Consider the following 71,638-nt stretch of genomic DNA (forward strand, 5'->3'; position numbering starts at 1 on the left):
TTTAAAATTTTAGATAGCTCTAATTTTTTAAAGAGGGGATCTGATTGTTATAAAGAAAAAGGTTTGAAATGGAAAAAAAGTAAGATGATCACAAGGAGAGAATAACATGAAATTGGAAAACACTAGCATAGACGTGGAGGTTTTTTTTTTTTTTAATGGCATACAAGGTAGCAATTTTTAATTTCACGATTCTAGACCTTTAAACATTGCAGAAATAAACATTTTATATGATACAAAGATAACTTCTAGTATAAATATATGTAAAAATCATGAAATATCATGATTCTTGAACACATTCAAATCCAGACTAAAAAAGTTTAAAGCATTTAAATCTTGAATGAGTGCTGGAGTTTGGACTGCGGAAGATAGTTTATGCAGCTGGAATTCTGAAACCAACGCACTGGTCATCAAAGAACGGAATATTAAAACACTAAATCATGTTGTTATTGACTAGATTAGTCGTTGGATTGGAAGGGAATGGAGATAACAGAGCCGAGCTGGGTTTTCTTCCTAAAGTGAACTCCTTTAGAAAAACTAGTACTTACAATGGGAAAGGAATGTTATAGTGATAAAGGCATCTACTCTTTAATGGGAACAGGCACCCAAATTAAAGAATGTCAAACTATAAAAGGAACGCATTTTTAATGTGATGTTTGGTATGAGCCACTGTCTCATATTTGAAGTAAGCTTAGAATAGTATGAAACACTAGAAATGGCATACTGTCTCTCAAGTATTAAAATTAACATCTCCATTACCACCCTATCCCTATCAAACACATAAAGAAAGAACACTTCCAGAGATGGAAAAATAGAGTTTCATCTATAGTGTCACCTGGATACATCAGATAAGAGCAATTAAAAAAAAAACTGAAAAATAAAGAAGGTAGAAGACACGACCTCTCACTCCAAAAAAAACCCATGAAAGCGAGGAAAAAAAAAAAAAAAAATCTCCAACTCCTCCTTATTCCACAGGAATGAGCTTATCTGTCTCTAAAGGATCGCTCTTCCCATCATCACCATCGCACCGTATCTCTTCCAAATTAGCTATCTTCTTGCCATCTTGAGTAGAAGCTGGAACAGCATTGCAAATGCCATAGGAATCATTAGCAATAGGAAGGATAGCAGCAGAAGAAGACTTAGAAGCCTTGGTCAACTCTTGAGCTCTCTTCGCCTCCACCGCCCAATCCGTCGTAACCACCACATATGCCATCAACGTCGCGCATGACGCCTGCGCCGCAAGCAAGCCCAACCACAGGCCGGCGAAGCCCATGCCGGCGGCGAAACCCATCAAGATGGCGACCGGCATGCCGACCAAGTAGAAGGAACCCAGGTTGATGTTCGCCCCAGTGTTGGGCCTCGCGCTCCCCCTCAGCACGCCGCACCCCGTCGTCTGCGGGCAGTTCCCGAGCTCGCAAAGCCCGGATATCGGCAGAGCCACCGCCGTGAGCTCCAAAATCTCTGCATCGCTCGTGAACAGCCTCCCCCACCGGTGCCTCATCGAGGTGGTGAACGCCATCGCCATCAGCCCGACCACCACCGCGCAGGCCAACGACACGATCGTGGCTTTCCGGGCGTTGGCGGGCCGATCCGCTCCCAGCTCGTTTCCCACCCTGGTCGACACCCCGAGGCTTAGCGCCGAGGGGAAGACATACACCAGCGACGTCGTCTGGATCAGTATACCCATCGACGCCACCGTGGTCTTTGGATTCACCAAGAGGCCGCACAGCATGATCATGAACTCGTACCACCACCACTCGAGGCACACTGAGGCGCACGTCGGGATGGCGAGCCTGAGCAGCGCCGACCACCCTTTGAGGCAGTCCACACTCGGGCTCACCCATGACACCTCGTGGACTCCAGAGACCAGTATGAAGAGAAGCAAGCAAAGAAGGAGGTTCAGATTAGTCCAGACCATCGCCAAGGCGACGCCCGCGATGCCCATTTTGAAGCGGACGACGAGGAGGTAGTTTAACGGGACGTGAAGGATGACGGAGATGAAAGAACAGTAGGTGACCGGCATGGTGATGTTCTGAGACCTCAGATAGATTCTTAGAGGGTGGAGGAGTGAGAGGAAGACGAGGTCCGGGACAGCGAAGGTGATGAAGGTGTGGGCAGTGGAGGAGATTTGTTCGTCCTGGCCACACCACAGGAGAATCCTCTTCATGTTGAACCAGAGGAAGGAGATCGGAAGGGAAGCGGAGAGGAGGAGGAGAATGGTTCTTTGGAGGGTAAGGCCCAGGAGCTTCCACTGCTTCGCACCGTAGGCCTGGCCGCAGATGGGCTCCATGCCCATGGCGAGGCCCGACAGGACCGAGTAGCCCGTGATGTTGGCGAAGCCGATGGAGAGGGAGCCACCGGCGAGCTCGAGCTCACCGAGGTAGCCGAGGAAGAGCATCGAGATCATGGCGCGCGAATAGAGGACCAGACCAGTGAGAGCTGTAGGGATGGATATCCTTCCTATGGCTCTCATTTCCTCTACCACCTGAAACGCAATTCACATCACAAAACGTTAGCATCCATCCATCAGCTTGGAAGTAAAAGTTTCAGGTCTTGCATATATTATAGAAGAGCACAAGTTAAACGTATAGATAATTAATTAGTTGGTTAGTTACCTCAGAGAGAGTAGGCCATCTTTGGAGGTCCTCTTCCGAGTGCTCCTTATGGGGGACGTCCAAGAGGTTGGACTTTGGTGAGGAGAAAGGCAGCTGAGAGTCGGGAGTGGTATTGCACATCGTGTTTGGTTTCCTCCTTGTGATTTCTTCCCGTTTCCCACTAGACTTGGATGATAATGAGGGGATTGGAGGCCTTGGAGTTGCTTGTAGGTTTGCTCTCTTCGAATTGGTTCGGAAGGGTGAGGGGGACTATGCTTATATAAGATAGGACAGAGTAGGAGAGTCATGGCCACGTGTTTGAAGAAGAGGCAACAGCTTATATCTCAAGTCTTAACCCATCTCCCTGTGAGAAGAAATGGAAATGGTATCTAGGAACCGAGGGAGGGAGAGAACCAATACAAGGGAACAAAGCAATTGTATGATCTTGATAAGGAGGCAGATGAGTAGATCCTTATCTATATAAACCCGTAATAAGCTAATTGGTGAGACTGATGTTGGTGCCTTTTGGCCTTTTCTTGCGTTAGGATTTTTTACCACTTCACTTTTGTTGTATTTCTTCTGTCTCTCAACTTTTCTTTTACCTAAACATTATTTCTAGCTCTATCACATATGGTCCCAAACCAAGGATAATCTTTTCCTCTCCATTTTTAAAGCTGTAAGGTTTGCATTCTGGTCTCTAGAGCTTTGTGTTTGTCGAGTGGAATCCACCATGCATGTGTTTATGCAAATGCTCGCTTGTTTACCGGTCAGCCCATGTTTTTCAGGCATCATCTAATTCGTCACCGAAAGGAAGTAGTTTTTTAGCTTTTAGTAACGTTTCCTTATCCTCTTTGTGTGGGGATGATTATTATATAAGAAGCCTTTCATGCTTTCAGTGATGTTTCCTATATATTTTCTCTCTGGTTCTATTATGACCAAAAAGTTTTTTTTTTTTTTTAGCTTTTAGTATTGTTTCTTCTTCCTTTTTCCTCTAGACGTTACTATTATCAGTATGTCTTAGTATTTTTTTTTTTTTTTCTTGAATGATTTTACTTTATTTCCTGCTTAAAAAATGCGAAAGCATGTTTGGTTGGTGCTCCATTAACGGGGTGTTGTTGGAATCTTTAGGCAACTAAGAGTCTCCCGTTCCCCATCTTTAATTAGTGGGATTTTGTTACGACAGGGGAGTGGGCCTCGGTTGCTAACTCTGGCAGCACCGGCATTTGTTCCCCGTCCAACTTGCTATCTAGCGTTAATGCCCTCCCCAAGTACCTTCCACCTCAAAAGAGAGCTTTGCGCCTGGAAGACGTAGGCTTCAAGCCCGGCCCCTAGTCTCAGGGCTTCAAATCTTCCAAGGTGACTCTAAAGGTTTGAAGTGTTGTTGAAACTTTAGTGGGTCCTCAAGCTCCCAATTGGCTTCATAGATATGTCACGCATTCATTATCAAATCTGTTGAGGAATAATAGTCTCATATTGGGTATTGGATAGGTTAAAGATTCTTATCCTGCTTATAAACTGTCGTGCCCATCCATCTAAAGCCTCCAATCTTAACCTGATATCCGAACTGAAAACATCTGAATTTTTAGATAGGATCTTATCATGGTATCAGTGTCCCTCATTTCAGATTTCGTTCCTTTAAGAGAAAATGTTGAGAAATAATAGTTCCACATCAGATACGTTAAAGTCTCTTATATGTCCTGCTTATATTTTTACTATATTCTGATGCGGATGTACCAAGAGAGGGTTGCTGCAATTCACAGGGAACACAGCACGGAACAAGTGGAGCATTATGGCCTTTTTCCTAATGCATGGTGGGGAGGAAGCAGTTGGAAGATAGGGAACACAGTGGCCATACCTGCTCCAATAAAAACCACTTGTTTCTTGCATCCTTTTCAACAACATAGAGAACTTGTGCCTGCCCCTTAGCAGGAACGACAGAGAGAGAGAGGAGCAGCCGCCCCAACAAGAACAAGTTGTGGATACTCTCTCACATGTTCGCTGGAGGTAGGCTGAGATGCTGCCGCCCAGGGATCGGTTAGTGAAATGCACACGAATCAGGAGCCACGTGTCCTTCCTGCTGGGGTTGGGAAGGTGGGGCAGATGGAGAGAAGAAAGGATAAGAAGGAATTTGTCTCCTTTTGTGCATATTTATATATTGGCTTGGTGCATGAATCCAAGTCACCGGGCACCTTGTTTTGGCAGGCCACCTCCTCTTCCACTCTTTCCCAGCCGCAGTGCAAAAAGAAGCTCATCACAATCTGTTTCAGCTCGAATCCAATCCGATTCAACCATGCCCATGCACTAAAATTAGCATAGCTGCATAAGAGAAACAGCTTGTCCATCCTTACCAGGGCTGTTTGGAAGGAGTGCATAGATTTTTCTTAACAAGCAATTCTCCATCACTACTATCATTTATCCTGATTTTTCATAATTTTATTGTGTGGTTCATTCAGTGCAACCGAACTACAAGATAATTTGGAGCAAAATCAAGGATATTTCTAACTCTCTTCATATTGTCTAATTCTTTCCATTTGAGTTCTTATCATTCATCCCCAATTCTTTCTAACCAATCTTGTTCACTCTTCCAAGTTGTAAATTATTTTATCTATATTAATAAAAGCCAGGTGGCTCCTTTTTAGCTTCCCTTTAGTCAAAACGGAAAAGGGACTAAAGAATGAACAAAGCATTGTAAAAGATATGACTAAATAATAGACCATTGTATGAAACAAATATCTAGTAGACATCAACCAAAGCGAGTGATAGCACCTACGGGCCATTTAAAAGTTTACAAATTTATATGCGCACCCACCTTGAATTAGCTTTCACTTCTCTCGTCATTGGAAGAGAAACAAGAAGTTTCAACAACTGAAAATGAGTGTATTTAACCTACTTGAAAAATCCTGCCCTCGAGATCATAGCCATCCATACTGCTGTTTACATGCATCACACATGCTCAGTGCTAGCAGTAGTAATAATAACACTCAGCTATACCACTGGAAAACATTGCACTGGAGACCTGTACACACAAATATCTTCTGCCTCTTATCACACTTTTAGAAATGTGATGTTCTCAATAGCAGAGGAATATAGATGGAATATATTCTCAGGATAGCTGTGCTTCTCCTGTAGAGTTCGATTGCTTTTCCAGTCAAGACAACCAGAAACGATAAGAGAAAGACTGCATCTGTCCAATTGTGGCCATTGGTGGACATGCCACCGACTGGGTGGTGCTCACAATACCTGGCTATCAGCGACCAGAGCATGATCCAAAAATGATCATATTGCTGTTGCTCAACACTGGTGGGCAGGTGAGGGCTTATTTCTTGAGGCAGCTCTCATTCATGGCATACATGCATACACATATCTATCAAGATGTATGCCGGGAGCCAAAAATGAATTAGAAAACACATCATAGATTGTTGAGCAGTGTATGCACTCCTTTATTCAGGAAAATGTTTTTGAACATGAGCATGAGATCAAAGATCTGACCACTGCATAGATAGGCCATTAGAATCAAGCTGTCAACGTTTTTAGCAGTGTTTTTCTATGAAATATGTGTTTCAATAACATATCTTTGAAGGTTTTTACCTAGTGCAGATACTGGGGTCAACAGTCAAGGGAATTTGTAGTCCAGATCAGAAAGCAGCAGTCGTAGAAGGAAAGTTTAATAACACCAAGTTGTTGCACCAAAGCATGGGCATCGAAGGCAATTAGACGTTTTCAGAACCTTATGATGGCCTCAACATCCAGAATTTATTCCATGAACAAATAATGAACACATGAAAATTAAGATTCACACAAAGGAAAGCACAGGGCATGTCTCCAGCGAAGCATGGATCAGCGTATCCTAATCCTACTTGCTTGCCACAAAGCTCTCGATCCAAACATCCACAGAAAGCACATTATTTTGAGGACGTCATTCTGGCTCCGAATAAATGAGACAGAATGACTGATGGACTATCATCTAAGAAGAATATGTCCATGCTAATCTTCAGGCATAGAATGTGACCCATCATTTGGACGTTTGGACACCAAGAGGGAATGGTTTTGGAGATTCCATCAAAAAGGTGCACTGAATTGTTCTTTCTGTGGATGGCAATAAACCAATACTTCTAGTACATGTTAATATTCCAACTTCTAGAGATTCCCCATGTCGGTGGGTAAGATGACTTGCTTCTGAAGTAGCTATTCACAGACTGGGCTCGAGCTTGAGGATCAAAACTGGGCCCATTGTTATTATTTTTCTTGTATTGTATGTTTATATTCGATGTATTTATAGAGTTGATGGACAATTTTGTTGATATGTGACCTCCATGGAACAATAGATGTATTGTAGATTGTTGGCTATATAAATATTATTTTTAGGTATTTTTAAAAATTAAAAAATTGGTCATAAAGCTCGCGACCAGTCGGAAGCATAAAGTCAGGGCCCAACTTGGACTCAGAAGGTAGGCACAAAGGCCAAGCCGGGCCAGATCTGGGTCTAAGTAAATAGAGTTGAGCTTTGGGCACAGCCCAGCCTGGCCCACACCCTAAACAGGTCTAGATATCATCTATTTCAACCCTTGGATACATCAATAAGGTGTAATGCATATCTACCTAGATTCTCATAGAAGCTCCTGCACTGCCACCTAAATGAGTATCAAACTGAAGGGGGGAAAAAAAATTCAAGGATTCGTGCTTTCATGCCTTTTATGGTGCAATTCTTGCAATTGGTTTTTAACTCACTGTGATGGTCATGCATGAAATCTTACCAACATTAGTGCAGGAGTCAATAAAATAATCCAGAACTCTCTATCCATTTTTTTAATGCTCTATCAGGGAGGGTTTTTGTTATTTATAGCTGCCCTTCCGAGATTTGGAGTATAAAAAATTCGGTTCCAGACTGCAGTAATGCAAGTAACAAAAAACCAGAAAGATTGAGAGTTTGTGTATCCTAGGCAGCCAAAAGAAGCAGAAATAATTGCAGAGTGACAGAAAGGAAACAAATAAGCAGCTTTATTTAACAAATGACATATAAAATTACATCTTTTCCCATGCGAAATGGCTATCAAACAGCAGTATAGATTCCAAAAAAAATAAATGATAAAAAGAATACAATAATACACTTATCTGCGACTCTTTGTCCTTCCAATATAGGATGGGGGAAGACCAACAATTGCCACAATTCCGCTGGCAAAAGCTGCAACTGCTGCTACAGCAAAGGCCGGTGAATTGCTGCCTCCAAATAATTGATCCCATGGTCCACTTCCCAGAGAAACCAGCACCTGATGTCTCCCAGGTCCCAACAGCAACAGTTAAAAGCAGGTAGCACTGAATTAATAAGCATGGCAGCTGAAGACTAGCTTCATTTTTCACCTCTATATCAAAAAGCTCTTGTATTCACATGCAGATGATGTGAAAATACTTTGAGAGGTCAGACAGATTTTGACAATTACCAAATAAATTGGTTGCAGAGTCAAAAGTTCAGCTGAGTGTGCCACCAACTCTAAAATCCAGCCTATTTTCGAATTTGTTCAGTTGTAAATATGTCATTTTGTTAAACTTAATAAGGCTTGATAATTAAAGTATGAATCTTGCAGCTTATGCTTAGCAAGGTTTATGCAGTTCATGCAATATGGCTAGGAGTTCTTTGATACTGGAACTATAGTAGCATTTCTTGTCTATGGAACCACTCATTCAAGTTATTCTTCAGATTTTGAAAGCCAATAACTTGGCACATTATTCATAGGTTTATTAAGGTAAATAAATAGAAGTATATCATCCTAAATTAGAAAGACAAACTGATGAAAAAAAATTTTTAAAAAAATTATGTTGGAACCCTGATTTAATTACAAAATGAACAACACAGCAAGAAAGGCAAAAATCTTTCTGATAATTTCAGCAAGTGTGATTTTTTAAAAAGATTAATAAATTATAAAGATGTGTTGAAAAATCCACAAAGCAAAGCCCAAAAAGTAAATTGGGAAAAAGTGGAAGAAATTTAACCCTAAAACAACAGAGAATGTGATTATCAGTCATATATACTTCCATTTGTCAAACCTAACTTGCATGGAAGTCTCAATAAATTTCCTAACATATTCACATTCTGAGTTAATATATTATAATCGATTTACAATAAAATTTTGCTCCCATCATTATTAGTTTGAGTTATGATGACACAACAGTGTACCTAGAGAACTGAAATATTTTAAAGTGCATCAGAGCACTTTATTCCAATAGACTGGCACTGGGTTGACATATTGATATATGTTGTAGAAAAGAAAGAACCTGATTCTTAACTAAGTTTATGGACCCTATACTGATCCTTCGAAACATATGCTCATGAAAATGAACGTGTCACCTCATTACTCTGTTGTTAATGCATCCATGACTTGCCACTCTCGAAGGCTTCACTGGAAGACAAACTTGCAAGTGTCATTCTTGACAAAGATAAAATGTATAAAGACTCTTAATCTTGTTTGAACCCAAGAAAATCTCAACTCTCCATGATCATGAATTACATGAGGCAGGTTACATAAGGATAATGATAGGATTTTTCAGATCCGACCAGATTACCAAGGGATTGATTGTAGAATATTTAAATCATAGCAAATGAGAGATAGAAGACTGGAAAGAATGCAATTAGCTTGGACGGCAGACAGGACTAGTATACTCAGGGAGTTATGGCATTGGTTACCAGAGGAAGACAGGAATTGGGCATGAGCACATTAAAAGCAATAGTGAAGAGAGATTACATCAGTCTTCCAAAGTTTCAGAGGGAAGTGAACATGAGTTCAGAGAGAGGGTTTATACTTTGCCTATTTACCTAAATATGCACTTTTAGTGATTCTACCATAGTTTGCTTAATAATAAAAAAAAAATGTCATTTTGGGTGCCCAAAGAATTAGCTGACAGTATGTCAAAGCTCCCTCTTTTTACTATGTGATGCGTGTATTATCATGTAATATAATCCAAACTTGTCAAGTTAGGTCTGTTTGGGTTGTGTGTGGCTGGTCCAGGATTCACTTGAAGTTCTATACATGGCAAACCAACATTTGCTCCAATGGGAAAAATTCATTTATTCAACTAGTTTACCTTTTAAGTTAGCGCACTATCCAATGGGCTCAAATGACATATTGACATCCCTATTTTGCAAACTCAATAGGACAACCAATTCTAGGTAACCAAAACCAAGATACCTACAAATCTCGAGGTAAGACACATTGATTTCACCAAAAAAAAAAACTATTGTTCCACTTCAACTTCCCCATCTGAAATTTTGTATGGCAGTGTAAGTCTTCCAAGACTGGCACATATGTGGAAAGCAACTAATGCAGAATAAAATTTGACTCTAGATTCTTCTTGAAGCTTAATAACCTTTAGATAGATAATTTTTAAATTAGCTTTTAATCTTGTTTTAAGTGTTATTAGTGTACAACAGTCCTACTTTAAGTATATGTTAGCCAGAAAAAGTCCAGAAAATCTTTCAAATCCAAATTTTTTGGTTATCTTAGGTGTCTTCGTATATAGGGTTAAGCGGGAATCCTGAATTTTGCATTCTTAGAAAAGGTTTTGGGTGCCTATATAGAGATTGGTACTTTCTTTCCAAGAGTCCTAGTTTACTTGTAGAAGTCATGAAGAGTCTATGAAATGACTTATTGGTGTTGGTCAAAAAATCATCATACACAATTTTGGGAAAGAAAAGATTTGTTTACACTCCACCACCCCCCAAACGAGAAAAAAAAAAATCTCTCTTCTATTATCTTTGATTTCTCCTAAGCTTCTAAACCTCACTTTACTTTTGTTTTCTACACCAATATAAAATCTGTGATCGGAATTTCTATTATAAGGCTACTACAGACCACCACCAATTGACAAACCTCCTTTAGAAACTTGTTCTTTGCATCCATACCTCATCCAGAAATCTTAACAAGAAATTTCAGGCCATTTTGAATTTTGTAATTGCAAAAATCAATTTTTCTTCCCTTTTTTTTAATAGCAGAACAGCAAGGTCATTTCCTGATCCAAATTCTTCCCAGTTTTCATTTCTTGCTTTCCCCCCTTCTATCATGTTATCAAACAAGAAACTGAGTTTTGAAATTAATGCTCTCTATTGGCATAAATACGAGTAGATCTTTTAATAGTTACATATTAAATTGACATTTATCAACAATGATTTGATGTTGAGCAATGTTACATCACAAGCAATGTGGCAACTTTAGGTGTTAAAAAGCTTCTTGAGACTGAAATAGGGATCAAGAATCATGAATTGAAGAAATTAAAGAACCACTACATGAAGAGCTTGCATCAAAGCTTTTCCATGTGAAGATAATATAACCAAAGGTCCATTATGCAAACAATCTCCAATTGAATATATATTAGTTGAGAACCTTGCATGAAGGTTCCATTTACTTGCCCGCAATTAGGCAGGTTGCAATCCCAGTTGCTGCAATTGGAATTACAAGCAGCTAATGTAGTTTTTTGGTTGCCTGCAATTCAATTGCAACTTGCAATCACAATTGCAAAAAAAGGTCCCAAAGTTGCATTTGGTATTGCAATTAAAAAATGATTGCAGTACCAACTGCAACTTAAGTTGCAAATCCTATCTCACCCTCTTAGGATTACTTAAACTGCAATTTAATGATATATAACATTAATGTTAACATTAACATTATCATAATTACATACAAAATACAAATTTATCATTATAATAGTGCATATTATTATTTTAATAGCAAAAAATGCTTTCATGATATATTACTATAATGATTATTGTTGTAATACTATAATAACCATCTAATAATATTACTATTTTATTGTAATGATAATATTAATAACATTATTATTACATTATAATGATTCTTATTATAATCATTATAATTGTTTTGGAGGCTCCATTTAAATTTAATGTTACATGTACACGTGACGGACTTATAAATAACAACCATTATAATGGTAGAATGGTCTTTATTTCATGTTTTCATTATTTTTCATAATAGAATAACACTTTTAAATTCAAATGTTATTCATATTATGAATTCCCATTTTATACCATCAACACCACAAAGTGATTTTTACTAAATTTGTCACCTGTTCCTATTTTTTACCATAAATGGTGGTAACCAGTTCATACCATAAATATCTTTCATTTCCATGAGAATGACCATTCATCCCATTTAAGAGTGGAATGACAATTCCTCCATTTAAGGAATGGTAATTCTTAATAAATCATGATTGCATTCCTTGTTACACAAGCCAAACATCAACGTGGGGCCAAAACTGGATTTCTATTTCATGGTAGGTTCACATTCCAGGAAGCAAATGTAGCATAAGGATCAAAGCAAAATCCAAAATGGCAAGGTGCTAAGATTTGCACTGAAGGGTCTAGAATGAAAGGGAAAGACTCGTGCAGCATTGATGAGGCAAGGAAAGAGGATTTGAAAAAGTTAGCAGGCTCGCTACAAGTAACCTTTGATGGGAATGAACTGGAGATGAGGATCCTTAAAATCATCAAAAATATGATGACATCTCTTAATGATTATAATTACATAATAATGTACCTTTTCCTTGTTATTTCCTTTTCCATATTCTATATAATGGGAATCTAAAAATGTCTGAAGCTTCCTAGCACATTAATGAAGTGGGTGTCAGCAGCAGGAATATTAAGCTACACAATAATGCAATGGGAATTTTGCAGAAAAATTAACTTTAGTTTCACCTACAAACATAGATCAATTTCATTCTTTTATTTTTTTTTTTTTTTTTGCAGAAATTATTCATTTTGGATTTCAGTGGAGTATCATAGCCATATTCTGAAATGAACACATATTTAGCTTATAAATATACACTAATAGTTGAAGCACAAAGATCAGTAATGGATGCATAAATAATATCAATCCACATGCATACAATGTTCTCATATTATTCATGAAGATAGGGGTATATGGCCTAAAAAATCCAAAATTGAAAGTTACTGCAAAAAGATAAATAAATGAAACAGTGTGACCCAATAGAAAATTGAAAAAAGAGTAAATTTATCCTTGCAAACTTTTGCAATACTATGAGATGTCGGAGAATATGTTTGTAACGACCCAGGAAAAAAAAAAAAAAAAAAAAAAAAAAAACAGAGGAATCGGGAGGAAGAAGACTCCCGTTGAGAGTCTTCTTCCCACCGTGAAAAGGAGTGGGGAATCCGAGTAAAAATCGGATTCCTCCTCTATAAAATCCCCTTTCTCCTTCCTTTAGGTTTTTATCACGGGATTTTGAGAGATTGAGGGATTTTTTTTCAAAAGGATCTGCGGGTTCTTAGATGGAAAAGAAAAAAAGATTGCCGGAGTTCTTCTCGGCTGTCGGAGCTCGAGGTGAGCCCCTCCCCTTCTTCCTCTCCCTCTTTCCTTTCTCCTCTGGCCCAAAGCCTTGCCGCCGGCCACCGTCTTCGCCGGAAAATCCATGAACAAGAAATCCCCTATTTTCTGATCTCTTTTTGATTCTCGTCGGCCGAACCTTGCCACCGGCCGTTCATTGCCCATCGCCGTCGTTGCCGGATCTCCGATCAAGCCGCCGGAGCCCGATCCACCAAGCGGGGGGGAGGGAGGACCTCACGGTCTTCCCCTGTTTCAGCCAAGGGTGGCCGCGGGAAGAAAAGAAGAAAGGAAGAAGAAGAAGAAAAGAAAAAGAAAAGAAAAAGGAAAAAGAAAAAGAAAAGAAAAGAAAAAGAGAAAAATAAAAATAAAAATAAAATAAAATAAAATAAAAAGAAGAAGAAGGAGAGAATTTTTCTCTCTCTCCTTTCTCTCTCCTTTTTCTCTCTTTTTTCTCTCTCCTCTCTCTATCTTCTCTCTCTATATTTTCTCTCTCTAGACTTTTCTCTCTCTTTACGGATTTTGTCTCTCTAGGATCTTTTCTTTCTCTCTGATTGCATCATGAATCCTAGAATAAACTTGAAGATGAAAATAAGATGATCTGAGGTTGCTCCGAAATTCGTGCAGTAGATCTGATCCCAGTCCGATTTTATTCAAAATTGTAACACTTGATTCATATTGAGTCACCCTGATAGGACCTCTGATGATCTCGATCATGAGTGCCTCATCTGAAGGATACGAAGATTTCTCTCTCCACTTTCTCTCTCTACTTTCTCTCTCTAGAATTTTCTCTCTCTTCATGAATTTTCTCTCTCTAGAAGTCTTATGGATCAATGGAGGATCCAGATACTTAGGTAAATCCTAATTTTGGTTAATCCTAAGAGAGATTCTAGATTTGTGTTATCAGATCGATTATCGGTAATTTTCTCCATATATGTGATTTTTATATTGATCAGGGTTATGAAGAGATGATTGTCTGCATATGATATCGAGTGGAATATCTTGTTAGAAAAATTCATAAATCAAAGAAGAATATTGATTTTTGTGCTTGGATCAGTCACCGGTAAAGGTAAGAATCTCTGTACATGATCACTATTATATATATGCTATTTTACTGTTGGTTTTGCATTATTGGTTTTGCATTATCGGATTTGAGATCGATGAATTTATTATATCTGAGATACTGTTATTTGATTTTGAGCATGAGTATGTTATGTCAATATATATGTATCAGAGATTTATAGCATGATTATATGGATATGACATATCTGAGTTGATCATAATGCAAGTCGGAATTGATTTGATGAAATCAATACATAATGATTAAATGAAAAGAAAGAAATATATGGTATGGACTAGCCTTGTCATGTGGAACAGCCGGCCAGGAGCTTATGCCTGGGACAGCCCGCCAGGAGCTTATGCCTGGGACAGCCCCCACTGGCTTACAGGTGGATCAGCCGGCCAGGAGCTCATGCCTGGGACAGCCCGCCAGGAGCTTATGCCTGGGACAGCCTCTCACGGGCTTTGGTACGTGGGACAGCCGGCCAGGAGCTCATCCTGGGACAGTCTTGAAAGACTTTTTAAAGTGGATTCGATCCGGATGATGACTGAGGTATAGACTTGGATAGTCCAGAGCCAGAAGGAAACTGTTAAAAATCATGTGATTGTGAAAGAAGAAATGAAAGATAAGACATGAAAAAATTATTGAACAAAAGTGTTTTACCTGTTAATATATGATGATGCATCTATTTTGACAAGACAGAAAATTTATGAATGTTTGCATTATGCTGGACATTGAACATGAGATTTTATATTTTATTGCTTATCCTTATTTTCAGACTATATTACTATATCAGTGTGATATGAAAATTCTTACTGGGCTGTAAAGCTCATACCCCTTCATCTTTCTTTTCTTTTCAGAGATACAGGATGTTCATGATTGGCTATGGTTTAGATTTATGGGCGAGCAGATGGATAGATAAAGTGTTATAGTACCTGATCAGAGAACTGAAGAAATTTAATTTGTACCTATACAAGATTTTATGAATTATTGTTGAAATTAATTGTTATAGATGTTAAGGTTGTAATGATTTATTTTGGCCTTGCATATTCTTTAGGGCTTGCTCTAAGGAGTGTGCGGCCATCACGTATCCGACCCGGGTATTGGGTTCGGGGCGTGACAATGTTTATTCTAAATTATCCCCTTGTTTTATAGGTTTCACTTTGATGTGAGACTTGCTTTTACTTTTCAGAATATATATATATACATACATACATACACACATACGTCTGTGTATATATATATATATATATATATATAGATATAGACACACGTACGTGTGCATGTATGTGTGTGTGTGTCTATATATACACACACACATACAAACATAATTATTTTCTTTGCTTTAGTCTCTTGAATGGTCAGTAGAATTACTTGTAAGTTCTAAGTAAGCACATGAGCATAGCTTACATATTATTCCGCTCAACGGAATTCTTTAGGGCATGCTTGGTATTGCTTAAAGAAAGTACTTTCTGACTTTTAAAGAAAAAAAGCGCTTCTTAAAAAATGTGTTTGGTAACATTATTTGAAAAGTGCTTTTACAGGAAGCAGTCAGAAAAGTTGCTTTTAGAGAACCTACAAAACCAAGCTTCTGGCCTCTTCACTTTTTATAAAACAGATACCATTATTTGGTTCTTTTGTTACTTTTAAGTTCTTTAGATCTTTCTTTAAATCTAGCAGCATTATTCAGCACTTGAATTACCCAATGCAGGATGATAGCATGCTTCTTTCCACCAAAACAATAATTCAAGAAATATAAAAATTTCTCATAGAATATTCGACTACTTCTCCTATGACAAGGAAAAAGATACTATTCAAACACAAATTTAGGAATATTATAGTAAGAGAATCTCTACCTGAGGAATCACAATTGCAAGATTTAGAATGCCCATTGCTAATCCTACAATTTAATTGTCAGTTAGCACATAAAAAACAAGGGCAACAAAATACAAAAGACTTAGAAGAAATTGAGCATCTAACCTTGGCCAAGCCTTAAAGGCTCAATTCGAGTAGAAATCATTGCATAAGGAATACTATAAGTAACCTGTAAAAATGAGAACTACTTTATAAAGTAACATGCAAAAATGACTTGACAAATTAATGAAAATGTATGTTGAAGCCATTTACTCACTGCCAGAGGTGCCCCAAGTACTGCAAAAGCAATTAGTGCAGCAACAACAACGCCATCTGGAGGAAGTCCACTGCTAGGGTAATCCACATTTTTCACAATCGAAGATATTATGAGCATTGTAACAAAGCAGAAAGACATAAGAATATTTGAGATTCCCCAAACAAGTCCAGCTCCCAACTTCCGGCACAGTTTTTCCATCACAACTGAAGTAAAACCGAGAACAACAGAATTCAACGTCAGACCAAAAGCCCCCATTCTAACTCCAGTTTGATAATGTTGCCCTTCATTTGGGTTGCCTCGATAGATCTCTCGACCCATCCAATCAGTGTCAAAGAGAATAAATGGAAACCATCCTATCCAAGTAAGTGCGGTAACAATCAGAACCATCCAAACAGGCAATGTTAGGAATCTAAAGGATCCAATCAATTCCCAGAGGAAAGCCTCTTGGACGTGGTTTAGCTGCTCTACTGTTCCTTCAGCAGAGTATGGAACCCCACTGCTAGAATTTAGAGGAACTTCTTGGACTGATGATATACTGATATAAGTAGTGATGATAAGAAGAACAATGTCAAGAAGAAAAGCAGACTTGAGGTTGGCACAATTGATGCTGCAAGCTGAGGTGACAGTAAAGCGAAAGATGGTAAACCAGCCACTATAAGACCCAGTAGCAAAGCCTAATATATTTCCCAAGGCCATGAAGAGTGAAAAGTAAGCATTAGCTATCCGAGTCCTCCTGTGATCCTTCCCTGAAATAACAGAAAGAGAGGCATCTATTAGGTAACCAACATGTAGAGTAGCCAATCAACATCTGAGTGTGCTGGTTTGGGTCATGTGACCAGCCCGACCAGATAATAGACATGTCATTTGCTTGACTTAACTTATCCTGCTGAATTATGAGCAAGTCAGCTGAAGTCTTTTGTTCAAGTCTCTTAAAATATCCACAGACATAAACTTAAGGAGACAACTTTCTGAAGAAAAAGCAAAAAAAGGGAAAAGAGAGAAATTATTTGCCTTCTATTACAACCTCCAGAAACCTCTATCCTGATTAAAATTCCTAAAATCCAAAAGTGACTCAGAAGTGCTGTAAAATAAAAGGGCATGCTTGGTCAGTAGGATTACATTTTATTGAGAAAACTTTGTCTTGCCAAGGGCTGTCAAACAAGTAAGCAGTTCTGAGTAGCTTGTGTTCAACTAGAAATTCAACCCAAACTCAGCTAGATTAATTAATAATTGAGTCAAGCTAGAAAGGCTTGACCTGCTTGAACTCTACTCTATTACGCTTAAAATAGGAACAAACTATAACTACTACATATTACAATAGCCACTAGATATAAAGAAGAATTATTTTTATACCAAAATTACTGAAGACTTGTATAATTTACATGCAAAAGAATGTATTCCAACTTTAATATTGAGAATTTGAGATAATAGTGGAAATTAGCTCAAGGTGTATATACAAACTCCTTGAGGGACCTCTTGCTCTCACTAGATCTCTTAAAACAATTGTTCATGAGCAGCTCTCCTCTAGATTGAATTAAATATGCTGGATCAAACTCAGCATAATTACAGAATGAACCAAGCTTAAGCTCGGCCTGGCTGGCTGATCTTGGCTAGCTTGTAATTTTACTCTTTATGTATAAGACCAACCAATGGAAGACAAACACAGACCAGCTTAACATACTAAGGCATAAAAATTAGCGTATCTAATACTGATAAAACCATAAGATTTTAGAAGTTAAAATCTGATGGTAAAAACATGAAAATCTAGATTTAACTATAAAGGCCAACATTCCGGAGAAAAAGTTGATAGGAGTTAGAATGGGGAAAGCTTCAAAAGGAAATAACTTGCCGAGTCAACAGGTTATAACTACAAAAAAAGGTGTTCTGCCATAAGTAATGTGGCACGGCACTTGAATAGATGCTGGCAAACTCAACAGTCTAAAAGCATGTAATTAGATAATTACTAAGGCCTTCAGAATAGCAACCCAAAAGCCACTCAAACAACAACTTATTCGAGTTAGGAAAAATTGTTTTAAGTTAGTGCTAGGACTGAGTTATCTGGATCTCAGCAAATCAATCAAAAATGCTTCACGGGAACATTAACGGGACATGAATGATAAGACCTAGCATAACTAGCACTCCTATGATCCTACCACTCTCATGTATTTAAAATGTTATTTCCTAGAGGTCTAGCCGATGCCATGCCAGCTATTCATGGATCTAACTAGTAGTAACATACCACTTTGAGTTCATGTGGCGAATATTTGCCTCTCTAACCTTGGAGCCACCGGACATACTTCACCTCGGATATTGACGAACTGAAGACAGGTCATGAAATAATATATGCCCATTTATGTATGAACTACGATCTTGGCATCGGTTGCGTCCACTTGACCATGAATGCACAATTCAAGCAATTTTAACTACAGAGTAACGTGGATATCCATTATTGTGCAGTTATTGCATTATAGAGATCATTGCTGGGTGATTAACACATATTCCGCCTATCTACCAATCACCGACCTTCCCTTTTAAATAGGAGGAACCAGAGGATCTTCGGGTAAGTCTTTGTCCACAACATTCCTTCACTAAAGCTCTCTCTTCCATTATTCCCTGAAATTCAACTAATTTAAGTGTCGGAGGATCCCCCACTGGAAAATCTCCAGCAAGTGGACTTGATTTTCAGATCAGCCCTATTTCAAAATAGTCTGGATGGCCACATCTCTGAGCGCCTCTGCCTCACCACCCCTTTCTGCGTTCCTTCGGAAGGTGTCCGACCTCTTCAGCATCTCATACTTCTACTGACTGCAGTCAACCTCAGATTATAGCGATAACATGTGTAATTTTTGAGGTCCATTTCCATTAAAGATAAAATGTGTTAACTTCCATAAATCCTAAGTTACAATTTTCCATTCTAGAAAGGTCAAAATGTTAGTCATGATTCCTATTTCAGTTTATAATAACAGCCTAAGATGCAGTATTTCCCATTTCAATTTCCATATTTTTATAGGTCTAAGAATTTTGCAGGCTATGAATGGTATTGCTTACAAGCCATTTATCCAAAGAATCAAGTTAACAGCCTGAGATATTACACATTTCATATCAGTTTTCTTATTATCAAGGTCTACAGGTTTTCAAGTTTACAATTAGTATTGCTTACAGGTCACCTAAGCAAGTAATTGCAGTAATAAACTAAGCAGTTGCATTCCCCATTTCAATTTTTCTAGTTTTCTGTAGGTCTAGGAGTTTAGGAGTTCACAGATTACAATACTTATGGACCATCTATGCAAGCTAGTAACGTAGTAGTCTAGGCCTGTAGAGTCCTCCCTTGATCCACTCAAAGTGAACTAAAGTCCCTTCTCTCTCCCCCCCCCCTCCCTTCTTCTCTATCTCACTCATATATTCTACGTGTTATAGGAGGATACTGCTTGACCTCGACCTTCTCTCTTCAGACCACATTGAGCACCCACTTCGATTCCCCTGAAATGAAGACTGGATGGCTACAAGGTAATTGACCCATCTCCTTGGTCTTAAGCCAATGACCAGGTTGGCCTCATGCCAACCCCATGGTCGGATTTGAGCCAACGACTCAGATGAACCTGAGGCGTTAGACCATTTCGAGGGATAACATGGGCTAACGGGAATTCCCTTAAATCTCAGGTGATTACAAGGGAATGTGGCACGTAAGTAAATACCACTTACTACCCACTACCCATGATCACGTCATGGGACTTAATTCTTCATGACGATTACCAATTAATAAGGTAACGTACTTTCCCCTTTTCTCTATAAAAGGGGGCACAAACGACCCTCTGATAAGCTCCCTGAAACTCTGAAACACCAGAAACTCCCACTCACTCGCTCTCTCCCTCTCACTGCTCCCAAAGCTCGGCTAACTTAAGATTCGAAAGATCCTCCACCGGAGAAATTCCGACGATTGGACTTTCTTTTCAGGATCTGGAAGCTGTCAACCATCCTCGGATCTTCGCCAACCACCGAGCTCTAGATCAGACTTGTGCCGACCACAACCATTTTCGTCTCGTATCGAAGCCTTACAGCAATAGATTGGTGCTAGAGAGAGGATTTCGTGACTTAACAATAGAGCAAAAAAATCATAGTGAAGACCAGAGTGTACAACAACTCCATTGCCTCCCATCGACAGTCATCTTGGCATAGTCTGGGTGGTGCCACACGAGCATCTGCTCTAGAGGGATCTGCACAACCACCCGCAATGGCGAACCCGCAACGATTCGATGACCTGATCTACTAGGTCTAGGCTTGGACCAATACCGTGCAGTAACTTCAACAGACCACCAAACAGCAGCAGGTGGCAGCCCCTAAGAAAATATTCATCAAACAGCTCCCTCTCGGCACAACCATCAAATCCACCATCGAAGTTCGAAGGTGGCATCCCAGGGCCCACATCATTCTGCCCCTACCGCACGGCGATCACCATCCCATCAAGGCTCAAGAAAGGAGAAGCGATGTTAGCACTCCCTAATTTCCTCCGGTGGTGACTCGACCCCAGGCTACTCTCTACGTCCCAGAAAATCTCATCGAGAGGAGGATCTTGAGCAAAAAATCTGAGAGATTGAGCGCTGTCTGGGCGAAGTGCAAGCAGGGAGCCAGAGGAATGACGATGGCTTCAAATCTAACTCGCAACCCTCCTTTTCTTGCACTATTCTACAAGAACCGATTTTGGATTGGTTCAAGATGCCGCAAAAAAAGCCGTATGATGACTCTTCGGATCTCCTTGATCACTTGGAGGGCTATAAAACCCTCATGATGCTTCAGGGCACTTCGGACGTCCTCCTCTGTCTCACCTTCCCAGCCATCCTTAAGAAGACGACACGAGTATGGTACTCCAGACTTCAACCAGAGTCCATTTATTTATTTATGCAGCTCAGAAGCCTATTTATTGCCCACTTCGGCAATAATCGAGCCCAAACAAAAAACTCCGACAATCTCTTCTCGATTCAGTAGGAAGAGGGTGAATCTCTACGCGATTGCATGATGCATTTTAACGCAGCTATGTTAGAAGTACGCAATTTTGATGAATTGGTGACAATGTTAGTGCTCAAGCAAGGGTTTCGAAATGAGTGCCTCATCTTCTTCCTCGACAAAACATTCTCAAAGAATTACGTCGATCTACTAGTGCAGGCTTAGAAGTATGCACAGGTAGGAGAGGCCCGAACTGTATGCAAGCAAGCTAAGGGAGGAAGAACTCCCAACAAAAAGTGGGTATGGGAGGATCAATGCATGATCCAAGCTGAAGGAGAATCCTCCCAACCAGCAAAAAATCTTTGACCAAGAAGTCCACCTCAATGATATAACAACTATGCACTTCTGACCGCCCCCCGAGCCCAAATCTTGATGGACATCGAAGATCAGGTGTATCTCCATCAACCTCCACTGATAAAGCCTCCATCCACAAAAAGAAATAGAAGAAAGTATTGCTGCTTCCATCGAGATTACGGCCATGACACCGACTGCCTCCAATTGAAAGATGAAATGGAAGCACTGATTCAGAGAGGTTACCTCGAGAAATATGTTCGTGGGCCCGAAGAGCATGTAGATAAGGAACCACCTCGACACCATCCCAACGAGGAAAACAACAACAACCAACCAATCACTAGTGTCATCTATATGATCTCGGACTTCGTCAGCAGCAGGCGGCAAAAGATCGAGCTGAGGGCTCGAAGAGACAGTGGACCAGGGAGGCGGTTTCTTTTTTTGATGATGATATCCAAGGAGTTCAAACTCATGATGATGCTATCGTCGTATCAAGACAATAGCTAATTATGATGTAATTTTAGTAGATAATAGAAGCTCGATCGACAAATTATCTTATGATGTGTTTTGACAAATGAGATTGCAAACTAATTGACTAAAAAAAGTCAATACCTCATTGGTCGGATTCTCTGAAAATTCCGTAGCGGTTGAAAAGATTACTCTGCCAGTAACTACTGGAGTAGAGCCTCGACAAAAGATCGTTCAGCTCACTTTCCTTATCGTCCACATGCCTTCGACTTATAATGCAATTCTCAGACGATCTGGGCTAAATGCACTCGGAGCAATTGTTTCCACATATCATCCGCTCGTCAAATTCCCAACCCACAATGAGGATAGAGAAATCCGAGAAGACCAAATGCTCGGCCGGTAATGTTTCCTCACAACCAACAAAGGAAAACAACCAATAGAGACTACCGATTGAAGATCATAAAGATGAGTAGGAAGAATCTCGAGAACAGTCGAGCAACTGTCACAGTCTCCTTCAGAGAAGATCTGAATTGAATAATTCGAATCGGCTCTCAGCTGACACCTTACAACAAGGATCAGCTAATGGTGTTTCTATAGGCTAACAAAGACATCTTCGCCTAGTCGGCATCCGACATGCCAGGTATCCCTTCTGACATAATTATCCACAGATTAAATATGAACCTAGAGCACCAACCAATGAGGCAAAAAAAAAAAGAGAAGCTTCGTCTTAGAGCGACAACAAGCAATGAGGAAGAAATGGACAAACTCCCAATGGCGGGATTCATCCGAGAAGCCTATTATCTGAAATGGCTTGCCAACGTTGTCATGGCGAAGAAAGCCAATGACAAGTAAAGGATTTGCGTCGACTATACCAATTTCAAAAAGACATCCAAAGGACAGCTTTCCTCAAATGAAGATCAATCAACTCATGGATGCCACCTCGGGACATCAACCGCTAAGCTTCATGGATGCCTTCTCGGGATACAACCAAATTCGGATGGCTCTTGAGAATGAGGAGAAGACGTTTATAACCGATAGAAATTTGTATTGCTACAAAATGATGCCTTTTAGGTTAAAGAATACATGAGCCAAATATCAATGCCTCATCAACAAGGTATTCAAGCGTCAGATCAGACACAGCATGAAAGTCTACATCGATGATATGCTAGTGAAGAGTGTTGAGGCCGATCAATATATAGCCAACTTAGAAGAACCTTTTGGCAAGTTGAAGCAGCACTAAATGAAACTCAATCTGAATAAATATATCTTCGAGTCATCTCGAAAAAATTTCTGAGATTCATGATGACTCAGCGAGGGATAAAAGCCATCCCAGAGAAGATTCAAGCACTGCTAGACATGAAGCACCCAAGCACCAAAACAGATATACAACACTTGATGGGTCGGGTGGTGGCTCTTAGCCGATTTATTTCACGATTGGCTAAGAAATACCTCTCATTCTTCAAGGTTCTGAGACAAATGAAGACTTTTGAGCAGTCAGACGAATGCCAAAGTGCTTTTGAAGAGCTCAAAGAATACCTCAGGTCCCCTCGGCTCCTCTCCAAACCGATGGAAGGTGAGGAATTACTGATGTGCTTGTCCGTCTCACCCAATACTACTAGTTCGGTCTAGGTCCAAAAAGATGCAGGTACTCAGAAGTCAATCTATTATACAAGTAAACTTCTCCAAGTCATAGAAATCAGATACTCTAGAGCCGAGAAGATGATTTATGTGCTCATTACATCCGCACGATGGCTCCGACTTTCAAGCTCATTCAGTGGTCGTCCTAACTGATCAACCTTTAAGGACGATTTTCCAAAGGCAAGACACTTCCTAGCATATGGCGAAATGGGCAATTGAGCTTGGAGAATTTGATGTTAGCTTTCATCCTCGACCTGTAATGAAAGCCCAAACCTTGGCTGACTTCCCCATAGAATGTATTATTTCTGACGAGAAAACATCTTCGATACAACTCGAGAAAAATGAAGAAGTGCCATGATGGGTTCTACACATCGACAGAGCCTCAAACTCACAAGGATGTAGAGTTAGGCTTATTCTGGCTAGCCTAAAAAGAGCTACGACAGAATATGCTCTCCAATTCAACTTCAAAGCTTCTAACAACAAAGCCGAATAGGAGGCCCTGATTGTCAAGCTTCGCCTTGCTAAAAAACTTGGGATAAAGGATCTCAAGGTTTTCACCAACTCGCAACTTGTTGTAAGGCCAAGTCTGAGAAGAATATGAAGCCCGAGATTCAACAATGGCTCAATATCTACAGAAGCTCAAAGAGATATCCACAATTTTTCAAACTTTAAAAGTTCAACAGATACCAAGGTCGAAGAACATCCAAGCTGATGCTTTGTCTCACCTCGCCACCTCAGAATTGCCTGACCATAATAAAATAATCTTCATCGAGCATCTACAAAGACGTATCGAAAACCTACAGTATTATAGGTCGAATATGAGCCAAGCTGGATGGACCTTATCATCAACTATTTGATCAAGGGTGATCTACCAGCCGACGCCATTGAGGCTCGTAAGGTCAAACACCAAGCTCCATGGCATGTCCACTTGGAAGGAAGGCTTTACAAGAAGTCATTCTTGCTAGCCCTGCTCCATTGCCTACGCCCATCTAAGGTGGATTATGCTCTTCAGAAGGTCCATGAGGGAATTTGCAACAACTACTTGGGGGGTGATCCCTAGCCTACAAAATCATCCGACAAGGATATTATTGACCAACCCTACAACAAGATGCAACCAAACTTATAAAAAAATATGAACAGTACCAAAGATATGCCCACATTCAACAAAGGCCAGTTGCTTACCTTACACCGATCACAACATCCTGACCTTTTGCTATGTGGAGAATTGAAATCCTCGGACATTTTTTTCTCTGCAAGTGGCCGATCAAAAAAAAATTCTTGATCATCATGATTGATTATTTCACCAAGTGGATCGAAGCCAAGCCCTTGGTGCAGATTACCGAAGGAAAAATTCAAGATTTTGTTTGAAATTTGATCATTTGTCAATTCGAACTCCCACAAGCAATCATCATCGACAATGAACATCAATTCGACAATCCAAAGTTCAAGAATTTCTGCTCGGAACTCCATATGGATCACAGGCTCACCATGGTTGGCCATCCACAATCTAATGGGAAAGTCGAGGTGATCAATCGTACGATCTTGCAAGGACTAAAGACCAAACTCAGTCAGGCAAAGGGATTATGGACTGAGGAGCTCTGCAATATTTTTTGGGCATACTAAATGACACCTCAGACACCAACCGGAGAAACATCCTTCGACCTCGCCTTTAGGGCCGAAGCGGTTATTCCCATCAAAATCGAAATACCGTCGATCATGGTGGAATACTACAATGAGCAAAAAAATTTTAATCAGCTTTGGATGAACCTGGATCTGCTGAAAGAAATAAGAGAGCAAGCTTGGATCAAGATGGCTTCATATCAACAACGAATAGCCTGCTACTACAATATTTAAGTCAAAGCAAAGATGTTCCAACCCGACGATCTCATCCTTCGATGAGCCGAAGTGTCCAAATCCACAGAATGGGATAAATTAGCCCTAAATTAGGAAGGATCCTATAGGATTAACGAGATCATTAAATCCGAGGCTTATAAAATTGAAAACCTTGATGACTTTCACCCTTAACCTCACTACTGGAAGACATTAAAGAAGCAAAAAAAAAAAGAAATACTACGAAAAAGAAGACCGAACAAGAAAAAAGCAAAAAGGATGACCAAAGCACAAAAAGACAAGAAAAGAAAGAGGGGGGGCCAACCAGGGAAAGAGCTTAAAAAAATAAGAGGGTTACCAGAGGTGGAGAAGGTGAAGGTGCTAACAACGACAGGAATCCCTCCGACGGACCTAGCGGCAGAGTGGTGGTAGAAAAGCTCGACTGGCAAAAGAATGAAAAAGAAGAATGGGAGGCCCGTTCATACCATAGCTCAACGGTTCGAATCAGAGCCTCTAATCATCTAATGTCGCCACATGGGACATATCAGAGCCGCCCAATCATGTAACTCTTCATCGCACCTCCTCCAGATCTGGCCACATAGATCGATCCACGAGAGATGCAGTCAGACCTATCAATGTTTGATATAAGGCAAGTCATGATAGATCCAAATGCAATAACCAAATCCCACCTTTTTCAGATTATTATGCTGCTCTATCTCGAGCCGCCCATCCCTCATAATTATGGTAGGGTTCGCAAAGCAATGCATAAATGCAACTCCAAGATCTTCTCTGCCAAATGCTTCGAGTTTAGCAACCTAAACTTTTAGGACATACCAATCTGAACACACAAGTTGAACGACCCATCAGACGAAGGCCGAAGTCTTGTCCCGATAACTACTACTTCATCCGAAGCAATCACTCCAAACTTGAAGGTGGGGGGTAAGTGTTATGGGAGGATACCACCTGATCTTGACCTTCTCTCTTTGGACCACCGCCGAGCACCCACTTCAGTTCTCCTGAAATGAAGACTGGATGGCTACAGAGTAATTGACCCATCTCCTTAGTCTTAAGCCGATGACTTGGTCAACGTCATGCCGACCCCATCATCGGATTTGAGCCAACGACTCATAGATGAACCTGAGACATTAGACCATTTCGAGGGATAACGTGGGCTAACGGAAACTCCCTCAAATCTCGGACGGTTACAAGAAAACGTGGCACGTAAGTAAATACCACTTATTGGCCACTATCCATGATCACATCGTGGGGCTTAATTCTCTATGATGGTTACCGATTGATAAGATAACGTACTTTCCCCCTTTATCTATAAAAAGGGATGCAAAGGACCCTTTAGTAAGCTCTCTAAAACTCTAAAAAATCAAAAACTCCTCCTTACTCGCTCGCTCGCTCTCACTATTCCCAAAGCTCCAACTAGCTTAAGCATCGAAGGATCCTCCATCGAAAAAATTCTGATGACTGTCAACCATCATTGGATCTCTGCCTATCATGGAGCTCCAGACCGGACTTGCGCCAACCACAGCCACTTTCGCCTTGTACTGGAGCCTTGCAGCAACACTACTGATTGCACATTATAAAGGCATTGAGTCCTACCAAATTAAGCCAGTTGAACCGAAATAGTTTGAATCACCTTCTAGTGTGATCGGCCCCATCGTGACCCTGGCCAGAATTCAATGATCCTCATGAATCATGCTGTTTCCCAGCTACGAAACGTACACAACAACACAATTGGACATTCTCTACCTGGTGCAATATTTCCATTCCGAGAGAACTTAAACCGTGGACACCAAATCATCGATACAATCCCAAGAATCATATATGTATGGACAATGAATTAAGACTACAGCAGAAAAAAATTCCGATCAACAGCATCAGACCCGTGCCAAAATATATTCATACCCCTGAAAAATGGAAAATGAAACAACTTTCATGCTACTGACACTCGTTTCCTCCATCACAATTAGCATATATTGCCTTCAACGGAAAGCGACACATACGATTAGCAGTCTAGCAATCCCCGGGAATGGCATTCAAGTAATTTTACCCAAATTTCAATGTCATTAACGCAGCCATCAAAGGATAGGGAAAGTCCGTTGCTTTCCCGATTCCTGAGCCCACATAACTTTCGGCTTCCTCTACCGTACTAAATCGCAAAACAGGACAAACCCCAGCTCCGCTGCGTCGCAACGAAATCAAGAAGGAAGAGAGAGAGAGAGAGAGAGAGAGAGAGAGAGAGAGAGAGAGAGAGCGGACCTGCGAGGTCGGCGAGGAGGGCGCGGCAGGGGCCCTGGGTGGCGTTGTTTCCGACATCGAGGAGCCAGAACCCCAGGAGGTAGACGACGATGGCCCGGGGTCGGCGGGGCCCAGCGGAGGGGTCACCGAGGAGGCGGCCGAGGTCGGCGGAGTTACCGACCAGTAGGACGGCGATGACGATGGTGGCTGCGCCGGCCGCGATGAAGGGGCGGCGGCGGCCGAAGGGGCTCGTGGAGCGGTCGCTCAGGTGACCGACGAGTGGCTGGATGATGAGCCCCGAGAGCGGCCCGCACAGCCACACCAGGCTCGCCCATGCATGAGGGATCCCCAGCTCCTGGACGTACGGCGTCAGCAGCGACAGCTGGAGGGCCCAACCGAACTGGATCCCGCACGCCACCGAAGCCACCCGGAGGAGCCGCCGCAGCGGAAAACTTGGCGGCGGCGCCATCGCCTGCGCCGCCCCGCTCCTATGCCTCTCGGGCACCGTCATCTCTTTCCTCCCTCCCCTCTCTCTCTCAGTCGCGTCGCCACGGGGTTTGGAGTCGAAGGCAGGGGGCGCTCTTATGGAGTTAAACGAATTTTTCGAAAATAATAATAATCGGATGGGGATCGGGTGCTCCGCCTCAAAACAGCGCTGCCGTCGATCCGGCGAATCGTATGTCGAGGAGGGAAAGAGAGCGGTGCACAAGTTGACGTTATCGCATCAGGCTCACATGGAGTGAGCGGAACCGTGAAGGGAACGGAAGTGGGTTGCGAATATGTCGGGTTTTTAAACAAAGGCTCAGGTACCACTGAGTTTGGATTTTTTTTTTTTTTTTTTTTTTTGGTAAAGTACTGAGTTTGGATTTAATGGCTTCGGGTTTGTTACAGCGCGGTCGGCGGCATGGGCGCGGAGCTGGCGCCGTTGTTGAGATAGCCTGCGGAGCAGCGTAAAAAACGGTATATCGAAGATTGATCGGACGGTCGTCATAAGATGGGACAAGTCGATGGTGATGGCTTGAGTTGTGCCTGTGGGAAAGTGGGCAAGGGTTGGGGACCGAAAGAAGCGGCAGGGTGCCGGTGGGCCGATCGGGTAACGGCACAAGGGTCGACTTATGGTGGATTGTGAGAAGGATTACGTGGGCAAAGGACAATGGACGCCTCCACTGTTTTATTTTTTTTATATATAAATAGACGGTTGGACACCCTCATTATCTGCGGTCGGTTTTGTTCAAGGAAAAAAAGAGAAAAACGACGCCGGCTCTGGATGGATGGTGTGGCACGGGCTCAAGTAAGGCTCATGCGCGTATGGTCAGCCGGCCATGTGGGATAAGAGAGAGCTCTGTCCCCTGAGGGTGTTAAACGACGGATAGCACGAATACATCTTTCATGATGAACCCAAGAGTTTCCATCACTGTATATCACGTCAAGTTGACCAATATATGGAAGGTATTTTTCTGAACCCATGAAGAGTTGTGGGCAAGGATCTCATTCGTGCACGTCAGTAATCAAATTCATGATCTGTCCCCAGCTTAGTTCTTCATTTGATGCCTATACTTTCAGGTTCTACCCAAAGAAAGATACGTATAATTTGAGGAGGCATTTGTGTCTGATGATCCATGTAGTTATTGTTCATCTACGTGTGCAACTAGATTTGCATTTTGTTTCACGTCTAAAAGATGCAGTTTAGATATCTAGGTATTCAGTGTAATCAATTCATGCGGACTGCGATAGTTGCTAGCTATGTAACCCAACCAGAAGGGCAAAGAAGATGTGTTCAGTTGGTGGTCCCCTTCGATAGCGCCAACCATTTTTGGTTAGGGATATATTTGGTTGTGAGAGAATCCATGAAAGAAGGAAAAAGGAATGTAAAACTGTTCCATGAAAATAAAAATTAAAAAAAAAAAAAGGAGAAAAACCAAACATCTAGACTCATTGATTTACTATAGAAACAATTAAAAATAATTTTTTGAAAAAAAATAATTTTCTTATAAGTAAAATATATTGTTAAAGCTTATCATGTCCTGCTCTCATGCAATTCTTGGCTGAATTTCTTTCTATTCTAGTTCTAAAAAACTAAAAAAAGAAATAACAAATACATAGAAAAAAGATATTCTTGATCTGTACATGATATGATACAGGAAAAAGCATATGCGCTAGCAAGAACCTTTAACCCTATATAAAAAATCATGGTATGTTTCTATTTACATAATTATAAGGTATATATTGGGGAACTTTTATCTGGCAATAGAATTTAGCATTTGTCCTAAGACTATATGGCTAGCCTCTCATATAACCTTGGTAATAAAGGATAATTATAAATGTTTTCAAATCATCACGAAGTTGATGTTATTGACATCAGAGCTTTCCAAATTAATGTACGCTGATTTGAACATGTATCGATCAGTAGATATGATGATATAATTATAAGTTTAATCACTCCGTTTGCTCCATGCTTTCTGTATAATAAATTATATTTTTTGCTTCTATGTGATAAATAATGTTGTGGTACAAAAGAAAATATATTATTAGTCCTATATTGATTATAAGTTAAAAAAACTCTCGCTTATATAAAAAGATATCATCTTTCCCACAGCAATAATATATACTTTACGTGACGATGAGCTCTTCGCCACAGCAATAATCATTCCAATTCCAGCCGTTAACCAAAAATGCCTTGTGTTCTGTGAGTCTCCGATCATTAATGATAAATCCACATTTTGATTTTAGCCAAAGATCCCAGACCGCAATTGTGTCAACTCGGGTCCGGGTTAATTCCACCCAATTCGCACCCTGAAACCCCATCGACTTTTATTTATTTGTTTTCCAATTGACGTCACAACCCCGCCCTCCTCCGTCCATGCCCGCGGCCAACCCTCCATCCACGTCCGCCGCCGCAGAGGCGCAGACGGTGGCGCCAACCCCTCCATCCCCCAGCCCTTCGTCCTCCGCGAGACTGACGGGCCACAAGCGTGCTGTCTCGTCGGTGAAGTTCTTACTGATGGCTCCCTCCTCGCCTCCGCCTTCGCCGACAAGACCCTCCGCGTCTGGTCCACCACCGACCTCTCCCTGCGTACCGAGCTCTCCGGTCACGACGAGGGCGTCTCTGACGTATCCTTCTCCGCCGACGATCTCTACCTCTACTTCGCCTCCGACGACCGCACCATCCGCATCTGGGACCTCTCCGCCGCCGCCCTTGTCAAGACCCTCACCGACCACAGCAATAATGCCTTCAGCTGCTCCTTCAACCTGCAGTCCAACATGATCGCCTCCGGCTCCTTCGATGAGAGCGTCCGCGTCTGGGAGGTCAAGTCCGGCATGCGCCCTTGTTTTCCCCGCCAAGTCGGACCCCGTCACGGCCGTCGACTTCCACCGCGACGGCAGCCTCATCGTCTCCAGCAGCTACGACGGGCTCTGCCGGATTGGAACTTCGCGACCGGGCGCTGCTTGAAGACGCTCATCGACGACGACAGCCCACCGGCGTCGTTCGTCAAGTTCTTGCCCAATGGGAAATTCGTGCTCACCGCCGCTCTCGATGGCGCCTTGGTACGATCGCTAGCTTCTGCTACTTTTGCGGTACATTTTGCATTGCAGTAGCAAAGAACGTAGGTTGCGTTTGATGCATCGCCAAGCAATCTTGGAAGGTAATGTGGATTGCCTTCATGATAGATTGCGATAATTAGATTGCTAGTAATATTGACAGGTAATGTTATAGTAAAATTATTAAAAATTTTAATTGACATGTTTGGTATGACAATTAGATGATCAGCCATGTAAAATCAAATTCTCAAAATATTCTTAATAATTTTATCTTGGTGCTCTTCTTTTTTTCTAATGAGAAGTAATGAGAGTAATGTGGATGTGGTGGTAGCACGGAGAAGAGACCAAGGGGTATGGGGAACGGTGGGCACGAGGGGGGTGGGGAGGGGGTGGGCGCATGTGGAGCCATGGGGGTGGTGGCCAGAGGGGTGGTGGGGGACAAAGGCAAAGGAGCCGCAGACAGATAAAGGGAGATGGAGGAGCCGCGGGCCGAAGGCGCACGCAGAGGGGGGTGGGGGAGGGGGAGAGTTGGGCAATAGGTTTTGTGTGATTTTTTTGAAAAATAATTTTATCCAAAATTTTTATTGCAATATTGCCAAAGAAGTGATAATCTAGATAGCCACCCCTTCCCAAGACAATCCAGATTGCCTCCCATGAAGCAATCTGGTTTGCCAAGATAATCTGGATTACCATCCAAAAAGCATATCAAATGCAATAATTCAGATTACCACATTAAATTGCCAGCAATCTGGATAGATTGCCAGCTACCAAATGCAACCTTATTTTATTTGCAGAATCCAAATCAAGTTGATAATGGTGTGGTCAATTTGAAGTTCTGGGATCTGATTGGCAATAAAATAATATAATTGGATGACCAATAAACCCTAACAAGCAACACATATAGTGAATTGTGAAGTCTTACTTCGAGGATCAACTCTTTGTGAAAATAACACGAGACATTTAAGTAACTAAATGCAGAGAGAAAACTGAATTGCTTTTGGGTAGGAGCGTGTTCATTTGTCGAGCATGTGTTTAGGTTAACTATGGTAAATGTTAAGATCTAGGATCACTATTTTGATCGAAATTTTTATTGTATATTGAGCGAATCCAAAAGAATCAATATTTATCGTGAAACATCTACTTTTACTTTGAGCATCTAATATTCTCAAAGATAAAATGAGAAAATTTAACTATCTAAATGCAGAGAAGTGAGTGAATTGGTTTCTTCATTATCAAGCTTATGTTCGGGTTGTCTAGTGTTGTTGCTGCTAATGGTCAATCTGACGCTGGAGCAGACTGATCTAGAGTGGCTGGAGTTTGACATTACATCGAATGGAGAACCTGTAAATCAAGTCTCTTACCGGAATTATTTCTGGTGGGAACCCTTCGATCTTAAGTTAGTCATCAAAAAATAGTGGAAAAAAAAGGAAAGAGTGGAATCTAAGAGCTTACCTAAAGGTCCCCTATTCTTCCCTATTTATAGGTAGGATAGTTGGCCAGCTTTGAAAAGAAGGGAAGGAGTCGTGGAAAGGGTTATATTGCTTCTGCCTTATTTGGCCAAGATGAGCTATTATTCATTTAATCTGAAGCATATCTGGCATATGGAGTAGATAAAGTAATTGTTTTGTACATAATTGCAGCCACGAATCTCGACAGGTATCTCGGGTCGATATGCCCTGAGCCGACTAGGTCGGCATCTTGCCGAGGAATAGTTAACGTTGGTAATGACTGTCGTAAACTATCATCTCTTATGAGATGCCTCCCACTTTGAAGTTCAAATTGTTGGTAGTTTGAGTGAAGAGAGTAGAAGTGTCGGACGAAGTGATAATTATCTTGGCTCGGGATTTGTCTTGCTCATTTGATGTGCAAATACGTGGCGGAAACTGGTTGGTTGAGGCGAACTGTTGCTTGTCTCGAGTGCTGCTAGTGGGGATCTGTGGGAACTCAGCTCAGCCAATCCTGAGTTGATATGTGTTGGATATCCATAAGGCAGGTTGGATTGGCGTTAGATCTGGGCCGTTCCCATTGTCTATAAATAGTAGTTTGCCCCCCTTCGAGCTCACTTTCTTGCATTGTGCTGAGTTTCTGGTGATTTCTGGTGATAGTTCGGCAACCTTCCGGTGAACTTTCGACATCCTTTTGGCGAACTTCCTACGACGAGCTCCAGTGCTTGATCAGCATCCCAAGGTTAGCCCTGCTTCGGATTGCTTCCAATCCTCCCTAATTTCTTTTTGGCTTCTTTTCTTTTCTTTTTTCATAACTGTCCTCAAGATGAGTGGTACCAAGCTTGGTGGGGTGCTGGTCGACTGACCAAGACCCACCTTGGAGCCGTGGTGCTACTTCTTCCTCGGGGTATGAATCCGAGGAGCTGAAGGTTGGGGCCAAAGAGGTCTTCAGCCCCAGATGCTTCCAATCTATTCTCGATCTGGACGACTTGGAAGTGATCCGCAACAAGTGTCATGCCCCATTTTAGTTCTAGTGCATTTCATTACAATTGGCTAGCTTACACAGTGTCTAACGAGAAACAATAGTTATCGAGATATTAATTTTCACTTGGAGACCCTGTTTTGACTGGCCTAGGCTCTGAAATGTTCTGAAAATTAGTTAGTGGACCGTGCAAGTTTGAGTTGTTACCAGATTTGGGCTGTTTTGCCTTCCTAGATAACCCTTCTTTGTTTCATATTTTTGTCTATTTTTTGTTTCTGATGTAATTCTGTCTATCACATAAAAATTAGCGTTGCTCATCATTATCCAATTATTTACAACTGAAACATGCAAGAACCTATTGACAAATAAGTTATGATTTTTTTGGGCATCTATTTAAGAATGCATTTTGCCCCACACCTGCACCTTCTTCTTGTAACTAAGGAGCAGAGTACAAGGATCACCATTGTTTCTATTGACTAGATAATTTATATGTTTGAATATCATCAGAATTAATTCTCTAAGTCAAGGTATAAAACAAATGTCCTATGATCATAATGGACACGTTGAAGGAGTGATAGATGGTGTAAGAGCAGTGAGTTTGAGTTGTCCTCAAGCCTGTCTTTTTTCACATTATCAATGAATTGATTGCTGACATTGAAGAGGATGTGCTATGGTTTCATTATTTTTGGATGATATGATTGATTCTTAGACAAGAGTAGAATCATGTGTTAGTTGGATTAACCAGGAAATTCAACTCTAGTTGGAATAGACATGTGAGTGAAAATTCCAATTAAATTCATGGCCAAGATATATCTCACTGCAAATATTTTAGCTATCTTGGATTGTATTGGAGATAGAAAGATAGAGTGATGTATTTCTGATAGAATTGAAGTGAGTTTCATGATTTGGGGACTTCCTCCTTGGTTTTATAAAAGTACTGTTTTGCCTCAAGATTTATAGGTAAAATGTTACATTTGAGAACAGGGTAACCCATGTTCTACAAATCCATATGAGGTAATTTTGAAGTTTTAAGCATGTAAGATAAGTCTAGGAGATATGAGAGTAATAAGATTAATGAGAAGTAAGACTAGGAATCTTTGGATTAAGAATGAACAATGTAGGATAAACTTGGGAGTGAATTAGATAAAGTAACAGAGATTTGATTTGGACAGTATTAACATATATAAATTACAATAAAGCTGTGAAATCACTGCAATGATGAGCAGATTTGTTTATGCTTTTTTTTGGGGGCGGTTGGGGTGGTTGGAGGGGGGGGGAGGCAGGTCCAAATGTAGAGAAAATTTAAGGAACCTGGGTACAAGTTGTGTGAGGGAAAAATTTTGAAAAGGTTTACATCGACAGTATGTAGCCTTGGTGGGAATGAATGGTGAAGTTTTTATTTCTTAATTCTTACTGCTGAATATCTACTAAAGAGACAATGGAACACTCCTACCTGTCTAGTGTCTACTGTGTCAAACTCAGCTGGAAGCCACCAATTGTTTGCTACTTTCTTGTACTTTCTCAAGATCAATTTGGAATTTCTTCTATCGGACTCAAGCACCTAGCAGGGCCTACGAGTCCATTTGATTTTTGGATTTCTTGGACATTAGCTTCTATCCCTACATATTAGGAGAGGTTGGGATATTTTGGTGGTTGTAACTGTAAGACTCTGGTGTGATTGATTAGATTGAAATGCAGGAGTCTTCAGAACAACAACAGACTCAGGACAGCATCCAGTTTCTTCTTGCAGACTAGAGTAGGGTGGCCTGCAGCAAAGAAGTTGCAATTAATTATGCTGGTGCTTCATGCTTTAGGGTTGAGTTCCTGATTTTCTGATTTTCTTTTCTGGCCTGGTTGTTCTATTTGATACTTTGATCTCCTTCATTTTCTTATTGAAAGATTGTTATCCCTCCATAACTTGACACACAACACACACACAGAGGTGAAGTATTCATTAGCTTGCTCAAATCAGTTGGGATAAGGTTTGGTTTATGTATTTGGTTTGATAGGTTCTGCACCATGCATGATGTAGGAACACAAACATACTTGTTTTAAGGTTTTAAGCATTATGGCCACTTACTCATTTCTTGTAGTTTATTAATAAAACATTCACCAATTTTATCTATAACTAGGCAATGAAATTGCTCTCTGTGGTTGGTGTGGCAGGTACACCTTGCAGAAACCTTAGCTGGAAAGGGAGGATGTTTTAGACATCCAGTTGTTAACTCAGTGGGATATTATAAGCTATATGCATTGTAGATCATCTTGCATTCTGTGGTTGTTGGTTGATTTATCAAGGAAAAAGGTTTACCGTATCAAATATTCTAACAAATAATCTTGCTATATGAGTTCACCATGCAATATTATGCGGCTATTTTGTTGTTAGGTAATTCTAAAATGGGTTTATACAAAAACTAAAATGACTAAGTTTTATGAAAGTGCTCGGTTTTTTGCTTTTCACAAAACCTGTTTTGTAAAAACTTACTGAAAATGAGTTTTTATGAAAAACACTCCCCCTGCTTTCTGTAAGACAATTTTCCACTTTAAATTAGGTGTTATGTTAACTGATTAACAAATCTCATGTATGACCAAGGGCACTTATAAAATTTGATAATGAAGGTTATGATACTACCCTATTCCATGGGATAAAAACAAAACGTAAGAGTTGCCTTTACAATAATCAAGGTTCGCAATCTCAATATCGGACTCCGTACTAGTACTATGTTGGTACATTCAAACTGAGTATTAGTTTGGTGTTGGTAGGGTATGGTAATGCCAAATACAGGGTGATACGCACCAATGCTGTGAACCTTGGTAATAGATAAGTCAAGTTGTTCAAGGCTTTGCTTAATTTCTTAAATGGGCAACTTATGTATCAATAACCAACTCAAAGCCCAAGTTGCACATGCCATGCATTCACTACAATTGCTTGTGCTTAAGCAAGTATTTGGACTTCAGAGGCCTCTTAAGTGGGCAAATATTCAAGGTCCATGATTGTATAAATAATTTTTTTCCATCTTTATCATTAAATCAGTGCCTGCGTGTTACATTAATTAAATGATCTTTAATATTTAAGGTATTTATATGTTCTTCCCTACCCCACTCTGTTGTTCTCTATCCTTAAGTTAGAGCCGTCAAGTGAATTTTGTAGCCTGAAGTTCTGATTTTTGTTTGATCTGGCAACATCAACCCTTTGATGATTTTATGAGTATTCTTGATTGTTCAATGCAATCTTTTCACCACTCTCTGATGATGAACCTTTTCTTTTTGTCGCAAATTTGTTGGTCTGCCATTATTTTCAACAGTCGTACTGCAAGTACAATGATAAGATAACTATAATCTCTCTTTGATCGGTTTTCCCATAACTTGCAACAGCATTAAGACTAAAACATTCATTTAGCACTGAACATAATTGCTGCATTGTAAACTTCAAAAATTTGCTTGGTGGTTGAAGTAGAGTGAAAATTTGATATTGGCAAAGTCCAACAGTATCATCTACCTGAAACTATACTTGAAGAGGATCGTACTTGTATCCTTTGTGCGAAAGAAAGACTCACCTTCCTTCGCTCCCGTCCACTATTGGATCATCCCCTGGTGGCTTTTAGATCTGTACAGTGGATGGGCATAATGGAAGGTACTCCTCCTTCCACATGAAGGATACAACTTACAAGTATGATCCACTTGAAGAACATATTTTGGACCTTAACAGTTTAAGTAGAAGAAGGGCTACAAAATTACAATCTGGAATAAGATAGAAGGTATTCTGGATATGCGGTGAGAAAATTTTTTTTTACACAATGAAGAGGAAAGAAAGTTCTTCACAGAAGATATATGAGTGATTAGCTTATATTTCAACATAGCTAAAACTATCTTTCTTTTGGCTATGTGGAAAGAATTTTTCGGATGGAAGAGTGTATTTGTGACGTGCAGGATCCATGCTGACAGGATGATAGGGTATTTTTTTTTTTTTTTAAAAAAAAAATCCCTCAGTTCAGAGCCCTGAGGGAAGTTGATCTGTAAGGTGTTAATGTTGATATTGATGTGCTATTAGGCTGATGTATTCTTACCTGATCTTTTGAAGTTTACAGTAAGTTGGGAGGTTCTTTGCCTGTACTTGTTTGAGAAAGCTATGTTTTAACAGTTACAGCAAATCGGAATTTGATGATCATGTTAACTTTACAATATTCTGTCTTTGGTTCATATCAGTTGCTTTGATGATGTGTTGTACCCTTTTGGTCTCTTCTTCGTGAAATCATTTTTGAAATTTCCACTTGTGGAGGAGCTTTTTGAAAACTCTAGCTTATGTTTCGTGTGCTGGTATTGTACCTGGAGTGAAATTGTTTTCTTAGTTGGTTACTGCTAAACTTTATGTGACTTGTGAGAATTATTAAAGTGTAACCAGCATAAGGCCTATGCCCCAGTATACTCTGTTGGAAGAATGGTGGAAAAACCAGTCATTTCAGATTCATTATTAAATATACAGTTATGTGTTTTTCCCTGTGAGATGGCTATGACTGTTTTGTTGGGTTTATAAAATGTCGTGGACATGCTTATTAACTGGAGCAGGATCAATTAGATTCCATCAACACTGATGTGGAGTAATTGAAAGAGAAGCAAACTTACATTTTCTAGAGGTCAAGACATGCTCAAGCTTGTAATTGAGAATAAGAGGAAACATCTTATTTTTATTGTAATGGATCTTAAGAAGAAGCTGTTTTCCTTCGTGTGCCAATGAGATTTTAAATTCATGCAATGATTGCTTATCTTATCTTGCATACTGTAATGATAGTCCACTCATTTCCGGATGACTGAAGCTCAATATTGGTGGCAGCTTGATTGGGAAATTGGGTCCTTCCATTATTAGTGGGGAAGTAAAGGGATCCTAGTAAAATATGTCAACCCTTTGATTTAAAAAAATGTACAGACAGTTGCTCTCAGTTAGACACTGACGTGGCTGTGATCTTGCAAAAATGAAACTAGTGTGGCTGGTTGTTCCAGCAGCGTTATTTCCTGTTTCAAATGGTGGAATGCCTTCAAAACTTTGCCTCAGGTGATGGCATTTCCTTCACTTATATTCTTAGGGACCTAGAGAAGGTATTGAGGAATAATAATTATATTGGATTGTATTTTTCTGTAACATCTCAACTTCTTTGAATCCTTTGAGATCTTGGCATTTAATGATATGTTATCTGTACAATTTACTACTCATGACAAGGAGGAATGGAAGGAAATCTGTTGGTATGCTTTTTATATTGTTGTTATGGATGTATTTAAGTTGGAAAGCATCTCCATTTCTTCAGAATTCCAAAACCAAAGTGGTTTCACTGTATTTGAAATAGGCTTGACTGTTTATAGTCTCTATGATCTGATCCTCTCAGATTTTCATCATATGTTGCTAGTAGGTTCCTAGGTTGTGATGCATCTCATCTCATAATCCTATCTCAACATTTAGATTATGTTACTGTCAGAAGCTTTGGAACTTCTCAGCAGGTAAATTTCTAAAGACATATACTGGACATGTGATTTCAAAATTCTGCATTCCAGCCGCACTCTCCATTACAAATGGGAAGTACATGTCAGAGGTTTGGAGGACAACTGTGTGTACTTGTGGGAACTCCAAACAAGAAAAATTGTCCAGAAATTGAAAGGTCATACAGACACTGTAATCACTGTTTCATGCCATCCATCAGAGAACACGTTGCCTCTGGGGCCCTCGGTAATGACAACACAGTAAAGAAATGGGTTCGGAAGGATGAAGATCAGAAAGAAGCCTGAGTGAGTTTTGTTGCAGCACTCGCTTACTCTATGACTTAGATAATGGTGGTCTGAGTTTTCTCGCCGATCCACCATTTTGTAATCTTCATCAGGGAACTTGCTATCCTAGGGCAACCTCGTGTAAATGTCAAATATAGTTAGGTTATCTATGTATTTGTCCATTGCAGAGCTTTGTATTTGGTTATGCATGTGATGCAGCATATGTTCCAAGTGCTGGTTCTAGAATAGTCAAGCTTATATGTGAGGCATGGATGAGCTTCTGTGGTGTGGTTGGTGCTTGCTTATTAAAAATATTTGTCTGCAACTAGCTGGTGGCAATACAAAGATGAAAAATCTCTCTCATGAGTGCTTCCGCAAGCATAACATCAAAGATTATATGGCCTATCTTTTGTAGGTGAAATTTACCAAGGCTCAGCTGATCTCTTGGTGACTAACATATTCCCCCTTCTCTGCTACTTATGGTCACAGGCCAATCTTTTTGTTCTTCATTGTTTCCATCAATTTCATCTTTAATCTTCCACATCTAGCAACTTTTTTTGACCTAAAAGTGAAAGCTGTCGGAGAAATGATTTAGATGTCAAACTTCCTGTCTCCAATTATCACGTTAAGCATTCTCTAATGTATCTGCTTTTAGGCCTATCTTTTTTCCTTTTACCATAGCTTTTGCTCCCATCAAGTCTAGGTTCCTTGCCCCAGAGTATAGAGATCTCATCCAAACTAGCCATCGCATTTATCTCTCTCATGATTCACAACCCTCTATTACTTGTGACAGGTTGACAGGTATTCAGAGGTTTTTTTTCCAACGTTTTCAGATCCAACTGTACATTGTTATCGTCAATATAATTAATTGACCACCGCAGATTTTTGTTCCAATCCATAGATTGGCATGTAACCTTCCACCAGTTTAAAGATCATAGGATTGATTCCTGCGACATTAGCACATAGGATTGTCTCATTTCCATCTCGTAGATCTTACAACCAATGCCATGATATCTATCACCTACCCTCCATCTCTATCCGCCGAACCTGTCCTTAATCGTACATCCAAATTGTCAGATTTTTAAACTTTTTTTTTTCATGATTAGAGGTTATCTGGCACAGGTGCAATGTGAGGTAATCTGGCAAGCATTTTCCAGCTTGTTGTGGACTCGGGAGGTTTGATTTGGTGGGGAGGCATAAATAAAACAAAAATGCGACCGGAAGTTAGTGGCAAAAGTGTGTCATTGCTGGTTGGAGATGGGATGTGGTGGTTAGCTTGAGGTACACTTGTTGGTAAGTAAACTCATACCAGCCTGTTTCTCGCAAGTTGGTGAACATGTTGGCATTATTTTTGGGTCCAAAATCTATAATTAATTTACAGGGAGGTACCGTCTGAGGTTTGTGAGACTTTGTACTGAACCATTTCATGGCCTAATTGAAACGCAACGTTGACTTGAGTACAGCAAATTATTTGTCTGGATTCAGTACCTTGGCACAAGGATTGGCATTCAGTGTTGAACTGTGACAGTCGCGTAGCTAATTGGAGAAATGAGGTACTCCATAAGTATGCGTTCGATGTTTCCATATTCTTTTAGGAAACCAAATGTTTATATTGGATGGAATTTTCTGTTATTTAAAATTTAACCTAATTCAAAATTTTTGAGTGATGTAGTCACAAATTTACGCAATTAATCTTCAAAGTTGCACAACCTTTATTCATGGACTGGGTAGGTAAATCAATGTGATTGGAAGCAAGGGCATTTCCATCACGGAGATTGCAATTGAATAATAGAAGTCGTACAAGTTACATTATAAGAATCTAACTAGGAAATTTTGATTAAATAGTTTTATTTTCTTTTCTTTAAAGACAGTTTTGGAACATTGTTTATAGAAATTTTGAATAGAAGTTGCACAATTTTTTCTGACCCCTGGATCAAGGGCTTAAGCAATGCACCAACATGACGGAGGCCAAGATCATTTCTATCTAGTGGGATTATAGAAAAGGTCTGTTCTTGCAAAATAGGAAAAAAATATAAACATATGTTGAAGTTGGAGATTGTAAAGCTAGCTCCTTTTTTATTATTTTATAAAAATATGCAAAATATTATACAAATTTTACCTTTTTTATTGCAATCCGGAGCCCAAATTTCATCTTTACCTACTGAGTGTGTTTGCTGCTAAATATAATCATTTCAACCTCTTTGTTTTGAACTTTACCAACCTTGACACTCGGTGAATTTTCTTAATTAATGGAGTCTAGATGCTTCAATATGTTACCATGCTAGTATATATCCAAACTCAAAAGATTGGTAAGCCCAAAAGTACATTACCAATTCAATTTCATGTGAAAATGGTGGCTTGGAAAACATAACAATAACTTTCAGGTACATGTCCACAAAATTTTATCACTAGATATCACATGATTTTCCCAATCCCACCTCCGCTTGTCGCCTATAATGTTATTTTGCAACAATATGTGTCCTACTTGCCAAATCATTAGCATGGGTATTATCTACTTTGTTAGACTTGAATTCTCTTGGGGTTTCTCCTACAGCTAATGTGCACAGAAGTCAAGAAAAAGATGCTCTCCATTCATGAAAAATAGGCCGGTTGATAGGATCTCTGAGAAGTGCAATGTCAAAAAAGAAGGCCAGAAAGGTCAATGTGGTGGTGATATCCCCATTGTACTTCTCAAGACAAGAAACACAACTTACCTTCCTTCATCCACATTCCATCAAAAGAACAAAAAACACAACTTGCATATCTAGTCCACTATCTAAGTAAGAGATACATGAGGGGTACTTAAAATCTCCTACTGCTCAGGTGGTAGTCAATTTGGTAAAAGTCATTATCTCAGTATTTCTAAAGTCAAATATATCCTGCATTTTCAGAATTATCTCAATATTTTTGAGATTTTGCAAAATGATGAAAACCTGACAAGGATTAAAATGGTCTGGTAGCATGTAATAAATATTTTTCTCAGCACAAACACGTGACCTAAGCCAAAAAAAAAAAAAAAAAATCCATATATTTTATCATATTTATAGCGTAACCATTTTATGATAATAATTTTGAGGGCATCTTAAATTATTTCAAAGAATTAATGTTAAATACCAAGGCCTCCTATGGTCTGAACTTTGAATTTGAAGCCTCCTTTAAGCAGATCAGATGCAGCCACTGGGTTAGCCCAGTTTGCTAGCTACCATATTATCTTTATTTTTTCCGAACTGTATGCCACCTTATAACAATTATAATAGTGTATGAAGATGCATAATCTTCTGAATATTTGTCAATCCTTTTCTCTTGATATTCTTAGTTGTACTTGGCACTGTTTTCTAGTATAAAATCTAAGAAAAAATCAATATGAAATTTCTTGATAATCTACTTAATTTGCCAATAAAAGTTCTGCTGTCATTGTAATGCAATCTCTGATGTCATTAGGTTAGTTGATTAACCTCGGCTTGTGATTTGGTGTACATACTCAATTTTATGGTTTTCTTTCCTTCCATAATACTATATCATTTCCCATTTTTCCTCCCATCAAAGCTGGTTATCATAACTTTTTTCTCCCCAAAGAGCTTTTACTTTTGGTGCACCAGTGGTCCTCTTGTTTTATTTTGAGAGTGAGAGAGCGTGAATAAAGAGCTTTTTTTATGAAGGCCCTGTCAATCGTTTTGCTCATGGAGAAGGCTATTCCCACCTGCCTTTACTAATATCGTCTCAGAGTAGAACAAACTCCAAACTATCTTTTAGACCAAGTGGGAAAACAAGGGAAGCCCACAATAAGTCTTAACAGGGTTTATGAGTCCCCTCAAATAGAAGACCGAATTAAAGCAATGACCTCATAATGTCTTTTTTTATTCTCAGAATAGACGATTGGTTGTATATGGGGGCTTCGTCAGCGTCAGCTTTGTTGTGTTTTTATATACTTGAGACCTGGTCTTCAAACTTATCAGACCTCACATCAATGACCAAGCTTTATTATAATACTCTGAAATGCGACATGTGAAAAGCATTACATAGGTTTGACGTTTCCAATCCAATGCAAACCGGGAAGGGATGAAACTTGTTAGTCAAATCACTGTTGACTTTTGATGCAAATTTGGCTGGAGCTTTTGAAATCCATGATGAAGTATTATATGTTTTTTTAATCTTTCTCTCAAAAAAGTATAGTTTGTATTTTGGTTTACTTTTACATTAAAAAAATTATGCATCTGTGTCATGAAATATAACTATATGCTGAACATATTAATTAAAATATATTATTTTTATTTAGCAAAGTTATTAAACCCGGTCCGGACCATAACCCGGATAAGGCACCGGGTTAGTGGGTCAGCGGTCCAACCGTCGGGTCAACAGTTGAACCGGTGGGTCAATGCATAGATCATAAAATCTAAAATTTAATAATATATTTATATCCAGAAATATAATAATAGTCCTGATAATATATATTCCAATGCTACAAGTATCAAAATACAAATAAAACAAAACTGTAATCAAATAATTAGACTAAAATATTGATGAATATAAAGATTTAATGGCATAAAGTTATAAATGCATAATAACTAGTAGTTTAAAACATAACCATCCACGTCTGCTAGCAAAATGAAAAGTTTTAACAAACAAGTACATAATAATGTACGATATTTCACTTCAATATCTTTTAAAAAAAAAAGTTAAAAGTGATAAACAAGTACACAACATAAAAATTCAAGCTAATGGACTGAAATTTATGTCAATATTTGCAAAAACATCTTCTTGAGTTGCAACGTTCTCATCTCCTCCATCTTCTCTCCTATTCGCACCATTTCCATCATTTTCACCATCATCACCATCCAAATCTTTCAAGTTCAATATATCTACAAAATCATAAATCTAACAAAAAGTTAAAAAGAAAAATCATATGTAATAAAATTGTAATAATATTTTATTCATAAACTATATAATAAAATAATTCGCTCACCATTATTATTATTTTTTTGAATAGAACATGATGCAAATTCACGGTGAAAAGTTTCTAATTCCTCGCTAGTTAACTCCGATTGCTCATCGACTAATATCCACGCATCATTATTACCAAACAATTCAAAGTCAATAGGATCATAGTTGCGACCCTTGAAATAAAACCTGTATTTAATATTTGTTAGTTTGAAAATTAAATAACAAAAAATAAATACAAGCAATTGGATATCATTCATAATAAAATTATCTTTGTTGTAGTCTCAAATTATAGTGCACAAATACTAGATCATTAAGCCTTTGATGCTCTAACCTATTTCTCTTTTTAGAATGAATATGTTCGAAGATGCTCCAATTTCTCTTGCACCCGGACGCACTACAAGTTTGGCTTAAAACACGAATAGCTAACTTTTGCAAATTAGGTGCACAACTTCTATAGGTGACCCACCATTCATCTAGATACAAAATATTATATTTGTTAAAATAGAATGTAATTGAAAAAATTTTATATCAATGAAACTAATGAAAGCATAAGAACATAACTAAGGAACAAGCTTACCTGGAGCCAAGCGACTTCGATCATTTATAGCCGATGAGCATCCAAAGTCATTTTCTGCATTTCTAAATAATCTCATCTCATTAGTTAAGTTCCCCTGCAAGGTTGGATTACCAAATGAATATCTCTCTATGACATCTAAGAGTCCAGAAATACTACGAGGATGTTTATCCATAAGTTCTGAGTCATATTGAAAACAGGGATTCAACCAAAACCCAGCTGCATGAAGATTTTGGTGTAATTACAAATCCCACTGAGAATCAACTATTCTCAAATAAGGTTCAACTACAATCTTTCTCCTTCTAAATCTCTTGATCATTTCATCTCTAGCTTGATGCATAGCATGATACAAGTAACCCATTGAAGGTCTATCATCACTGTCAACAATCCTCAAAACTCGAATTAAAGGCTCTATTAGTTTAACAATGGTTGCACATTCATTCCAAAAAAGAGAATTAAGCATGTCATCGGTGAGCTTTTTTCCTTTACTATCCTTAGCATAAACTGAAGTTGTCCACTCTCTAGAAGTCACCATTGCTCTTAATGCATCTTTGTGGCCCAATATGCTTTGTAAAGCAATAAAATTGGTAGCAAAACGTGTAGGTGCCGGACGAATTATCTCCTTTCCATCAGTAAATTTTCTCATCAAATATAAAGGATAACAATGATTATAAATATATTTTGTGATACCTGCAGCATGGGCTACGGTGTTCTTCACTGAAACTAACTTGCCAATGTCTTGCATGATGAGATTAAGACAATGAGCAGCACAAGGTGACCAAAAAAGTATAGGAAAGTCTTGCTCTAACTTTTTACCGGCAGCAACATAGTTTGCAGCATTATCAGTCACTACATGAACCACATTTTCAAAACCAACGGACATGACAATTTCTTTGAACAACTTGTACAACATATCAGCTATCTTTGAGGTATCTGAAGCATCCACGCTTTTCAAAAATACGATCCCTCTAGGACAATAAACTAAAAAATTAATCAAAGTTCTCTTATACTGATCTGTCCATCCATCAGCCATGATTGTGCATCCTATTTTCTTCCATGTGGCACGAAAGCTTTCAACATACTTTTTCACCTCATCAACATTCTTGGTTAACAAATAACCACGAACAGAATAAAAATTTGGAGCTTTGTAACCAGGCCCCATACTAGCTATTGCATCTATCATGCACTGATAATACTTAGAGTTGACAGCATTAAATGGCACACATACATCTATCATCCATTTTGCCACTGCAAGATCACACATTTCAACTGCTTCTTTGTTTTACAACAAGCTTTTTATAGTTGGTTGAGCACCAGGAGTTGTTCTTGGCATGAAATAATTTTTAATTGTTCCTAGTTGTTTTCCTTTTTCACCTTTTATATTTTTACCTCTTGTATTACCCGTAGACTTGTTTGATGAGGGAGAAATTTCTTGTATGCCATCATCTTCACCTAATTGCCTATAATATACTTGTTCCTCATGTTTCTTATGCCTTGCACTAAAGAGATTGTAATCTTCACCCATTTTCTTTGTTCTTTTCTTCTTCTCACTAATAGCTTGAATATTTTGTATTATTTGATGGCGAATATCCGCCGGCACCTTGCGACATGGTTCTACTTCTCCTTTTACTCCTGCAAGATATTGTTTGAAGCGATTGATCCCACCACCAGCAAATGACTTTCCATAATACAAGCATGCCAACTTCATCCTTTTGGTATTACCACTAAGTTCAGGAGCTTCTCTACAATGATTCCATGCAGGATCACTTTTACCTCTAACCCTAGTTATTTGAGTGGATGAAGTATTACTTGAATCATCCATGGATGGCATACTTCCCTCAACAGAGGTCATTTTGATAATCTGCAAAGAAAATTAAATTAAGTTATAATTTATAAATAGAAGATAAAATAAATAATAACAAGATCAAGTCATCGACATCTTCTTTCATTTCTATCCAAAATTTTTTTTCCCATGATCCTATAGAGTCAAACTCACGATGATCACATATTATAGAAATTAAAAAAATAATATTTAATATTTATTGTATCAATCAGCATAGCATCATTAAAAAAAAAATTTTTTTTTCATGTTCACGGGTGTTTACTGTACTGTGGTATCTAGTGTTACTGTGACACTGCAGTCAGCCAGTCAGTCACATAGTATTTAAAAAAAAAATTTTTTTTTTACCGTGTCCGCAGACAGTCACACACTTACACTGTTACTGTATCACAGGCTCACAGCATTTAAAAAAAAAAAAAAATTTCACCGTGTCCGCGGCTGTATACGGAGGAGGCGGCGGAAGGGGGAGGAAGGCGGACGGCCATTTGGAGGAGGAGGAGGAGAAGGAGGAGGAGGATGCGAAGGGGGGAGGGAGCCGAGCGGAGGAGGCAGAGGGGGGAGCGTACGGAGGAGGAGGAGGAGGAGGAGGAGGAGGCGGAGGGGGGAGGGAACGGAGCGGAGAAGGAGGCCGAGGGGGGAGGGGGTCGAGCGTACGGAGGAGGAGAAGGAGGCGACGGAGGGGGGAGGGAGCCGAGGGAGGAGGAGGCAGAGGGGGAAGGGGGCAGAGGGGGGAGGGAGTCGAGCATACGGAGGAGGAGGAGATGGCGGTGGGGGGAAGGAGCCGACGGAGGAGGAGGCAGAGGGGGGAAGGGGTCGAGCGGAGGAAGAGGAGGCGGACGGCGGAGGAGGAGGAGGCGGAGGGCGAAGGCGGCCGAGCGGAGAAGAAAGAGGCAGAGGGAGGTCCGGACTCTGGAGGGGAGGGGGCGAGCAGAGGAGGGCAGTCGCGGACTCACGGTTGGAGCCTTGGAGGAAGCAGACGGAGGAAGCGGTTGGAGCCTTGGAGGAAGCGGACGGAGCAGAGCTGCCGGACTCCGAAGATTTGAAAAAAAAGAGAGTTAGATTACTCACCGAAGACGAAGAAGACTCGGTTCTCCTCCTTCGCTGCCGGCTGCCGCTGCTGATTTCGTCGTCGAGGGAAGATGGGCTGACTGGCTGAGGCTGGGCCACTGGGGTTTGAGCTCGGGAACAAAGAGACGAAGGGACGACGGGAAGGGAAGTCGAACTGTCGATCTCGAAAATCAAAAAAAATTAATTTTTAATTTTACGGCTCAACCGGGTTAGACCGGATCAGACGGTTCACGGTTCAACCGGCTGGTTCATACGGTTTTAACCGGATTTTAAGCATAAACGGTTTAATTAGATAACCGGCCCGGTCTTCTGATCGGGTCACCGGGTTTTCGGTCTGACCGGCCGGGCCAGGCCGGATTTAATAACACTGCTATTTAGTAGTGCATGCACCTTAATGGGGTTTCCTCCAATATCACTATGTTTATGGTGTTCCTGGACATCAAAGCTCATCTGCTCTAAAATAAATGAAAGATGGAAATTAATAGTATGCCACAAATAAAAGAAAAATTGCATGCATAAACTTCTCTAAATCTAACTTCTTATATTTAGGTGATTGAATGCAATTTATCACTTAATCATGATCATTGCAAACACCTTTAGTCATTTAGCTATATATTGCATGGCTACTTAATACTTTTGGAAAGGTAAATGCCACTGTATGCACACACATCATTACCGTCATTATTTTCATTTAGTCAAAATCTAATCCTATCCTTAATCACAATGTATACTAGACCTCTAATGCATTTTCTACACATCTACTTCATTTGCTATAGCTACATACTTTTAGAAGAAGCTAATGACATACTCTTACCTTAAAAAAATAAAAATTAATGATAAAATTTGCTATAACCAAATTTTTTATGTTATCGTCCATCATCGTGGCATGTTTTTTGATAAAACATAGATATCATCTGGGAAGAACTTGTTTCAACAAAGTTTAAACCCTAATATCGATACATTATTACCACACTTACTCGAAGAAAAGGATACAAATTATCCTCAACATTACATGTGATTGAAAGATGATAAAAATAAATTAGGTTCGAGTGTTTAGGCAATCCATAATGCATTGGAAAGCTATAGACCACAGCTAGTCTTAAGTAACATAATGTGCTTATTATTGTTCATGAAGAAAAAAAATTATTTACTCTCATAGTATAGAAGGATCACCAGATTCGATGAAAATTGCTTTGACTATTACGGGGAGGATAAATTTTGAGAGTAAAATCGACCATTTTAGTAAATCAAATCATGTGCTAATTAAACTTATAGGGGCATGAACTTGCCTGTAGCATATGCGATTGAAGTACTCTTTTTTTTTTTTTTTGGATGAAATGGAAGAATCATACAGTCTTTGTATGAATGCACCCCACAAAGTCTAAAAATAAAACTATTCTAAAAAGAAAAGGAATAGAAGAAACATGTGTCCTAAGTGTGTTGCTGGAATGATTCAACATGTATGATGCCATCCAATCAGTAGCTCCATTTGCCTCTAGATAAATATGGGAAGCTTGAAAAAGAGAACGCTCATCAATCAACCTCAAGATATCTAATAAAAGCAAATGATGATCGCTTATCGAAGGTGACCACTATGGCTGAATTATCTTCAAGGAGGATCTAGCTAGCTCTCAAGATGAGAACCGCACGTCTAATCCCCTCCCAATCTGCCCTTCGTTCCACCCCAGGAACACTAATATCAAAGAGTTATCTTCCGCTACCACAACAAACTGAGATAAGACTCTCTAATCACAAATTCAGCACCTTCTGTGGCACCATCGTCGGAAATACTTCTATCAAAATTCACCTTAAGACAAGTCGGGGTGGGGATGGGGGTCCAAAGTAATAAATGCCACTTATGACTCAGAAGAAGATGTGGAGACCCAGATGTCCTTTCTTTTCCCGGGCTCTAATGTGAAAGTATTTTGAGAGAATTCTATGGCTTGACTAATAGTCTTTTCCAAAATAAATCTTGGGGACAATGATTCATTTTTAGAAACACATTTATTCCTTGTATTCCAAATATGAAACAAAATGTATGCAGCTTGAATGCATTTAGCCTTATAGCCTGCAACACTCCTCATTTTCAAAGCACATTCAAAATATTGAAGTACTTTATTTCAAAGCCGATATCTTTTCAAAGTTTATAATGTGGCATTACCGGGTAAGGATGTGATGTGCCAGGCAATCATGAACAAATTCTATAGTTTGGAACTAGAAATGAATTAGTTAAAATAATTTTTTTTTTTAAGAAAGATATTAATTAAGCATATCTCTCAAAGGAAAGAATTAGATGAAGCGGCTGAAGATGAAGCTGATATAGAAATTGAGATCTTTTTTCTATTGAATTTTAATTTTTGTTATGATTATTTTGACTAATTATAATATTTTAAAAAATTATAATCTCTTTTAACTAGAAGCAGAATCCAACTCGAAATATGAAAGTGAAACCTCATTAGTATAAATAAAGGCTTTGTAATTTAGTTTTATTATTAAATTTTTTTAGATCCTATTTTCATTATTTTTTTATTTTTTAATTTTTCTTTAAAGATATTTGAGCTGAAGGCGTTGCAAAACTTTCTTCCTTCTCACCAAATATTGGATCATTTCAATTTTAGTTTTCTTTAAAACAAGCACCATGAAAATGTTATTATCTAATTTCAAAATCATGGGTCTCTACGTGGTGAATACATTGAGAAGGGGGATGCCACCCATCAATCCCAAGTTCCATCGATTGCATGCCAATTATAAAGAGACACATGGCAATCAATCTAATCACAATTCTACGTATCTTAATGTTATTGGAGAGTTATGGTGTGATGTTGTTGACCTAATTGCATGTAGATTATCTTAAGCATCCTGCCAGGTGCTCAGCAGCAACAAATATACGGCAACGCTACACGGAGAAAAACAAGCGCAACACCTTAACACTCCAGCAAAATAAGAAAGATCAACAATCAAAGCAATGACGTAGAAGACGAGTAAAATAAAAGTATCGTATGTTCCCAAATTAGAAAAACCAAGGGAAGCAAGAAAACCAAATACGAAAACCCTCGCATGTTTCGCGCCAAAGAATGATTGGTCTTCTTTCGCTGCGTGGACCGCTGGATCGCGCTATGGACAGATCTCAAAGCTCTCCTAACCCCACGCCTGCACGGACATTGTGTGATCCAACGGTAGATTCGCGCGAAGGAAAGTGGATCCTTCATTGGAGCGAAAGATACAACCCATGTCGCTCATATGAGGTCAGCATTTCGCAAGCAGAAGGTGCATGTGATTGAGGTGGAGGACCAAGACTTTGGCCAGGAGGGGGTGAGGAAGCCTTCTTCTTGGCAGTGGTGGGGAAAAAGGAATAGGAGCGTCCACATAGGAGCGTTCACATGGGTGAACAGCACCCTACCATATGAGGAGGGAGAAGAGAAGGATGTTCCCCATGCCTTGAAAGAAGAAAAGCTTTTGCAAGTTCGTTTGAAGAAGGTGTGCTTTCCTCTCCCTCCTTCGTTGGAGTCCATGGCTTTTCCTATCCTTCAATTCTCAAAGATCTTGGCAGTGTTAGGATTTTGATTATTATGTGCCTGCGGTTTGATCTCTAATACATCCGCTTCTTGCACTTAAAAGGAACGACCTTGTCCTTGCAAAAAGAGGGAACTTCTTCGATCTTCTTGTTATATGCGAGCAATAGAAATCTGGCATATTTTATATCAACACTAGATTAAATTATTTCAAAAAATGATGATGGAATTCTTTTCCTTTTCTTCTTTTTGAGGACGTTTTGATTAGAGCCATCGAAGCCCAACTTAATTTTTAGTTATTTACCTAAGATCTGAAGGAGTTTTAAAGTCTTCTGGCACTGGATCATCTTGTTTTCTGCGGTTATCTTGCATTTTGAAGTCCTATATATTTTAATGGACGACTCTGTTACGTAATTATTATTTTCTTTTTCTGGGTTGTCTAGCAATCTCCATGTTTTTCTTTTGTATTTTTATACATATAAAAAAGGTTTTCCATTGATCTCCTTTTGTTCGGAGACTAGAAAACATGAGTCTATGCCCATTCTTACATCATCCACGAGTATCATATCTGATCTTATTGTGTCTGATCCAGAATCTCTTCGTCTTATCATAGAGGGAGCATCATAGCAATGGAACAATCGCCAGTTCAATGGCCATCTGAAGCGGTAAAGACATAAGTGATATCCCCCTTGGGATTCATTAATCTTATAAGCTTCTTTTTTTATGAAAATATAAACTTCTCTTTTAAGAACAATCTTATGTATATTTTATCCAAAAAAGGAAACAATCTCATGGATTAAAACTAATAGTTTTCTAGTGTTTCTTGATGAGTACTCTAGATCACTAACACCTTTATGGATTACGATGGACAGGATGAGTACTCTACCTTCATCTTCCCATCCGAAATGACCTCTCTAGATCACTTTGATGCGCAAGAGATCATACGATCCCTTGGCGAGGACTTTGAATACCCTTCTTGTTTTTCTTCCTTTGACTCGCCGGGGAACACTGAATTGAACGCCCCCATGAACTGCTCATCCATGGAGGTCTCCGAAGGGCCCATTGATGTCAACAAGGCTGACGGAGTCCCAGGAGCAGTGCCAAACGCATCGTCCATTAGTTTAATCTCATTTGGCCATCCGGAGCCAGTGCATGATCCCCTCGGACTATGGCCGAGAAATGAAAGCTTCTACTGTAGTCATGGTTCAACATCGAATGAGAAGACCCTGGACTTCCGGAGACCTGAGAGGAACAGAATGATGAGTAGATCAACTTCTCAAGACCATGTGATGGCAGAGAGGAAGCGAAGGGAGAAACTTGGCCAGCAGTTTATAGCACTATCAGCAATCATCCCTGACCTAAAAAAGGTACTTAAATTATGTTCTACTGTTAAAACTAATGAGCCTAATTTTTGTATGTTTTTCCTTCTTAGTTAAAATGAACTTTTTAATTATACTGCTTTTAGCTATAGAAAGTGATTCAAAAGCATTGTTTTAGTGTTTCCAACGAGTGATTTCAATATATATAGGTCGAACTTTGAGGGTTTTTTTTTCCTCCTTTTCCTTTCTTTCTTTCTTTTTTTTTTTTTTTTTTTTTGCAAGGGCATGCAAGAACTAGGAAGACATTTTTCCTTTGGTTAATGTGATTCAGCCGATCGACAACAAGAAAAGGCGTTTAAAATCTCACTATTTCATCTCATTTTTCCTCTCCTTTTATTATCTGTTGCTGCTGAGTTTTTGTTCTCATTGTGTAAAGGACGAAGCTTTACTCTTGCATCCTTCTTTTAAGCTCTCGTTAATAAATACAGACCAAACTTATGGAGAGAAAAGAAATTATTGAGTGATGGGAGTAAGTGAATTGTCATATCATTTTGGGTGATCTATCAATTATTTTCTCCAAAAGCAAGATACCTGTCCATTAATAAGGAAGACTGGTCAACATTGTGAAAACATATAAAGGGTCTTGCTTGCTTGCTTGAAGCTGAACTTGTAAAGATTGGACTCGGTTCTTTGGTTCTTATATGTTGAACCGAAACATGGATATCCCAAGCCCCAGCCCTAATCCATTATTTTTCGACTAAAAACTCTTCACTGCAAAATTTTGTTTTTCAAGTTGGATCACATCCAATTTACCACATTTTACAGACTGAAAATTTTGATGAAAAGTCAAACAATTCCAAACCACTTATATGATAATTCAAACATTTCAAATAATTCCATACCACTTATATCGTAATCTTAAATATTTTTCTCATCATTGATTTGCAAATTACTGGTATATGCTGAGTGAGACATTTATGCAATGCCATGCTAGCATTTTATAAGGTGATGTAATGCCAGATTCTTTGGAATCCATATAATGTAGTATTTAAATTTCTTGAATGTACTAAAATATCAGTACCATGATCCGTTCAAATCACGTAATCTTTGACTCTTACTGATATGATCAAAACAAGGATGATCATAAAATGGACACCCTGAATGCCAAGGTTCACAAAGTCTGTGGACCAAAGAACCTCTTGTGCTGTCACCCAGCAATCAAAACAATTGGCTTTGTTCTAAAATTAACAAATTTGGTTCATAATTTCATAAATATGTGCTTAAAGATACAAAGGGAACTTACCTCTCTGGTAACGTTTGATGTGTTATATATATTGTAATTTGTCTTCTTTATGTTAATATAATCGCTGAGGTTTTATCAGAACATGTGGACTTATCCATTAGAGATAGTTATCAGGACATGCAAAAAAAAAAAAGAGACATTTTCTTTTGAGCGGTAAGTACAGATGAAAAAGTACAATTGGAGGAGCTAATGAAAACGATAGATTTGGCCATTAGTTGTCATCAGAATATAATGAATAAATTAAGCCAATGACACAACATAAGTAGATAGGGGCAGCCTTTTTTAAAATTTAAGTGTCCTTTTCTTAATAAAATCATATCCTGCCAACTAACCATGAGGAAGGGACTTAACAGACTTATAAGCCTAAACCAGTAGTTTATTAGTCGCGAAACACAAGATAATGTTTGGTACATAAAATAGTTTTTATTCTTTTCCTTTGGGAAAGGGTTCTTAGAATGATAGATGCAAATGTAGATTCCATTTATGTAATGAAATCATCAGGATAAATAATCCTATTAGTGATCCTAACAAACACAAGCAGAAGACATAAAATTCTTCAATTGTATGAATCCAACTTAGCCTGTGGAGTTTGAGTTCATGTTTATAGCAGAAAGAGTGATTTCTTATAGCTCATCCAACAATAAGATGGTGGAATCTGAATAAAAAATGGTTCGTCGCTGAATTTACTGGTGAAGTCCTTAGAGATGCTCTTAGAGTTTATAAAGGTATAAAATGCCATTCTCAACAAAAAACGAAGGAATAAGATGCACAAATGAGGGGGTTTGATTTTCACAGTATATAGATTCAAGAGGCGGTTGAGAAAAAAGTATAAAATTTTGAATGCTGCAAGATTTGAAAAAGAAAGGTATAAAAGTAATTATGATAAAAATCATATATAAACTTTGCAAGTTTCTTAAGCATAATAGTGGGGACACCTCGAATCAAGTCATATAAATGAAAGAAATTACCTATGTAAAATATTTAAAAGGAACACCTTGGAATGATCCAACACTAGATCATTTCCTATCAGAGAGGATGCAACCTATAGGGCTACAGTCCTATTTTATCATTAAGCTTTACAAACTAAGGTCAAAAGAATTGAATGAAAAAGCAATAGAACTGTCATGCTCCAAACTCATGACAAGATCAGCCATGAGCAGATCGTAATATTTGTGATTAGATTTATAGTACTTGTGATTAGATTTGGATCCTTACTTCAAAAGGATGCAAGGGCTTAAATAGAAAAAGTACATACGAAGCTATACGAGCATATATCTAATTATACATTGATCTTGTACTCGGTAGATCTTAGATACTTATATAAGATCCAAGAGTCCAAATTATTAACATCTTTTGACTAATCTTTCATGTAAGATACTAGATCTTATAAATATGTATGGTGTTTTCTAATGTGATTTTTTTAAGAAAAAAAAAGTAAGACCCTTATTATAAGAATATAAGACTTAAACAAGTTTATCATTCCAATTTTAAATCGATTCCTCCAAAAGAGATAACTTAAATCAGTTTATCCATCTGGCAGACTGACAAGGCTTCACTTGTTGGAGGTGCAATCAACTACCTTAAGCAACTTGAAGAGAAGGTGAAAACCTTAGAAGAACAGGCTGTCAAGAAGAATACTAGGCCTATTGTCTTTGTCAAGAAGTCACACCTTTCAACCAACAATGCAATCTCCAATGCTGACGGGAGCTCACCTGACAAAGCTATCCAAAAGGTCGAGGCTAGCTTGGAAGGAAAGACTATTCTTATGAGGATTCATTGCGAGAAGAAGAAGGGAATATTAGTGAAGGTGCTATCAGAAATTGAGAAGCTTCACCTCAGTGTCATCAACACAGGCGTCGTTCCCTTTACTGACTCCTCTCTAAACATCACTGTGACGGCACAGGCAAGTTGCTATTGTCCTCAAAACACCTTGGATTATTTGATTATTAGAATAAAATGGCATGTATCGAAAGTTTGACTGCATTTATTTTGAGAATAATTCCAATAGAAAAAAAAAAATCAAAATGCATGTATTAAAGGAATAGCATTGGTACTTGCAGAAGCTCAACTTCCTGAAATGGACCTAGCTATACACCTCAGTGAACTCACTGTTGGTGATATTTGGATATACATGCATACATATACATGTAAATTTACACACGAGTATGGATACACAGGCGCACGCACACACATATATATACATACATATATGTATGTATGTATTTATGTGTGTATATATGTTTGTATGTATGTTCAAAAAAGATCTTCGGATATATATATTCTAGAAGTTTTTGTTTTTTTTTTTAATAAAAAGGGAAAAAAAATCATGATGAATGCTTGGCCATCAAGAATGTGTGCCATTGTGCTAGAATAATGCATTGTGCAGTAAGTAGAATGGGACATAGATGGTTATAAAAGCAAGCTATTAATCTATAGTCCTTTTTTTTTTTTTTTTTTGCCCTGCACAGATAGAAGAAGGATTCTCTATGACAGTGCAAGATCTTGTGAAGGAATTAAACTCAGCTCTCAGCCAGTTGTTGTGAGAATAGAGCTGTTGTACAAAAGAGGCTGTTGCATGTCCATTAGAAGGTGGTTTCCTTTTAGAAAGCTAGAGATATTGGGTTGTTACCTTTTTCTAAGTGCTTCAACTAGGTAGTGGAGACCAAATAAGAGCCTGGCAATTTGTTTAATCTCCAGAAAATTGATACTTCTCCTGCAAGTGTTGGTATCTTTACAAGGTTTCGCATATTCTTTTGCCGACAACCATGCATCCACGTTTTCCACGTGGTCAACGAAGTTTCACATCTTTCCACGTGGTTTATTTAAGCTTCCTCTATCCGTGTGGCCATCTCCCCTCTTTTTTTTTTAATGTTCTTTGACTTCGAAACATTCTCTCATGCTTTCTATACGCGGACATAAACGCGAACACCTTTTTAGACGTGTAACATGTGTTTATAAGGCTAATTTAACATCTAGTCCTTTGTTATCCCTGGTATGTAGGCAACTAATATTTTATTTATATACTAGTCCTTGTACAAATTTTTTTTTTTTTTTAAGAGAGAAAAAGGGAGGCAGATCCTTACGTTTTAATTATTGAAGCTCAGCAGATGTACCATGCAATGTACGAATTCAGAATCCTTGATTTCTAAGCAAAGAAGTCTGACCCTTGAAATAAGCCTCAATCTACGGATATCTTTGAAATGGAGAAAGATGCCAATCTGCTAGACTTGTTTTTTTTTTTTTGATAAGGCCCTGCTAGACTTGTTTAACATTACCATTATGTAAGCTAGATACATGGATGAGGGGTTAAACGTATAATGGTTATCGAAATCAAAGATCTAGAACAACATTTTTAGTCAGTCTTGGTACAAAATATTTCTAGCTAGCATACCATGTTGCATTGAATCATCGCACTTCATGACTTGAACCATCCAATGGGTTAGGTCGAAATTAAATGATGCTTGGACTCAACTAACTTGGTAGCACCCAGTAGCATTTATTTATTTTGGAAAAAATAATTTTGTTACTCAATAGACCCCATCCTTGTGCTAGCTCTTGCCACCAAGTCGTTTCTAAAGCATATATTTGTGGATAAATGTCTTGACCCCTAAGCTTAGAGCTTCCTAGTAGTTATGTTTTGGTACAATATGAATTAGATCTTTCCAAGACAGTGAAGGTGTGCCAGAATACGTAAATGATAACATAAGAACAAGAGATTTTCTGTGCAGAGAAAATGTTTTGAATGATCCTTGTTGGAAGGGAAAAAAAAAAAAAAAAGGATTGGCCCACCAAAATAGTACAAAAGCCAATTGGAGAACTGCATTAATCTCTATAGATTTCAAGAGACATTGGAACCGGTTTTTGATGCAACACGCAAGGACATAGGAGATCATTTTGGGCCAAAATGTCAGCGTCACCCATGGCTACCACCGAAAAGCCATGATTTATAGCAGTTTCATGGAGCTTTTATGGGGAAGATAAATTCTCCTTTTCCGTTCCAATCCGATCACGGTCTCCCACAGTATCTGTTTATAGATATGGCCAGATATGCCGTATCAACTAAGTCCAACGGTTCCTGTTGAGAGAAGTATTTTTAGCCTAATCAAATGAGGAAAGCACCTTGAGTCAAATAATTGGGTTTTGACGCACAAATGATCGTCTCATTTAAACGAGGTGACTGACCTGACTAATCTAATAATGGGTGTATGTTAGCTGGCTAATCTATTCTTAAAGTTAGGCATGTTTAAGTGAAATCTTAGGGAAATCTTATCAAGTTGCTAAAAGTCTTGGTGGTTGGTGTCTTAGAGTGTCATGGAATGGTTTTACATCCGCAGCATGTTTGGTTGGTGGGAGTTGGAATCTGCAGTGGGATGAAAATGAGCGACTTCTAGTTCAAAGGAGTTCTATTCTCATTTTGATTTTCAGAGAGAATGAGATGTTTTGAACCTCCAAAAAATTCAATCTTTACTCTATTTTAGGATTCAAATTTTATTTCAATTCTAATTTCGATTTCAGTCATGAATCAAATATGTCAAAGGATATGACCATTTCGATTCTTATTCTAATCCATTTTCAATTCTAATTTCGATTTTAATTTCAGTCGTGAACCAAATGCACTCTTAATATTTATGATCGTTTTCAGTATGAAATTTCTATTTATTATAGGTGTTTTAGTCCATAAAGTCACTTTTCTTCTATAAAGGCATAGTTCAGGTTCAGAAAGCAACAAAAATCTTATTTTTTTATTTAAATTTTTTGTGTTACATAATAAATTTTAAAATTCATGACCATGCATGATAATAATTTTGATGATTTCAAAGCTTAGATTAGTATCAAAAGTGCAAAGCTCATTAGGCCACAATGAAATCCTATTTTTGCTACAAAACAAAGAATGTACACTTCAATACAAGTGAGAAAAAAATAAAGAATTTTGATAGTGTCAACTAGTTTAATTGGTAAAGACTTGAGGTTGGATAGTAATGATCCTTTTGCAGATCTCACTTCCTAACCCGATTTTAGTCAGACTTCCTTTGTTCCTAACCAAAGAAATGTTTGGCTACCAAAATTATAGGTTGAAGAGAGAAAAAAGAAAAGACAAAAAAGGCTCATTATATTAATAAGCAGGGAATATTCATTTTAGGAATTCACCATTTTATCTCAGCTTTTCAGCTTGGCTTAGATTGGAAATATTACTCTTGGTTCTCTATATCTCTTCATTTATTTGATCATTTGGTAGGATCTTTTTCACTTCTTTTTGAAGCATATATTATTTTCAGAAGTCCTTGTCAGCTATTCACATAGACAAACTTATTTAATTCAACAAGGAGAAATTAGAAAAATTATTTATAGGAAAGCAATCTTAGAACCTAGATTTGGCAAGATTTGGAGGATTTTGGAGTAATAAAACAAATAATAGCCAATACTCACAAAGTTTTTGAAACAATGATGTTAAATCGTTATTTTATAGTGACAGCTGAGAGCTAGAGTTCTATAGAGGTGAGTGTGGCATCGCTTGTCTATGTATCTATCTATATCTCATCTTTTTATAATCTTATTCGATGTTAACCTAACAATAATTAATTTCTCCTAAATTATTTCAAATTTTCAACTTCACTTAAGTAATGAACAACTTCCCACCTTCTTGGGTTCTCAAGATGACGTTGAAACTTTTAAAAAACCTAATAGACATGAACTACTAATACCTTCTAAGATGGGCTTAAATAGATTGTTTTTTGATTCCTTGCATAATAATATTAGACATGCAGGGATACTCCGGTGCCACGTCCTCTTCAAGCCTATTTGGCGTCCTCGGAGAGCAAACCAATCCATTTTGTGATACGAGGGAGGTATATTTGGTGGATATAAGCTGGATCATGCTGGCACTAAAGGACAATTTTAGGTTGTATCTTCCACGCAAAAGAATGATTCTCCTTAGACATTAATCATTAGATCATAGCTACCTCGAGATTGGTATAGGCAAACAGAAGAAAAAAATGAAGTGCTTTAAATTTCGTATAAAATGCGATCTGTTGGGGGATACCCGCCGACCGACCGACCGACTGTCGGAGGGCCCGACCGACTGACGGCCCGACCGACCGACTGACGGCCCGACCACCTCCGACGGACGACTCCGACTGGCCGATAGACCGACCGATAGTCGGTCGGGCGACCGACTGACGGATGCCATCAGCGGTTAACTGCCGGCCATTCAACGGCCCATCACCGGCCGGGGGTATGTCGGGCGTAACCTTCCCGACCAACTGAACCCGGGGGTCTGATGGCCGACTTACATGGTGCTCGCCGATCAATGGAGGGGCCCGACACCACTCAGCTGGCTACCGACCTTGGGTCGGTCGGCTCCTCCAACCACCGTACAGCCGCCAGACGTTGTCAGCTCTGACACGGACATGCGGCACAGTTACCTAGGGGCATTGTCCCGCCGAGAGCCGGGTCAACCCTGGTAATTGGACGGCCACATGGCGACATGACGTTTTCACGGCGACTCTGACAGTCCACAGTGAGTTGACAGCTCCTCACTTGTCCGCGCCATTAATGACAGCGCCATACCTGGCTCCACTATATATACCGGGGAAGGCAACAGTGCAAAGGATCGATCCGTCCGTCTCTCCCACATACGCAGGCTCGCTCCTCTTTCCCTCTCCCTCTCTCAGAGCTCTCTGTCTGCATTTCACTGTTGCCCAGTCACCTCTCTGACTTGACCGTCGGAGGGTCCCCGCCGGAGCCGCCTCCGGTCAGTGCGGACTTCCTTTTGTAGGTGCACGCTCCCCGGCGATCGGACGACGAGGCGATTGGCCGCAACAGATTGGCGCGCCAGGTAGGGGGGACAGCATGACAAAGACAAGAGCTCAACGATCGAGAGTCACTGGGTCGGCCAGGCGCTCTTCCCGCCGGGAAGAGGCCTCTCCACCACCACCGGCGGCGGAGCCTAGCTCTCCGCACCCTGCAGTGACCACGGAGGCCCAGATTGCGGCCATCGTACGGCAGATGACCGTACTGACCGACGCAGTCAAAAGCCTCCAGCAGCAACCGGCGGCCCGACCTATGCCTTCCAGGAGCAGCCGCCGACGACCGCGCCGATCCCTGTCGCCTCCATGCGAGCGCTCCCAGCAGCGCTCCCACGGAGAGGAGGAGGGACGACCACGGCGCGACGACCGACGGTCCCAGCGGCCCTCTCCCTCCCCGTTGGAACGGGCAAAGAAGGAGAAGCGGCCGTGCACACCATCGGCCTCCCTTTCAGAATCTTCCGGATGCTCCACCCCTGGGGTCTCCCCGCATCGACGAGCGGACGACTACGAGCGACGGTTCGAGGAAATCGACCGCCGACTCGCCCAACTGCAGACGGACGGTCAGAAATCTTCGAACGACGTCGACTTCCAGACCGCCCAACCTCTCTCCCGACTGGTCCTCGACGAGCCGATTCCCAGTCGGTTCAAGATGCCGCACGTGGAGCCCTACGACGGCTCCACCGACCCAGTCGACCACCTCGAGAGCTACAAAGCTCTCATGACGATTCAGGGGGCAACCGACGCTCTTTTCTGCATCGGCTTCCCCGCCACGCTCCGCAAGGCTGCCAGGGCTTGGTACTCCGGTCTTCGATCGGACAGTATCCATTCCTTCGCGCAGCTCGAGCACTCGTTCGTGGCCCATTTCAGCACCAGCCGAAAGCCGCCGCGAACGTCGGACAGCCTTTTCTCCCTCAAGCAGAGGGAAAATGAGACGCTCCAACACTTCGTGGCGCGATTCAACGCGGCCACGCTCGAGGTCCGGGACCTCAACGAAGACATGGCTGTCTCAGCCATGAAGCGGGGTCTGAGGTCGTCCCGATTTACTTATTCTCTGGACAAGACCCTCCCCTGAACATATGCCGAGCTACTGGAGTGCGCATACAAGTATATGCACGCGGACGAAGGAGCGTCCGACCGACGCTTGGCCGAGCCCAGAGGCCCGAAGGAAAAGCGGAGAAAAGGTTGGGAGCCCGCCGAACCAAGCAGGCCCCCGACCAATAGTCGGCTTTCTCCACCCCGACAGATCCAAAAATCGCCCCGTCGACAGACTCCGAGGCCGGTGCATCCCAGGTACGACTCCTACACTCCTCTCTCTGCTCCCCGTGCGCAGATCCTGATGGAGATCGAGGGAGAGAAATACCTGCGACGGCCTCCGCCTCTGAAGGCAAAGGGCCTCGACCATCGGAAGTACTGCCGGTTCCATCGGAGCCACGGCCACGACACCGAGCGGTGCATCCAGTTGAAGGATGAGATTGAAAATCTCATCTGCTGGGGGTACCTCGGCAAATTTCGGAAGGGTCCGCCGACCCAACCGATTGCCGAACGACGCCCCCAGCCGACTGAAGAGGCGCCGATCAACCAGCCGACGGCCGGAGTCATCAACATGATCTCCAAGCGGCTGGGACTGGGGACGTCTGCTGGAGGGGAGCCGACGAAAAGGCCACGCCCGGACGACGTAATCACCTTCACAGAAGACGACGTTCGGGGCATCCAGACTCCCCACGACGACGCTGTTGTTGTGTCGGCGACAATAGCCAATTATGATGTAAAACAAATTTTTGTTGATAATGGAAGTTCGACAAATATTTTATTTTACTCGACCTTCTTCCGAATGCGACTGTCAACTGACCGACTTAGGAGGGTCCCTGTGCCCCTGATCGGCTTTGCCGGAGACACCGTCACGACAGAGGGAGAAATTACCCTGCCCGTGACGGTCGGTACCGAACCACGGCAAAGCACGGTCTCCCTCACTTTCGCGGTCGTCCAAGTTCCTTCGACCTACAACGCCATACTTGGGCGACCCGGACTGAACGCCCTCAAGGCGATCGTCTCGACGTACCATCTCCTTGTTCGATTCCCGACCAAAAACGGAGTCGGGGAGATGCGCGAAGATCAACAGCTCGCCCGACGATGCTTCCAAATCTCCGCTCAAAACTACGAGACGAAGGATCCTCTGACAATCGACAAGCTGGACCAGAGGGAGGAGGAAGAACGGGGTTCGCCCGCCGAGCAGCTCGAGGCGATCCCGATTGGAGAAAGTCCCGACAGGAAAGTTTGGGTCGGGTCTCAATTGCCCGACGCCGAACGACGCCGACTGACGGAGCTGCTAACGGCCAATGCCGACATATTTGCTTGGTCAGCAGCGGATATATCGGGCATCCCTCCGGAAACGATTACTCACCGACTCAACATCGACCCGACGATGAAGCCGGTGAGGCAAAAGAAAAGATCCTTCACCCCAGAAAGGCAGAGGGCCATCGACGAAGAAGTGGACAAGCTACTCGAAGCAGGCTTCATTCGGGAATCCACGTATCCCGACTGGCTCACCAACGTCGTCATGGTCAAGAAAGCCAACGGGAAGTGGAGGATCTGCATCAACTATACCGACCTCAACAGAGCCTGCCCAAAGGATAGCTTTTCACTTCCGAAGATCGACCAGCTGGTGGATGCGACGTCCGGATTTCGACTGCTCAGCTTCATGGACGCCTTCGTCGGGTACAACCAGATCCGGATGGCGCCTGAAGACGAGGAGCATACCGCGTTCGTAACTCCCAAGGGCCTCTACTGTTATCGGGTGATGCCCTTCGGATTGAAGAACACCGGCGCCACCTACCAGCGACTCGTCAATAAGGTCTTTAAAGACCAGATCGGGCGTAACATGGAGGTGTACGTGGATGACATGCTGGTAAAGAGCACGCAGATCTCGGACCATGTTCAGGATCTCGAGGAGACCTTTTGCACCCTTCACCGACACCGAATGAAGCTCAACCCGACCAAGTGTGCTTTCTGGGTGACCTCAGGGAAGTTCCTCGGATTCCTCATTTCTCAGAGAGGGATCGAGGCCAACCCTGAGAAGATAAAGGCAATCCTCGATATGCGTCATCCGAACACCAAGAAGGAGGTCCAACAGCTGAACGGAAGAATCGTCGCTCTTAGCCGATTCATTTCCCGGTCGGCTGAAAGGTGCCTCCCGTTCTTCAAGATTCTGCGTCAAGCGGACGGTTTCTCTTGGTCGGATGAGTGCGAGCAGGCCTTTGAAGGCCTGAAAAGGTACCTGGCTTCTCCGCCGCTGCTCGTAAAGCCGCAGGTCGGGGAGACCTTGTATCTCTACTTGGCCACATCTTCCGAGGCGATCAGTTCGGTGCTCGTTCGAAAAAATGAGTGCCGAACCCACCAGCCCATCTACTACACCAGCAAAGTGCTCCATGGCGCCGAAGCCAGATACTCGAAGACGGAAAAGATGATTTTCGCCCTGACCGTCTCCGTGCAACGGCTTCGACCGTACTTCCAGGCCCACGCCATCGTGGTGCTCACCAACCAGCCCCTGAGGGTAGTACTGCGCTGGCCCGACACATCTGGACGACTCGCTAAGTGGGCAATGAAGCTTAGCGAGTTCGACATTCAATACCGACCAAGGCCTGCCCTGAAGGCCCAGGTCTTGGCCGACTTCATCGCCGAGTGCCCGACGACCGACCAAGGGTCGGGAGCTGAAGACCCGGGACGAGATACGGTCTCTGAGCCAGACCCGATCTCCACCTGGGTACTCCACATCGACGGAGCCTCGAACGCTCAGGGAAGCGGGGCCGGGCTCCTGCTCACGAATTCGGATGGGGTGGTCACCGAATACGCCCTCCGGTTCGACTTCAAGGCCTCCAACAATCAAGCCGAATACGAGGCGCTCCTCGCCGGCTTGAGGATGGCGAAGGAGCTGGGCATCGACAGCCTCCGGGCATTCTCCGACTCTCAGCTGATCGTGGGGCAAGTCAAGGGCGAATTTGAGGCGCGAGATCCGACCATGATCAAGTATCTTCAGAAGGTGAAGGACCTCGTGGCATGCCTCGAGTATTTCGAGATCTCCCACATCCCCAGGACGGAGAATGCCCGCGTCGATGCTCTCTCCAGATTGGCAACGTCGGCCTATGACTCTTTGGGTCGGACGTTCGTCGAAAACCTCTAGCAGCCGAGCATCGATCGGATCAAAAAGTGCAGCAGCTAACGTCCGAACCAAGTTGGATGGACCCGATCGCCCAGTACCTGACCGACGAAATCAGTCCCGAGGATCCCGCGGAGGCCAAGCGACTCCGTTGGTCGGCGTCGCAATATGTGATCATGGACGGCCGACTCTACAAGAGGTCGTTCTCCCTCCCTCTGCTCAGGTGCTTGGGGCCGACCGATGCCGACTACGCTCTCCGAGAGGTTCACGAAGAAATTTGTGGGAATCACTTGGGGGGCAAGTCTCTAGCCTTCAAGGTCCTGCAACAAGGCTACTACTGGCCGACCATGAAGAAGGATGCGGCAGAGTTGGTCCGGAGGTGCGAGCCATGCCAAAAGTATGCAAACATCCAGCACCAACCGGCCAGCCAAATCGCTCCCATTGTCGCTCCGTGGCCCTTCGCTCAGTGGGGAGTCGACATTCTCGGTCCGTTCCTACCAGCGTCGGGCCAGAGGAAGTTCATCGTTGTCACCATCGACTACTTCACGAAGTGGGTCGAGGCCGAGCCCTTGGCGCAGATCACCGAGCGGAAGATGGAGGACTTCATCCAAAAGTCCATCATCTTCAGGTTCGGGTTGCCGCACACCATCATCACCAACAACGGACGGCAGTTCGACAACCAAGACTTCAGAGACTTCTGCGCCAGGTTCCACATCCGCCACCGACTAACTTCAGTCGGGCACCCACAGTCCAACGGTGAGGTTGAGGTGACCAACCGAACCTTGCTCCATGGACTCAAGACCCGACTGAATGAAGCCAAAGGTCTCTGGGTCGACGAGCTGGGCTCCGTTCTGTGGGCTTACCGAACGACCCCCCGCGACCCGACCGGGGAGTCGCCGTTCAGTTTGGCCTATGGGACAGAGGCGATGATCCCGCTCGAGATCGGCCTACCATCTTCAAGGGTCGAGCAGTACCAAGAGCCGGACAACTCCGAGAGTCGGAGGGCCGACCTAGACCTCCTCCCCGAGCTGCGAGACGAGGCTCAAATCCGAATGGCCTCGTACCGACAGAGGGTCGCCCGGTACTACAATGCCAAGGTCAAACCAAAGCTTTTCAGGCCTGGCGACCTCGTCTTAAGGAAGGCAGAAGTGTCGAAGCCCTTGGACCAAGGGAAGCTGGCTCCCAACTGGGAAGGACCCTACAAGGTTGCAGACACCTTCGGGCCAAGAGCCTATCGGCTGGAGATCCTTGAGGGGAAACCCATTCCCCGAACTTGGAACGCCGACAACTTGAAGCTGTATTACCAGTGAATTTTGAAATTCAATAGTCGGAATACAAGTTCAGTTTGAAATCTCGGAGTCTTAAAATCTTCGACTAGTGATCGGCGCTCAGCCACAACGTATCGACGTGGACCTAGCACCGACGATGCATCGGACTCTTGCGAGCACCGACGCATCTACAATAACAGGAGTCGACACTCCTTCGACGACTCGTCGGACCTTCACAAGGGCCGACGGACTCTTGCAAATGGGAGTTACACTCCTTTGACTTTCGGCAACACATCCGCCCCTGACGAAGGCCGATGCATCTGTTGCGACGGAAGTTCATACTCCTTCTACGGTCGAATTTTCGGACAGAATCCATCGACCGACAGGCCGATCGGGCCCCGACCAAAGAAAGGCTAAAAGCCCATGCGACTATTGTCGCGACTTCCGACCAGGCTACGGCCGGTCGAGAGATATTCGGCTTACCACCGTCTATCACACGACGCGACCTTAGTCGCATCCACGACCTACCGATCGATCTACGGCCGGCTGAACGACATTCGGCTTGCCACCGTCTGTCAAAAAATACAGAACCTGACGCAAGAGCATGGGGACCCGACTTACTATCGTTCCCCCGACACTGCGCCGTGCGACGACTGACTAAGCGCATCTGTGGAAGTTCGACTACCGAACCTTTACCGGGTTCGGTCTGCGCCCGACTCAACAGACGCACCCGACTGACGACTTCGACTATCGGAAGCCGACCTAAAGTCGGGACACACCCTACTTTCGGGGCTGTGCAAGTTATCGAAGTCCTACCGACTTACGTGGGTTAGTGACTTGCTTAAGTTAGCGGCTGAAGTTCGACATCGCAGCACTAATTGGCATTACAAACAAGAAGAACAAGAAAAAGTTTCATTCATTGATGAAAAGAAATTACAAAGTCGGGTCGAAGCCCGATTACATGTATTTTCAAAAAAAAAAAAACAAAAAGTAAAGATGGTCGGCAGGGCCGATCATCCGTCCTAGTCGATCTCTTCAACCAACGGAGGATCGGGGATGACCGGCATCTCGACCATAAGCGGCGCTGGGTCGGCCGCCGAAGGATGGGCTTCAGTCGGCAAAGGAACTTCGGTCGGCACCTGCTCCAGGACGGCCTCCTCCACCACGATGACGCCTCCCGACGGCTGGTCGGCCATCTCCTCCGTTCCTTCTCCTTCGACTCCTTCCTCCTCGGCTAGCGGCGGGACGACGCGGCTGACGTCCAACTCCGGGTACAAAGCGTGGACGGCATCCCGACCGTCCTCGAACCCGACCCGGTATGAGGCGAAGCCCGATTCGAGCATCTCCTCCCGATATTGGTCGGAGGACCGGAAGTCCTCCACCGCCCGATCGGCCGACTCCCTCGCCGACCTTGCCTCGTCCTCAGCACGGGCGAGCTCCTGCCTCGCCGACTCCGCCTCGACCCTCGCCATTTCGGCGTCGATCTGGGCGATGGACAGCTCCTCTTCAGCTTCCGCGAGCTTCTCCAGGCTGCCCCGAAGTTGCTCGCGTTCCCCTTGGAGTTCGGCAGTGGCGCCATCTCGTTCACGCCGAAGGCGACGCACGGCCCGACCTTTGTGCTTGGCCTCCTTCTTGGCCGACCGGAGTTCGGACTCAAGCCGGGAGACCTCGTCGATTAACTTAGCCTCCCGGTCGGCCGACTGCTGGAGTTGGTCGGCCAACATTGCCCTCTCAGCCTCGGCCGCTGCCGACTTCTCCTTGAAAGCCGCCCGAACGTTGCCGAACCTTCGGTACCCGGCCTCCAGTTCGGACATTGTGAAGATCAGCTGCCGATGGAAAAAAGCTTCGTCAAAATCGCATAACACGAAAAATTTCTAAGTTAAAGGAAAAAGTGATGCGAAGCTTACCTCAACCATCGTCGGGTAGAACCGCGACAGCATCTCGGCCACCTGCCGAGACCGCAGCGACTCTACGTCGGCTGGGAGGAGGATCCCTTGGCACAACCTCCTCGCAAGGTTGTGGTCGGCCAATGCCGACGCACCCTCGGGGTAGTATGCACTGGGAGGCATTGAGCGGCTCCCCGACCTATCTTCCTCCGCGGGCTCCATCGGGGCTTTCCCCCGATCAGCTGCCCCGACCGACGGGACTGGCAGCGACGGCACGCTGGAGTTCGACCCGACGCCCCCCGTTGCGCCAACGGACGCCTCCGGACGATGTTCGGTTTCCCGAACATCATCCGGCTCCACCCGCACCGGCGAAACCGCCGATATTCCTTCGGCCGCCTCCTCAGTCGGCCTCTCCTCAACTTGGACCGTCGGAGCCGCGAGGGCTATGACCGGCTCCGACTGGTCGGTCGCCGACGCCTCGACGGTTGGCGGAGCTGGGGTTGGTTTCTTTGCAGGGCGCGAAGGGCCGGCCCCCGATGCTGGCCTCTTCCTCTTGGCGAACTGCCGAATCTCGGCATCCGTCGGCCTCATCCTCGGTGGTGTCCCTGCAATACCGACAAGAACGTTAAAGGCTGGACCAAAAGCCGACCAAAAGATGAACAAAAAAGAAAGCCGGAGGATCGGGCGATACCTATTCGGGGGACCAGACTCAAGCCGGCGTCATAGAGAGCTTGTTCGGTAACAAGCTCCCTCTGCTTCGGTACCGACATGTCCTTCAGTCGGTGGAAGTCCTCCCGGTCGTCCGCATCCACCCGACTATTGTCGTTGGCCTCGGTTCGGGGTATACCCCAACGAGAAGGAAAGCCCCAAGAAGAAGAGGAGGAAACAAAGAAAAACTGGTTCTTCCATCCATGAATGGACGATGGAAGACCAGTTATGAAAGCGAGACCCTTCCGGGGGTTGAAGAGCCACCACCCTCGGGCTTTAGGGTGGGGTCGGAGCACAAAGAAGGCCCGGAAGAGTGAAACGCGGGGGTTGGTCGGCAAGAGCTGACACAACAGTGCAAAAGAAATGATTAAACGAACAGAGTTCGGCGCCAGTTGCGCCGGACAGAGTCCGTAGTAATCAAGTAGATTCCGGACGAACTCCGGAATCGGAAGTCGAAAACCCGCGCGAAGGTCTTCAACGTACAGTGCCAGATCGCCAGGCGGAGGGTTGTTGACCCGACCGCCGGCCCCTGGAGCAGAGAGCCGAAACTGCTCCGGGATGCGATAGTGCTCCCGAAGCCGATCGACGTTCGGCCCCGAAAGCGTGGAGGCCTCATCTTCCGGAGCCGATCGGGAGTCGTCGGTCGGGTTCCCCGACCGAGCTCCCTGAGTCGGTTTCCTGGTCATTATGCCGGAACCGAAAGAAAAGAAAGAGAAGACAAGGAAGAAGAAGGAGAAGAGGGGATCACGAACCAGATGGACCCTCCGCAAGCGAAGAAGAGCTCTGCCCGCGACGACTGAGAAATCGCCCGGACAGAGTTTTCCCAACGAAATGGCAAATGTGGGTCAGAGGTCCGGGTGCTCCTATATATATAGGGCCGACCGACGGCCGAGATGCTTCCGCGCCGACCGAAGACCTGCAGATGCGTGACGCGTGGCGCCCGCTGGTTGGCGGAGGATTCGACACGCCCCGCCCCGGGATGGCCGCACCTCCCACATTAAATGCCGGAGGGGGCGCCGGCCAACTACCGCGACATGCGGCACGCGGGGAGTGGCTCCGCATTCACGCGCCCGCGCCGATTCGCGTTCCCGATGGGACGCCCGACAGCGGCCCGCTCTCCCGTGATCGGCGCCGAATATCCGGTCGCCTGACGCCATATCGTCCGGCGCCCGATCTTCTGACACCGACGCAACGTCTGACGACGACGGGACGTGACGTCAGACACCTGACGCCGACGTGACTTCTGACATCGACTGGACGTCCGGATCGCTGGACATTCATGAGGCGTCTGACATCGGATCATCCGACGGTACGGTCGGATCTACACGTGCGACAAATCCACTCCCAGTCGTCCGAGATTGCTGTCCGAATGGAAGCATCGGCCAGCTCGCCACCCGACTTAGGAGTGGAGGGGGGCAACTGTTGGGGGATACCCGCCGACCGACCGACCGACTGTCGGAGGGCCCGACTGACTGACGGCCCGACCGACCGACTGACGGCCCGACCACCTCCGACGGACGACTCCGACTAGCCGATAGACCGACCGATAGTCGGTCGGGCGACCGACTGACGGATGCCATCAGCGGTTAACTGCCGGCCATTCAACGGCCTATCATCGGCCGGGGGTATGTCGGGCGTAACCTTCTCGACCAACTGAACTCGGGGGTCTGATGGCCGACTTACATGGTGCTCGCCGATCAATGGAGGGGCCCGACACCACTCAGCTGGCTACCGACCTTGGGTCGGTCGGCTCCTCCAACCACCGTACAGCCGCCAGACGTTGTCAGCTCTGACACGGACATGCGGCACAGTTACCTAGGGGCATTGTCCCGCCGAGAGCCGGGTCAACCCTGGTAATTGGACGGCCACACGGCGACATGACATTTTCACGGCGACTCTGACAGTCCACAGTGAGTTGACAGCTCCTCACTTGTCCGCGCCATTAATGACGGCGCCATATCTGGCTCCACTATATATACCGGGGAAGGCAACAGTGCAAAGGATCGATCCGCCCGTCTCTCCCACATACGCAGGCTCGCTCCTCTTTCCCTCTCCCTCTCTCAGAGCTCTCTGTCTGCATTTCACTGTTGCCCAGTCACCTCTCTGACTTGACCGTCGGAGGGTCCCCGCCGGAGCCGCCTCCGGTCAGTGCGGACTTCCTTTTGCAGGTGCACGCTCCCCGGCGATCGGATGACGAGGCGATTGGCAGCAACACGATCCAATAATTAACATCGCAAAATAAGATCAACCATTCTTTCATGCGAAAGATACAATCCAAACCTCTAAAAGATATGTCCGAGCTTAATGCAGACACTATCTACTATGGTTATGGGTATAGGCCTGCCTTCCCTTAGATTTCCCTTAGATTCCATCCGATTTGGCTTTGTCTTTAGATTGGATCTCAGTTATTAAGTTTGAGTTGTTTCTCCAGCAGATAAAAATGTTTGGATTCATGATTTGATTATGTGTTTGAGTCATGTCATATAGCATATGGATCGGATTAAGATATCTGAACTATTTTAATTGAGTTGAGTCAAGTTTGCCGGATCTAGACACGACCAAACCATAACTTGGGCTTCTAACCCAACCAAACCAATAATTCGGCTAATTGGTCCAAATGACGTTAGGTCAGCGTCAACCCAAATAATAAGCAATATTTGTAACCAAAGGGCTTGTCTTGCATAACAGCAAGAAAGATGTGACTTCGTAAAATACAAGAAAGATACGATGGACAAGTTAGTGACGTTCATCAAAAAAGTTGACCAATATGGGAACCTTGAAATAAAAATTGGATCCGAAGTTGTGGCGGATCTACGTTAACAATTGCTCCCTTGGGTGTGACGTAGGTCGGACGTGATGGTTTGGCTGAATTTATTATTGAAGAGGAGAGATGTGGGAGAGGATTAAGTATGTGGCCTTATAGGAATTATTTATGT

General features: G+C 42.1%; 4 protein-coding genes and 1 pseudogene across 7 annotated transcripts; 2 read left to right on the forward strand and 3 right to left on the reverse strand.

Moving 5' to 3' along the window:
• Window positions 1–761: 761 nt before the first annotated feature.
• Window positions 762–3,347, reverse strand: LOC105058164 (protein DETOXIFICATION 48-like). Its single transcript, XM_010941001.4, has 2 exons — window positions 2,613–3,347; window positions 762–2,482 (listed from the first exon to the last, which is right to left on the reverse strand). Exons 1-2 carry the CDS (start codon window positions 2,730–2,732, stop codon window positions 962–964), a joined length of 1,641 nt encoding a protein of 546 aa, XP_010939303.1. The 5' UTR covers window positions 2,733–3,347; the 3' UTR covers window positions 762–961.
• A 4,215-nt stretch (window positions 3,348–7,562) lies between these two features.
• On the reverse strand, window positions 7,563–28,259 carry LOC105058165 (sucrose transport protein SUT2-like). 3 transcript variants are annotated; one of them, XM_010941002.4, is made up of 5 exons: window positions 27,625–28,259; window positions 16,126–16,871; window positions 15,975–16,038; window positions 15,851–15,894; window positions 7,563–7,858 (listed from the first exon to the last, which is right to left on the reverse strand). In XM_010941002.4, exons 1-5 carry the CDS (start codon window positions 28,112–28,114, stop codon window positions 7,700–7,702), a joined length of 1,503 nt encoding a protein of 500 aa, XP_010939304.1. In that variant the 5' UTR covers window positions 28,115–28,259; the 3' UTR covers window positions 7,563–7,699. The 3 variants fall into 3 exon arrangements, with proteins under 3 accessions (XP_010939304.1, XP_073105538.1, XP_073105539.1); XM_073249437.1 differs by having other exon boundaries at window positions 7,563–7,865; XM_073249438.1 differs by lacking the exon at window positions 7,563–7,858 and adding an exon at window positions 7,865–8,091.
• Window positions 28,260–30,463: 2,204 nt separating this feature from the next.
• LOC105058166 (uncharacterized) lies at window positions 30,464–39,572 on the forward strand (annotated as a pseudogene).
• Window positions 39,573–44,034: 4,462 nt separating this feature from the next.
• Window positions 44,035–46,691, reverse strand: LOC140853975 (uncharacterized). Its single transcript, XM_073249098.1, has 4 exons — window positions 46,241–46,691; window positions 45,085–46,087; window positions 44,843–44,994; window positions 44,035–44,183 (listed from the first exon to the last, which is right to left on the reverse strand). The coding sequence occupies exons 1-4, from the start codon at window positions 46,689–46,691 to the stop codon at window positions 44,035–44,037; spliced, it is 1,755 nt and encodes a 584-aa protein (XP_073105199.1).
• Window positions 46,692–51,061: 4,370 nt separating this feature from the next.
• On the forward strand, window positions 51,062–56,009 carry LOC105058284 (transcription factor NAI1-like). Of its 2 annotated transcripts, none has more exons than XM_019855136.3 (4): window positions 51,062–51,224; window positions 51,873–51,924; window positions 52,132–52,626; window positions 55,422–56,009. In XM_019855136.3, exons 2-4 carry the CDS (start codon window positions 51,889–51,891, stop codon window positions 55,857–55,859), a joined length of 969 nt encoding a protein of 322 aa, XP_019710695.2. In that variant the 5' UTR covers window positions 51,062–51,224; window positions 51,873–51,888; the 3' UTR covers window positions 55,860–56,009. The 2 variants fall into 2 exon arrangements, with proteins under 2 accessions (XP_019710695.2, XP_029124409.2); XM_029268576.2 differs by having other exon boundaries at window positions 51,852–51,924; window positions 55,422–56,008.
• Window positions 56,010–71,638: the final 15,629 nt, after the last annotated feature.

This window comes from Elaeis guineensis, chromosome 15 (assembly GCF_000442705.2).
Source record: "Elaeis guineensis isolate ETL-2024a chromosome 15, EG11, whole genome shotgun sequence".
Lineage (NCBI taxonomy): Eukaryota > Viridiplantae > Streptophyta > Magnoliopsida > Arecales > Arecaceae > Elaeis > Elaeis guineensis.

Excerpts from the sequence above, each read along its gene's own strand:
- LOC105058164 (XM_010941001.4), bottom strand. The coding sequence starts at position 2,732 with ATGTGCAATACCACTCCCGACTCTCAGCTGCCTTTCTCCTCACCAAAG. Across the intron at positions 2,483-2,612 it reads GATGGCCTACTCTCTCTGAG|GTGGTAGAGGAAATGAGAGC; the intron begins GTAACTAACCAA and ends ATTGCGTTTCAG.
- LOC105058165 (XM_073249437.1), bottom strand. The coding sequence starts at position 28,114 with ATGACGGTGCCCGAGAGGCATAGGAGCGGGGCGGCGCAGGCGATGGCG. Across the intron at positions 16,872-27,624 it reads CCTCCTCGCCGACCTCGCAG|GGAAGGATCACAGGAGGACT; the intron begins GTCCGCTCTCTC and ends CTGTTATTTCAG. Across the intron at positions 7,866-15,850 it reads TTGCAATTGTGATTCCTCAG|ACATCAGGTGCTGGTTTCTC; the intron begins GTAGAGATTCTC and ends GGGACCTGGGAG.
- LOC140853975 (XM_073249098.1), bottom strand. The coding sequence starts at position 46,691 with ATGACCTCTGTTGAGGGAAGTATGCCATCCATGGATGATTCAAGTAAT. Across the intron at positions 44,995-45,084 it reads GTTGATTCTCAGTGGGATTT|TATTTCTGGACTCTTAGATG; the intron begins GTAATTACACCA and ends ACATCCTCGTAG. Across the intron at positions 44,184-44,842 it reads TCGAAGTCGCTTGGCTCCAG|ATATATTGAACTTGAAAGAT; the intron begins GTAAGCTTGTTC and ends ATGATTTTGTAG.
- LOC105058284 (XM_019855136.3), top strand. The coding sequence starts at position 51,889 with ATGGAACAATCGCCAGTTCAATGGCCATCTGAAGCG. Across the intron at positions 51,925-52,131 it reads TTCAATGGCCATCTGAAGCG|GATGAGTACTCTACCTTCAT; the intron begins GTAAAGACATAA and ends TACGATGGACAG. Across the intron at positions 52,627-55,421 it reads TCATCCCTGACCTAAAAAAG|ACTGACAAGGCTTCACTTGT; the intron begins GTACTTAAATTA and ends TCCATCTGGCAG.